General features: G+C 42.6%; 5 protein-coding genes across 7 annotated transcripts in view; 3 read left to right on the top strand and 2 right to left on the bottom strand.

The window, feature by feature from the left end:
- kiaa0513 (KIAA0513 ortholog) overlaps positions 1-4,567 on the top strand; it is a 26,076-nt gene extending 21,509 nt beyond the window's left edge. For both annotated transcript variants that reach the window (XM_005937465.2, XM_005937466.2), the window contains 3 exons: positions 423-503; positions 1,784-1,878; positions 2,197-4,567. In XM_005937465.2, the coding sequence (XP_005937527.1) occupies positions 423-503; positions 1,784-1,878; positions 2,197-2,246 (226 nt within the window). In that variant the 3' untranslated portion in view covers positions 2,247-4,567. The remainder of the gene's footprint in view (positions 1-422; positions 504-1,783; positions 1,879-2,196) is intronic.
- A 14,543-nt stretch (positions 4,568-19,110) lies between these two features.
- On the bottom strand, positions 19,111-23,417 carry foxl1 (forkhead box L1). Its single transcript, XM_005937464.2, has one exon. The coding sequence runs from the start codon at positions 23,217-23,219 to the stop codon at positions 22,050-22,052; it is 1,170 nt and encodes a 389-aa protein (XP_005937526.1). The 5' UTR covers positions 23,220-23,417; the 3' UTR covers positions 19,111-22,049.
- A 7,551-nt stretch (positions 23,418-30,968) lies between these two features.
- On the bottom strand, positions 30,969-34,266 carry acd (ACD shelterin complex subunit and telomerase recruitment factor). The gene is made up of 2 exons (XM_005937463.3): positions 34,097-34,266; positions 30,969-33,909 (listed from the first exon to the last, which is right to left on the bottom strand). The coding sequence occupies exon 2, from the start codon at positions 33,647-33,649 to the stop codon at positions 31,976-31,978; it is 1,674 nt and encodes a 557-aa protein (XP_005937525.1). The 5' UTR covers positions 33,650-33,909; positions 34,097-34,266; the 3' UTR covers positions 30,969-31,975.
- Positions 34,267-34,734: 468 nt separating this feature from the next.
- Positions 34,735-51,682, top strand: gan (gigaxonin). Its single transcript, XM_005937462.3, has 13 exons — positions 34,735-34,894; positions 35,570-35,793; positions 35,917-36,031; positions 36,124-36,474; positions 36,710-36,778; positions 38,933-39,084; positions 41,600-41,721; positions 41,825-41,937; positions 42,893-43,042; positions 44,480-44,616; positions 46,032-46,166; positions 47,172-47,281; positions 47,370-51,682. Exons 2-13 carry the CDS (start codon positions 35,609-35,611, stop codon positions 47,540-47,542), a joined length of 1,812 nt encoding a protein of 603 aa, XP_005937524.1. The 5' UTR covers positions 34,735-34,894; positions 35,570-35,608; the 3' UTR covers positions 47,543-51,682.
- Positions 51,683-57,178: 5,496 nt separating this feature from the next.
- Positions 57,179-71,323, top strand: part of LOC102294110 (c-Maf inducing protein) — a 42,458-nt gene continuing 28,313 nt past the window's right edge. The window contains exons 1-2 of one of the 2 annotated variants that reach the window (XM_014338463.2): positions 57,179-58,950; positions 59,108-59,454. In XM_014338463.2, coding sequence (XP_014193949.1) covers positions 59,131-59,454 — 324 coding nt within the window. In that variant the 5' untranslated portion in view covers positions 57,179-58,950; positions 59,108-59,130. Of the gene's footprint in view, positions 59,455-71,323 lie in introns of both variants that reach the window. The other variant, XM_042226809.1, reaches the window with a different exon arrangement.

Here is a 71,323-nt window from a genome sequence, read left to right as displayed (position 1 = left end):
CGAGAAAATGAACACGGACTCACATCAAAGACCTCAGACAATAATAATCTGGAAACATTTCCAGATTGATAAATATTTGTTTTGCAGCAGTAAAGTCCAAATCAGTGCTTTTCATGTGTTGACAATGATGATTCTTTGTGAATGAATCATTTGTTGTTGTCTTTTCGCTGATGGCTGGTTATTGTGCTCTTTCGTGTCTTATATGTGTAATGAAATGAAAGTGACAGTCACAGGGTTGGATGTCATGCTTGTTTGGTTTTTCTTGGCTTTTCACAATGTAGTTTAAAAAAATCACAATGTTCTGTGTAAAGAAACCTTGCTGGATGCGATATTTGTGTGACACCCACCCCTGACCTGTTCCTGTGGACGAGCTGAAAGTCGAGTGGAACTGAAATCTGACTGCGACTGTGTTTCTGCTGCAGGGAGAAGTGGTGTCACATGACTGATGAGGAGAAGAAGGACAGCTACAAAATCGATGAGAACATCGCCTTTGGCCAGCTGGGGTAACCAAAACACCTCCGTGATTTCCACGTAGTAATAGAAAGAAATCCTAACAAGGAGCGCGAACGCCCGCCAGGGCAGCTCGCTCTCTGGGCAATATTTACTTTGAAGGGAATAGTATTTTATTTTCTGTATATTCATTTTTTTAAACATACTTTAAGAAGTTTGCAGTGCAGTAAAATCAGATGGTGCAGACCGAATGACAAACCAAAACATGAGCTCCTAGGTGGAGGTAATAAAATGGTTACAAAACACAGGTGATGAGATAATAAGTGGTAATTAATAAAATAATCTGAACATCTTTTTAGTGTCTCAAACAACAAATACTTTATTACAAAGATGGTTTCAGTCACCTTTCTGTTGCTCGTGTGGGCGCACAGTAGCACCTCACGTGTAGATACATGACTAATGCTGAACCAGCACACAAGTGGTCATGACTTCTGAACCTCTACAATAAGCTTAAATCACACTTTTGTAGTGTATGTAAAAAAAAATTACATTAAATGTAGCTATGCCGCCTTTCTTTTGCCTTTTTTTTGTAACGTTCTGCTGGCATTGGTCAAACTGTGACTCATCCGTCAGACTGAGAAGTGTTTTCCACGTTTACAACACTCATGTGAGGCTCACTGCTCAGCCATGAAGCCCCCGTCACACGTTTTAAGCGCTGATGTTAATGCAGATTATGTTCTTCGGCACTCAGATCCCCCCCTCAGTAACTTTACATGACGTGACGACTGGTGGCCGAGCAGCTGTGGTTCCTAAATGCTTCCGCTTTGCAGTAACATCATTTACAGCTGATCGTGAAACGTGTGCATGGCAGAAATTTCACAAACTGACTTGTTGCATCAGTGGTAACAGTGGTGTTACAGAGCCACGCACGTGTTGCAATGTCTGTTAATGCAGACAGTATTGCAGATTAAATGCAATACTGATTAAATACAGATTAAAAGGTGGGGCCATTACTTTAGTCCTGCATAAGTCCACAGTCATGAAAATGATTAATAAAAGGTGAGAGGTGGCTACAAAACCTCTGCAGCTGGGCGTATTGGTGTGTCCCAATAGCAGATTTTTGTTTCGCCATTATCATGTATACCATAATATTACATGTGTAATCTATAATATCTGTAATGCTGTTACTGAGATGTTTCAGTCGTATAGTTACTGTAAAACACGGTTATTGTGACAACCCTGAGGATGTGCCAACGACTGCACAATATTTATTGTGTGTTTGTGATATTTTCCTCTTGTACTGACACGATGTTGGTGCTGTGTGTATTTTCAGGACATTCACTCACAACATGCTGGCGTTTGGTCTGAGTAGGAAGCTCTGCAATGACTTCCTGAAGAAGCAGGCAGTTATTGGGAACCTGAATGAAGGTAAAGCAGGAAGTAGCCTTGGATTGGTCCAGTTTTCTTGTATTCATGGATCAATGTTCTCATATATAAGGATAATAAAAGGCAGTTATTTAAAAGTTGAAATTATCATTTAAAAATTCAAGATAAGGATTTTTTTTCTGTTGTCTTCTGGTAGAAACTTGTGATTCAGTAATCAGAAAATACCCAAATGCCATCTCATATTTTTGTTTTCATTGTATGCACAGCTGCTCTGTCGGTGATCATAAACTGTGTGTAAATAATTAAAAAGTGGCTCCTTTACGTGTGGAAGAACAACGCATGTATTTTGTCCCTCTGCAGAACAGTACAAGCTGCTGACTGAGCACATAGAGCGAATGGCAGCAGAGTGAGTTTGAGAGTGACTGGCTGCATCTCAAAGCCTCCACGTGACAATCTGACAGCACACAGCAACACATCAGCCGTTTCCTTCCAGCTCCACGTCGCTCTATCCGACTCTCTGCCTCTTTTTTCTTTTTTTTAATTTCCTGCTGCTTTTGTGTGGTGCGCTGCTGAAAAACAACACAACCTGCTGTACTGAGCTGTGCCATACCTGTAGCAAAACCCTTCCATCTGCACCGTGTGCTGGATCAGCAATAATAAGGCCATCGTTACTTTAATATTTATAATAGTCGTGTGTCTGTGACCTGGTAGATCTGTCCGTGACGTTAACTAAAGGAATAAACCATCCAGTATAAGCCTCGAACAGCCTCAGATACACTGGATTTATGTATTACACCAGTGACGTGTATGTTACGTATCCTATATGCTGTTTATTCTGTGTTTCTCAGTGACCATATTTATTATAGGAAGAAGTCAAGCAACCTGTCTATCAGCATTAATGGCAATAAGAATTCATTGTGCTCTAATCTGCTGTTCAGGTGGCTTTAGGTCAGTTTTTATTCCTCGAAACTTTATTGTGCATTTTTTTTCTGTAAATACACAAAAACTGTTTCATAAAATTTACATTTAAGCAAAACTTTATTGCAATATTTTCCCATGCATTCTCTTTAGGGCAGTGCACACAAAGATGCTACACGCAACAATTAACACTGCAAACCAATAACTCGGTTTTAGTAAACGGGGTCGCTTCACTTAGCATTTGGCTAAAAAGCTAACTTTTGGATCTGCTAGCACATCTTTTGTTCTTCTCATTGTAACACAAAAGAGCTAAAGAGCTAACCTGGCTTAGATTATAGGTGACATCATCAATCAACAACTATATTTTTCTTTAAAACGACAATGTTTTCAGTTTTTGCAATGAAATAAGCATAAATGATATAACTTCCTAAAGAAGCTGCACAGGCATCCGCTTCCTTTATGTCACGCTAGCTCGAGCAGCAGTTACAGACGGTGGTAACAACCACAGTTACAACCTTACTCAATGAATCCATTCTCAAAGCTGTAAATTAAATATGAAGTCGCAACAACAGCAATGATTGGGTTATGATTGGGTTAACTTAGCTACAGAAAGGAGAAACAGAAGCCTGCTGTTGACCAAACATGGCACACCGCCTTCCAGCTCCTCTCCTCAGCTCACTGACGATCATATCAAGTTATTTATCGATGCGAAAAGGTCGATATAACAATGATTTGTGGCTTTATGCTAAGCTAACCATCTTTTGCCTCTAATTTATGTGAAATGATTATTTAATCCTTTTGTTTTTCACTTCAAGATTCACACATTTGCAATTCAGAGATGCTGATTTTGTTTATCTATTTATTTTGTTTTACTGTTATTATTACTGTAACTGTGGGACTCCTTATCTTTCCAAAGTGCCTTCTGTCCATATCAGCATCCTTTTCCTTATCCTGTTATTCTACCCTCACTCAGCTGACCAAACATTCGTACCCGCTCCTCTGCTGTGGCTGTTTGTGTCTTCAGTGATGGACATGTGTTGTGGTCTGTTTCCATGTGGCTGTAATGTAACATTAATATCATTTAAGCATGTTGCCTGTTTCTGGTGCATGTGCGTCCATATGACATTTGTATTACTTTAGTCTGCCACTCTGGGGCAGCATTGTCTGCACTTCTCAGTGGGAGAATTTAAACAGGAATATATGAAGGTTTTAAAGTCAGGCTCACACATTCATGCGGGATGAATCCCATTTTTGTCCAATAGTGAAGTTATTATGTATATATATTGCATATTTCTCTGTATGCTGTTGTTGTTTAATTGTAAATGTATAAATCATAGATGTAATTGTGAACCTTGACCTTAGTCTGATTGTAATGTGACCCTGAAGTGCCCCCCTGGACATCCCAGCTGTGTTCATGTGTGCAGATACTGATGTTGTTGTTAAATGTGACTCATTCGTTCATAGCAATCTTGATCAACGTGCATAACTGACGTCTTTGCAAATCCTCCAAACCCATTTTTCCCCACGTTCTTAGACTGTGTGCACACTGACTTAACCATTGTGCTTGTCCCCATGTTCCAGCTTTAAATGCTCTGATTTTTAATATTACCCTTTGGTTGTGCTTCTTAGCCAAGCATGAGCAATTTGCACTACACTTATTCTAACATATCCCTCTAGAGACAAATTGAGGTGTAAGTGAAGGTACAGAGCCCCAAACTGTTCAGTGGTAAGTGAATTTAAAACAACTTATAAAGTGAATAAACTGTGTAAGTGATATAAATGAACCAATAAATGTTTATGTAATTTAAAAAAATGAAGGTGACTTTATTTCATAATATTATTTTTTGGCTATGTTGTTAGATTTGTGTTTAAACACCATAAAAATATAATTAGAAATTAAAGAGTGGAATTGTAAACTGATATGAAATGTATTATATTGAAATTAGAACGGTTACTATGGAAACTTTCTGCCAACGGAAAAAATGTACGTTGAAAAAAATTTGCCAGAAAATTTGTCAAAACTTTCAGTCGTTTTCTTAAAATTTCAGTTTATGTGAAAATTTTTGATTATTCTGAAATACTGAGAATTTCAAAATGCCCAACTTGAATTTTTGACATTATTTGAAATTCTATCACATGTAACTTGTGTGAAGTCACAATTTTGAGACAGTAGCCCAAATCTTTTTAATTGACAGCAAATTTCTCTAGTGAGTTTAAAGCTTCTATATATTACGCTAAATAAATAAAATACAAATGAAATTTTTAATTATAAAAATAATATCTCGCTTGAAATAAAACCAACCAGCGAAATAAAAAAAAATAAAAAAACTAAGTTACTGAGTCAGAACAGTTTAATTGGTTTAATGTACATAAAAAGTTACACAAGTAATTTTTAAAAATGTCTACATGTTCCAAATAGCAAATGCTTTGCTTTTTCCATCATCAGGAAAAAGCAACGCAATCTTCCCGCTTTTATTCCCGCAACTCAAACTTTTACTGTACCGATTCAGCTGTTACACAATCAGACGCTTCCACTTTTAGTTTGTTTGTGTGATTGCAACGCAGTAAATCAGTGAGCCTGGGTCATTTTAGCTGGAATCAGTGTCTCAGTTGAAAGTTATTCCACGTAATGTTCATCAAAGCTACATTTGTTAATATGTTACAAGGTTTCTGAGGAGTGCTTTTCCACTGAACAACCTCCAAAGTCACAGACGACCTTCATCTGTCAGAGGCACAGCTGACCATCATTAACCCAAACATCTTTGCTTTCATCCTCACTGTAAATACCCTCCACCCCCACCCGCGCAGTAATGGATGCTTGTAGTTCAACACCCATTTTAGCTGCCAGGCTCATCTGTACTCTCAGCTCCTTCTGAATAAACCTATATTTGCTCTGCATGGCTGGTGCCCTCGTCCTCTCTACATCCTGCGTGTCTGCTGTGAAATGTTGAAGATGAACTTTGTGTAGTGTAAACCGTGTGAAATCATTAAAGTATTCTTACATTGTTGTGGCGTGAATGTGGAAAACATCCATGTGTCGGTGGAGTTGGGGATCAGTTTTTGGTGCTCTTTGATTCACCTGCAGCCTTTAGCTGCCAAACTTTCACCTTTCATTTCTATTTAGAGCGTTTTAAAGGTGATTGACAAGACTTGGAAATGGGAATGAATAGCAGATGATGCATGAAATGAGAAGAAATCAAGAAGAGCTATAGAGCTGACAAAAAACATCTAAACAATATAGAAGCTCAAATTAGAAGAAGAAGGGTTCATACCCATTTCAGGCTGTAAAGTAGTATTTGGTTGCACTTAACAACAAATGTTATTTTGCATTTTGCACTAGCCATCCCCCAAATCAGTGAAGCACTGTACACAAATACTTTGTCTTTCTTTTTCTTTTGAATACAGAATATTACGCTAAAGGTTTAGAGAACTCATTTTAGACCATTCATATGTAAGGTTCAAACTTTACCTGCTGTTAAGAGAGAGAGAGACCCCTAGTGGCAGAAATTGCAAACTTCGTAATCAAAAACCAGAGTTTGTGCTGTTAGCTTCTTCCTGTATGTGTAACCACTGTATAGAGTTGAGGTCAGTGATGAGGCTAAAGTCAGTGCAGTGTTGGTATACTGGATCCATAAAGTGATATTTTTGTATACTAATCTTACAGAAAGTGTTGTTGTTTTCTTCCAAAAAAGAAAAAACCTTTTTCTTTTGGAAAAGTTGACATGACAGTAAAGGTACGCAGACCGGTGCCTGTTTCTTTGAGCTTTTATACGTCTGTGTCAGTGAGAGCCGGGTGTTGATCGCGACCCTCTGCAACAGTACAATGTGCCTGAGTGTTCCAGTGTTTGAGCTTCGCTCCGAGCTGCCCGCACTCGGCCATTTTCAGCTCTTCGTATAAATAAACAACAGTCATGCTGACTGCGCTCTGATTGGATACCATGTAATGAGCTGTGAAAGGCCAGTCAGCGGCATCACACCGTGAGCACTCTGTGCTGTCTAATTAATACCAGGCCTAGTCACATGTGACACGGCCATGCCACATACTGAGTGAAAGGCTTTACATTTAGCTCAGGTCAGAATACCAGGCGAGCCATCGCCCCAGGTTCAGTCTGCAGCAGCAAAACGAGCCCAAACGTGCGCTGGTGAAGACATTTCTTCAGAACGAGGAGTCACGCAGCAAGTGGATTGAATCTCTGACTCAATCTGGAATTAAATGACGAGACAGAAAACAGAGACAGCCTTACGGAAGAATTGCGGTTCTACGAGCCAAAGGCCTCGGGGCCTCAATATGGCTATTCAGAGCTTGTGTAAGCACTTCTTGTTGGCAAGTCAGTCAACTGCAAAATTGCCTCAAAGATAAATAAAACAGCATGGTAGAAAAGTGGTTAGTGCCGTTGCCTCACAACAAAAAGGTCTGGGTTAGAATCCACCATCTGGCCGAGGCCTTCCTGTGTTGTCCATGTGTCTGTGGGGGTTCTCTCCAGTTTCCTCCCACAGTCCGTGCAGTTAGTGGGGCGAGGTTAATTGACTATTCAAAACTGCCCACGAGTGTGAATGGCTGTCTGTCTGTCCCTCTGTGTTAGCCTTACCGCAGGGTGTACCCGTCACCCCATGGCAGCTGGGACAGACTCTCCAAGAACTGCCCGTGACCCTGAATTGGAAAAGAAAAAGAAAATGCATCGTTATATAAAACAACTACAAGAGCGACGAAATCACTACAAAGAGACACTAAACACCTCCAGTTCAACAACAAATAAATCACCACAAATGGAAAAAACGGTGTGCCGGCGTGATTCTTTTTCCCATGAAAAATCTGACGCATGAAATCCGACTCACGCACTTCTGCTGTGAGCAATAAATTACACAAAAAATGTTGGATGTGTCAAGAAATGATACAAATTAAAACTTCTTTAAACTGCAAACTGAGGTTAAATAAATATTCCAGTTTCAAAGAAATCACATCTTCTGGCAATTATTTCATGGCTCAGGTTTTACAGGGTAAAAGAACAACTACAAAGATATGCAACAAGTATGAAGAAACACAAAGTCTGTAAAGACAGTGAAACAAGCAATCGTTCACAAAGAAACGTAAACGTTTACAAAGAGTAACTGTGAAGGCACAACTGCAACGAGATGAAACACAAAAGACTTAGAGGTGCAACATGACTTCTGTGGAACTTTTCACGGTCACAGTCGCTCCATGCCCACTGAGTCTACTGTAAACTGCACCCAGGAGAGCTGGTTCTGTTTTAAAGGTCACACGAATACTGATTAGAGCCTTTTGTTTGTTTATGTGCCGCACATTGTTTATTTGCAGCAGTGATAAATAAAACTATTCCCGGTTTATTGAGTGCATCCTCCCTGCATAGCTTTGAATGTTGATTCGCGTATTGAATTCACACAGGCTGATGTAAAATGGAAATATGTCGTCAGGTTTCCTGCATGTGCATCTCTGTCCATCTGCAAACTGTTACTGCTTAAAAGGGTCACGGTGTTCCTAATGAAGTGCTCAGTGAGTGTATTTAGCTTTGTTTTAAAGTCGCTTTGTGTAATCCTTTGTTTTCCTCTCCGTCTCTTGTTTATCTTGCTCGACTTAATGGAGACAAAAATGTGTTTCTATTCTAAATCACCTCTAATCCAATAAATCAATAACCAATAATCATTCCTACGTTTCGCTCAGTGGTCCAACATCAGGATACTTTCCAGAACTCTTTTTTTTTCTTATTTGTAACGTCTGTTAATGAATTTTGACACTGAAAGCAGTGCACTTACAAACACAACCGTGATGCATTCACAGACACTCTGGAAATACCACGTTTTGCAAACATGCTGGATTTGTACAAGACCAGCTGTGCAGTATAAATCTTAACTGGTTTGTTTTGGTTGAACTGCTCAAATGAAGTGTGTGTATGTTTGAATATGGAAGGATACAAACTCCATTGCAACACAAGTCCTACTTTGCATGCGTGTGTGTGTGTGCAGAGGGGGTGGTGGCCCCATGAGCCCTGTGATGCAGCTCCACTTCCTCCTGGATTAAGTGTTAAAGTCAGGGTGGTCCCAGTCTGGGGGTGGTAATCCTGCTGCTGTGTACAAGTCTTCCTGCCAGTGTTCGTATACACTCTCTTTTACACACACACACACACTACTCAGGGGACTGCGAGTATTTATTTACAGTTGGTGCAAGCAAAGCTGCAGAGAAGCTGAAAAGTTTTTATGTCTCGTTCATACAGCCGAGAGTGACGCCATGATGTGCAGTATGGGGAATGTTTTGTCTTCGGTATTTCAGCTTTTAGGGCTCTGACAGCAACACACTGATGTTAAACATAAAATAAATATTTGTTTCTGTGTGTTACACGAATACTAAATAAATATGCAGAGATAATCTCATTGTTTGGGTTGAACATCCAGCAGGCAGAGGGGGAAAAGGCAGCTATAGTCTGAACAGCAAAGAAGGGCAAATAAAATGAACGCATTCAGGGTCCGAAAGCTCTGCTGACCTGAAAAACTTTATGATAAAATCAGAGCAGGACTCACAGCAGGACATCAAAGAGTCACAGCTTGTAGTTTATTGACTCTGGATGTAAATGTTCTTAATTTTTAAACTGTTACTTGATGTCATTTAAAACGTTGTCTCTTGGTTGTCATGTCTGACATGTTCTATATCTGGACCAATGACTGTTTCCTTTCTCAGCTTCTACAATAATCGCTCTCAACAACATGTTCATGCTGTAGACACCATATGTAAATCCTATTATGTCTTACGTTAGTTACTAATTTGTGCTGACATGAAAAAATGTGACAGCATGTGACCATGAAGGTGCTTTTTCCTGACTGATTCCTGTGTTGCTATGAGACTGGGCTGTAACGTGTTGTTGTTGCTGCTGACCACAATGATAATATCTTTAAATTTGAATGTTTTGTTTGCAGGTTGAAAGTATGTGTGTGCTATTAATATTTTATGAAACTGAGCATTTTGAAATATTAATGAAAAGGATGAACGATGTTAGAAGTAAAAAAAAAAAAACTACTGACTGACTCCAAAAATTCATATAAAAATTCATCCATGCATCCACTCTGTGCTGCAGATCCGGGAGCTGGAGTGTAGGCAGAGGTGCTCAGGCCTCCTTCTTCCCGCCCGGCTCCTCCAGCTCTTCTGTTGGAACACCGAGGCGCTGCAAGACCAGCCGAGTGACAAAATCTCTCCAGCATGCCTGGGTCTGCCCCAGGGTATCCTCCCAGTCACACGCCCAAACCACCTCAACTGACTCCTTTGGATCCGGAGTAGTGTCTATATTCTGAGCCACCAAACTAATGACCAAGGTTACCCTGTTTCTACAGAAGAGCCCAGACATCATTTGGTGGAAGCTTTCAGTGACTGCTCACAGCTCGTGACCACAGGTCGGGGTAGGACCGATCAATAGATCAAGAACTTTGTTTTCTCACAGATTGCTGCACCTCACCAATCCATCTGTTATTCTCCTGCTCCCTCATTCCCTTGTGAACAGGAGAAACTTAGTGCAACATCAACAACTGATTTACTGCTGGAAATGTGACCAAAGTTCTCACTCTAGTTGTATGGAGTAGGCCCTAACAAGAGGCCAGATACCCCAAACTCTGAAAGGACCTCCCAGAGGGAAACCTGAGGGACGAATGTCCTCTCCGAGTCCACAGGCTACATGGAGGCTCTGGCAGATAAGCATACAATTTAAATTTTCTATTTGTTTTGGTTACAACTTCACCAAAAATGGTGCTGCTGTGTTTTTCCCTTTTCTGGAACAGTGTGATTTTAATATTTTAGTCATAAATTTACATCACAGCCATTTTCATTGCATTTATTACTAAGTGCTTTTGAATTGCTCGAGGTAATTAGACCCACTGAGACTAAGTCATTTAAGTTAATTACTCCACCATGCAGAGCCGCCCCAACCTCCTCAAATACATGTAGATGTATAACTTCCATGCAGACTGGTGACAGTTTAAGGAGAATGGCAACAGAAAGTGTTTTAGGGAGGCAGTGGTTCCAAAAGGTTCGGTAGGCAAGGGCAGAAAAAATAGAAAACACAAACTACAGAGTCTCTCTCTGTGTGTCAACACAAACTGAAGATTTATTGCAGAGCTGTTGTTGCACTGAACAATTTTCTCCATATGAGGGTACATGTGTGTTTGTGTCCGTGCTGTAAACAGCATCAGTCCTGTTCTGGAGGACGTAATGATGTATCGAGCCCTGTGCCAGGAAACCTAACTTGATTAGCAGCTAATGTGGCCAGAACCGAGCCCATCAATCTTCATCACGGCCCCGCCCTCCCCACGGTGCTGAGTGTGTATTTGGACAAGTGTAGCCGGTTTATGTAGAGAGTGAAAAAATATAATAAACACTTGGATTAAAAGGCCTTTTGAACTGGCGAGCCCCAAACCGTGTGATTTAGCACCGAGCTGGGACTTGATTGCACATGAAACAGAGATGATGACACTTCCCAGAGTTTCGGCCGTATTTCTCTTGGTGCGACTACAGAGGCTTGTCAGCTCGGTCTAAAAATGAAGCATCGTGACAATATTTAAAATTAGCTTAAAATGCTCCGAGTTAATCCACATTTATCCCCCAAAGTAGCACAGAGACTCCGGCACACTGACTGTTAAAATCACTGCAAGGTGACAGAAACATGGTAACAAGGATTTTAAATGATTACTAAAAATCATAACGTGGAATGTAAACAGCAGTGCTCGGCTGGGTTTAAGCTGCTTTCACACGTGCGCTCCAGCCGGGATGATGGCAGAAGCAAGCCTTTCAGAAAATGTTTTAAACCCTTGTTTTTTAAGGAAATATATTTTAAACAGTTTTATGTTGCAGTGCCCAATCGAAGTTAATTCAGACAAGACTTAAAAATGTCCACACCAGCATATATCACATCCCCTTCACTGCATTAGGTGTGTATCATGGACTGTGGTTCCCTCTTTGGGTTTTAAACTTCTTATTCTTGATGTTGTTCTCTATTATTATTGAAATGTACTTGACTGGTGTACATTCAGTTTATAAGAAGCACATTTTACTTAATTATTAATTATTTGTATAAATAAACCTCTAATTTAATTTATTTCAGCTGCATTTTACTCGAAATTATTGCTTCATGTTTACTGAAGGTGAAAAATTGCTTCTTTCAGTGCAGACCTGATTACTGCCAGACCCACTGAATCAATAAATCACTTAAATAGAACCTGTTTTGACAAAGTGAAGCACGCTAAAAGATCTCAAAAGGCAACACATCACGCCACGATCAAAAGAACCAGCTGAGAAACAAAGTCGGTGACATCTATCAATCTGGAAAGAGCTACAAAGCCATTTCTAAATCTTTGGGACTCCAGAGAACCACAGCGAGAGCAGTTATCCACACAATGGTGGAAACTTGGAACACTGCTGAACCTTCCCAGGAGCGACCGGCCTTCCAAAATTACTTCAATAGCGCATTGACGACTCATGCAAGGGGTCAGAAAGGAACCCAGAACAACATTTAAAGACCTGCAGGCCTCACTTGGTTCAGTTAAGGTCAGAGGTCATGATTCAACAACAAGAAAGAGGCTGGGAAAAATGGCCTCCACGGGAGAGTTCAAGGAGGAAACCACTCTGCAGTGTATTTCCTGAGACTTCTGGGAATATAGTCTGTGGACTGACGAGACAAACAGTGAGCTTTCTGCAAGGTTTGGTCCTGTTACACCAAACTAACAGCATTTCCTAAAAAGATCATCACAGCAGCAGTCAGGCAGGACGACTCGCTGTAACTGATGGAAACATGATGTGAAGTTGGACCCTTTACACACGTACCAGACACGGACGTGGTGACAGCACTTATTCATTTTGACATTCGGTTTTACTGGTTTTACAGTGGGACACAGACACTCCCGCTTCGCTGTCACGTCCGCTCTCCTTCCCTCCGACTGTCACTGTGAACATATAAAGAGTCACAATCACATCCCAGCACACCTGTTCACCCCGCCCCTGCGCCTCCCCGGGAGCTCGCTGCGTCACCCCTCCTCTGCCAGAGACCACACCCACGCCACACATGAATTCTGGAGGATGTCCGCCCATCAAGTGCACTTGGCTTATGCACGAGGACAATGATCTGAAACTCAAAGTGTGGACTTAAATCAAGTTGAGATGCTTTGGCGTGACCTTAAACAGTCGTTCATGCTGGAAAAAACCCAAACACTTCTGCAAAGACTCATTACCAGCTATCAGAAACACTTGACTGCAGTTCTCAGTGCCAACGGTGGTGCAACCTGTTATAAGGAGCAGTTACTTTTTCACACAGTGCAGGGGGATTCAGTTGTGTTTTTTCTTAATAAGTGAAAATAAATGGAATTTATTCAGGTTATCATTGTCTAACATTAGATTAGAATTTGTTTGATGACCTGAGAGTATGACAAATACTAAACAATCAGGAAGGCGGCATACACAAATCATACATTAAAGCTTATGAGAAATCGTTATTCTATATATACACACTGTGATGGACCGAGCAGTGAAGGAAACTTAGGCACAGGTTAAAGTCCAAAACAATGACTTTTATTTAACCCAAAAAACATAATTGGTTAACTCATGCAAAAAGAATCAAAATCTTGGGCCCATAAAAGAGGTCAAAACAACAAAACTCTACTCAAAGTTGACAACACAACTGATAACTCACACAAACTGACCTAACTTAATGAAGGGGAAACTTAAATAGTGGCTGATCAGCCCACAAAAACAGGAAAAGGGGTAAAACACACAAAACCTAACTAAACCAAACATAATGAACTCCAATTCCCCCCCATGGTCCTGAGTTATGGCGTGAACCAATTTGTAGTCTTCCTTTAAAGCTCGCTCCGCCCCTTTTCCACCTCTTGGCTCCTTAATCAAGGGACTGGAACAGCTGCAACTAAGGAAACTCAGAAAACAAAAGATTAATCATACATAACAGTGTAAACTAAAATGTGCGCACTTATTTTAGAATGCAGCGTTATGTGGATATGTGAATTAACTCTAAACCAAAACCAGTTGTTTATTGTCCTGTAAATAAATTTCTATATTTAAAGAAAGAAATGTGAATGCAATGTTACTTATAAGCCTCTACACTAACATGGTGGGTATTACCACTGTGTGGCTGTAAGTGCAGCCATCACACACACATACAAACATTGTGTTGGTCAAGTTACTTGAAAAAAGTAATTAGTTACTAAAAACTGATTACTTCTCCCAAAAAAGTAATTTAATTATTACTTATTTTCAAAAGTATTTAGTTACTTAGTTACTTTTTAAAAACATGATACACAACCTGAATACGTAATAAAGCAACAGACCTTTCAGCCCAATTCAATTTTTTCTGCATAATCCATCATTTAAAATGTAATCAAATGGAAAAGTCTCTTTTTAAAACTTGTTCTATTCGTTTTAATCTTTTAACTTTATGCATCAAGCAAAAATTTAATTATATGCACCAGTCTTTGACTGGAAGAAATTGTTTAACATTTCAACCTATTTCCTGCAGATTCCAGCACATAAAATAAAACAATGGTTTGTGTTTACACTCACTCTTTCAAATAGATGCGAGTAAAATAAATAAAATCAAAGACTCAGCAGCACCGAGTCCTGTCGCTCTTAGATCTATTGTCACCTGTTTAGCACGAGTGGGACGGGTGGAGGTTTGCCCGGTGCAGCAGCCGTCATGTCAGTGGGGGGATCCGGGGGTTTCTCTGTGAATGTCACATTCCCGTGTTTGCTCAGATTTGAAGTTAAATTTTTTCGCTGTAGAAAGACGTTTTCTTCCCACGCAGTGAACAGCGGACGCTAATGTTTTTGTCACTTTTTACGGAATCAAACTCAAAGTAATGTCAGTACTTCCACGCTGTAAACGCTGCATGGTCGTACTCTGTCCTGCACTCCATATTATCCACTGGTGTTCTGCACGTTGTCATGAGACACTCACAAACAAAATCATGACGGTAACGCAGCATGCTTACGGGAAAGTAACAGTAATCTAATTACTTTTTTTGCAATAGTGATCCCTTACATTACTTGTTAGTTGAAAAAGTAATCAGATTACAGTAAGCCGATCCTTGTAACTACACAGCACTTTAGCTGTTACTTGTAACGCGTTACTGCCCATCTCTGCCTGTGATTAAGTTGAACTTTTGCTGCCACTGAAACCTCAGTGTTCACACACATTTGTCTCCATCCTGGATAACTCCTGCGCACATGTCAGTGTAAAGGTAATATCTGAAAATGAAACTTTGCCATGATGTTGGTAACAAACGTAATAAAAACTGTTCTTTTCAAGCAGCTTGTGCACACAAAGGTTACAGTTTCTCCATCACTGTGCATGTGCATTTCGAGATTCATTTACGCGCCAATTAAAGATGAATTTCTTTATATTTTACTATATGGTAGTAATATTAGTAAAACGCATGACACCGACAGATCTAAATATTGTTAGGCTGTGGAGGTTTGTGTGAACAGAGTGGTCTGTATTATTATTTGGGTCCAACCCTGCTTTGGTGCTTTGATCAGCTCTAATCCCCGTCATATTAAACACATTCACATATGGAGAGCATGCTTGTAGGGTTACCATGATATGCAACACAGAACTGTGGAACAACACAGAAATGTTCCGTGTAAGTTAGCAGATACACACTTCAGAAAAAGCACTGCAGCCTGAAACTCCAGAGAAATATGTATTATTTGATTTGATTGAGACACCTTTGCACCACATTGATTTAATTAAAGATTTATTGAACTAGATTATTATTTGCCGCAATAACAACTGAGTTACGCAGTTTGGCTAAAGTCCTGTGTAGTTAGTGCCGTGTGAATCACAGTGATTACAACTCAGCCTGAGGAGGGAGAAAGAACATGTGAACCAAAAGTCAGGTCAACGGTTTTATAGTTGAGAAAAATTAGACATGAGGCCAGGGCGAGCCAATAGAAAACAAAGAAGCATTTCATAATTTAATGAGAACCCTATTACAAAAATATGTTTAACACTGGAGAGCAAAGTTGCTGTTGACACATTTTACTGTGAGGCTAAAGCAAATGTTAACTTGTTGGTGGAGGAAAGGTTAGATTGTTTCTTCCAAGTAACAAGTTTGAGATGAAACAAGCACAGTAAACTCTGCATGCCCATTTGAAAGAGAACTCGCTCAGGCAATAAAATCCTTTCTGTTCAGTCTCTCCTTTGTGTCAGACTGTGAAAAAACAAAAGTCGTTTTTCAGCATTTGTAAATTTTGCACTCACTTTCCTTGGACGTCTTCGTGGGCCGGCCTGAAACCTTTTCATATAAATATGAGTCCATTTTGCTGCTCTGTCCTGTACGATGGATTATTAAACAGAACAGTGATTCAACCTGATGAAAGCTTTTACATTTAATGTTCTAAACACACCAATGGTCTGGTGGGTGTTTCTGCTCTGTCAGACAGGAAGTGATGCCTTCTCTTCTGCTTTGTTTGGATTCAATAAAAGGAAAAAATCAGTCCTGACCAAGGAAACATGCATTACCTTTATGGCTGGTAGAAAGAAAAAGAGTGAAGGAAGAGGACAGATTAAAGAGATTTTAATTTGACAATAAGAATAGAAATGTGAAGGACAATGTGTGACATGACAACAATCGAAAATGATTTAAGGGTTAGACTGTTTTTATTTCTTAGAATACACAGAGAGAAAAAAACAGAAAAGGAAAAACAACCTCAGAAACAAAAAAGGACTTAAAATGACACAAAACAACAAAGATGTGAAAACAACCACAGACACAGTGATCACAAAATGTCCACAAAGAGACAAAAAAAATGCAAAACCACTTGAAACTGATGTAAAACAAACGCAAAGACAAAGAAAGGGACCTGAAAAAGACACAAAAAAGTCAGACATCAAACAACCACACACTGACCAAAGTTAGCTGCCAAATAAAGACGTGCAGATGGATGAAATAATGTGATAAGAAGTTAAAATGAGTGAAACAATTACAAAAAAAGACGAGTACAAACATAAGCTCAAAAAGCAAATGCAAAACAGATGAGCAAACGAAAACTACCAGATTTAGTGTCAGAATGACCCACACACCAAAATGAGACAAAAATTGACAAAAAAAGACAAAAAAGGACGTCATAGACAAACAAAAAGACCACAATGATGTACAAAACACATAAAAAGCCATAAAGAAACACAAAACTAGACACAGAAGATGCACAAAAACAAACACAACGGTATGCAAAATGAGGCAAGATGCATTTATGGAAACACAGAGCCGCAAACCACATGGTGGGATGATTAGTGGGGTTTTGTGGGGTTTTTCCGTCTGCGCTGCTCTTCTGGACGGAGTCACGAATCCAGTCACGATTTTAGTCAATCTAAAGACGACGTCACTTTGACTGAAGGATGACATAAAGGACAATGACGAGCTCCATTCAAAAGAAATGTGTCTCATAGTTGCTCTGATGAGCAAATCCTGCATAGTCCACAATCCTAAAGCCTCTCACAGGAAGCCACCTCCAGGTCCCTGCTGCAGAGTTCAGCCCGGTGCCAATGCTGGCTCCGTGCATGTTAAAGATCTGTGACCACGGCCCATCAGCAAAGTTTGTTTTCTCGCATAATAAATAGAAGCGACAGGATTTCCCTTTTGTCTGAGTTGCTTTCTCAGGAGGATCTCTTACTGTTCAAACACCATCAGATAACCAACATTTATTAATCTGCTTTGTTTTCAGAAGACTTTGGAAATCGCTGGAGGACGAGGAACCAGCGGAGCCAATTACGCTGGTTTATGTGTCGGTATGAAACGCACCCAGACCTCGGAGAGCCCGAGCGTGGAGTCCAGTCACTCCTCTTCTTTCCACTCCTCTCTCGCCATCTTTCCCTTCTGAGGTTTTCATCATGTTTTATTTACACGTCCGACCAAAAGAATCCTATACACAGGAAATGCTTGTGATTGTGAGTTCCTCTCCTCAAATGTGGGCAAGTTTATTTATTTCAAGCAAACATTCCTGATTTGCACAGCGCTAGCCTCAAACAGTGCAGCTTTTTCAGCGGAGTGTGAGTCTGAGCGGCGGGCCTATATTTAGACATGGCTGCTCTGTGTTTGTAATGATGCTGTCAGCGCAGCGCTCTGATTTCCTGCAGGTGTCATTCTACAACAAGTCGCTCACAGACCCTCGTTTGGGACTTTCAGCACCATCAGACCTTAAAAGGCTTCTCATTAGCTATTTATGACTCCCGGTCCAGAGCAAACGCAGGGTTACCATTGTTATTCAGCTGTTAGCATTAGCATTAGCGGTGAAACCAGGAAACACAAGCTGTGTCTGTACGTTAAACTCGTCACTTCTTCCAGGTAAGCTGAGCCCTGCTGAGAAGTAAATCCAGAAAATACGGCCTCTGTCACCGCCGTGACGTTCCTTCCACCCACGCCACGCGCAGCTGTTGTAGGTAGAAGTTATCAGCTAATGCTAGCAAGCTTGGTTATCAAGCTACGATCATAAACTGTTTGGGGGCAACACGCGGACACAAATACCTGCACCTCACAGCAAGTCATTTTATTTGTCAGATAATTCAGTAAAATGGTCCAAAAGGCTCCGGCAGCACAAACACCTCCAGGACATTCAGTTCAGTGACTGGATGTAGTTTTTAATCCAGGCTGTAAATGTCTTTATTTCTGCTGTAAACATGAACATGTTACACGGGAGTTGCCTCATTTTTGAGGAGACGGCCTCAAGTGGACATTCGAGGAACTGCAGTCTTTGGCACTTACATGACCTTGTTGCTCCTGCAGGTATGAAGCCAGTGACTACAGTCAGTGCACAGTGAAGAAGACTTATGAGGTGATATTTCACAATAATTCTAACCATATTTTAAATCTTAGATGTTTGCACGTGAGGTGTTTTATTTTTTAAAGGCGGGAACGCTAAATACACTTTCTTTCAGTCTAACATGGATAAAATCAGGCTGTAAGGATGAGAGATACTTGAGAGAAGTTTGAAATACACAAATACAATGGAGACAAAGAGAAGTCTCTTTGTCTCCATAATTTAAAACGCTTCAGCAATAAATGACACTTTTGTTTCAAAAGCTGTAAATTTTCAAGTGAATAACAACCTTATAAAAACGAGTGCGTCAGCCACACGTCACCCAGCAGACAGGAAGCAGGACAAATGCTGCGTCCAGCTTAGTCGCTGTCGTACCACCTCTGAGTGCGCTACGGACTGAAGCGTTTAGAAAATCAAGCAGGTTGCATTTTAATAACCGATTGCAATCATGGCAGAAATGTGTTCGTTTCCAAACACTTTCCAGGATGTGTTATATTATAAACCCCCCCCCCTCCCCCCAACCACACACACACCAGAAAACACCCTTCATTTTCTGTCATTAAAAAAAAATACAGATCAAAGTTATTATGTTACAAATTGCAGGATTGCAAAGGACTGATGTCCTTATTATCTCCACAGAGGGGTGGAGATAATAGGGCTGATTCTTCTTCTATAAGTTTACTCAAAAAGTTCTTGATGCATTTGAACATCTGAAGCTGCTTTTGGAGAAATGTAGAAGTGATTAACTTTTGTTGTTGATCCAGATCCAGATTTAATTATTTTTGGAAGAATTCCTCCATTGAGAGAGCGCTCAAAATTTCTTGAATTGAAAGAAGAGAAAGTGGAAGAAATCATTTTGATATTCCCGAGGAAACAGTCACACTCCAGCCCGGATCTGTCTGGATGCAAGGAGGGAATTTACAGCCTGATGCAGACTGCTCCAGCTTGTGTATTAATGGAGCAAACAGACATAAGATAGATTGCAACAAATGATGATAATTGTTTTGTATAAATATAGAATTAAATAAAGATGAGGCTGTGTGTTACATAATTCTATATGAACACATGAGCATGAATAAAATATCTGGAGTGTGTTGAGCTGTTAGTTATGTGAATGCTTCAGCGTGTCGTTGCGTTTACCTGCATGGAATCACAGCTGCTGGTTTGGAGAGGAGTCATAAGTATTTTACACTTTTATGATTTAGTATTAATATTTCAGCTTTATGATGAGAATTTGTTTTATTCATTTGCCTTTCGTGCTGTTTGAAGTTTTAGCTTTAACTCCTAATGTAATAATATAAATGAGAAAAAGGTACCAGAATTAAAAAATACAAAAAGTTTAAACATGAGAAAATTATTAGATAGGATTATTACTGTTTTTGTTGTTTGGTTCCTTTGAGATTTCGATTTTTTTATTATTATTTACTGTGATTTTTACAAACTCATTCTTGATGTGGAAACAGTTGAACCAAAAAACGTGTTTCTAAATGTTGTTTGCAGGTGACCTCAGACATGGTTAAAGGCCCAAGGAAAGCTGATAAATGGACGTTGAGTTTAGGTCATGGTCAGCGCTGCAAACAATAAAAACATGCCGTTTCTTTTTGTAGTCCTAGATTTGGTGAATTTGACAGCTGCAGCTGAAACTCTGGATTATGTGAACTTCAGTAAAACAAAGATTTTCCCCCATTTTCACTGACGGATGGTTCCTGGTTTTCTGGGTGTTGATTAAAACACACTTTGAAACACAAACTTAAACAAATAAGCTCAGCAGAAAATAAAGCACTTAAGGTCTATGTATTTAACCTAAACTGTGCTAATATATCATCATCATTAGGCTGAAATGATAAGTAAACTGTGGACTTTTGGGGGCGCCTGGGGGACCCGGTGTTGCCACCTTGCACAGGGGGTACCATATGACTGATTGCACTGATTTAAGCAGGTATTTATGAGAACACCTTCACACACAGATCTGTGTGGCTGTGCCAAATATATCCACACGTACAGTATGTATAAATACTGGTAAATTACTTTAAGCTTCACCTTCACAAGGTCACCATCCAGCCTGGACTGCTCTATAATCAAACGCTTTGTGGGCAAAAGCTGAAACCGCTGGTTCCAAACATAAAATCATCTAAATGCTTCAGATTCTGGATGAATGCTGGATGTGGAAGAAACTATATGGATGTGTCTCTTACTGATCATAATCATGATCTACAATTGTTTTCTGTGCTCGGCACTGTTCATATGAATGCTTCCTCCTCCACCTGGAAGCCTTTTGATTCCTTTTATCACATCGCACTGCATTTCATTGCGGTCGATAATCTTTTCTCACCGTATGAAATGCAAAGGTGGGCCGGTCCTCCTCAACAAATACCAGGGAGCAGCACAGCATGATGTTTATTTATAAAGCTGCCCTCCAAAGACTGCCCGGCTGCCTCTGCTCTCTCATTCCACTGAAATAAAGCGCCATCACCGCACATTCTTACTGCCGCTCAACTTGGAAAAACATGATTTAAATACTTTGCTGTGTTCACAAATATGAAGTTACATTCTCTGATTTCCCCAGAACATTTTCAAGTTTTTTTATTAATTGATTTTTTATGAATTCTGTAAATGCACAATGTATCTCTCTGTTCTCAAACGGTACATGTTTTTGATTTCAATGAAACTTTGTTATAATTTTTCAGATAAGCATCAACTTTTAATAATGGAATGTCTGTCTGTCCTTAAACTACAAGGCAGTGTCCAGTTTTTCAGTTCTGTTGCTGCTGATGTTTCGTTGGTGAAAGCCCTGATATGGGTTTTATTTCATTTTTTAAACTCATAAACTTTAATGAAAATGAACAAAACCAAACACGTCGTCTCATTTTTCTTAAAGCAAAACGGGGGGGGGGGAAACAAAGGTGCAGCTTTCCAGCAGTGTTTCTATTTATTCTTTCGTACCACAATTTAAAATAAATCACGTCAACATTTTTGGCTAAATTTTATTTTGCAGTAAAATAAATGTTCAAATCCAGAGCAGAGTGGAAAATAATAATAGGTTTTGGTTACATCATTACTGAGTACTAAACTTCATATTGTACGGCATCTTCAGGCCCAGTCACGACAATTAAAATTAAATTACGCACTGTTCTTGCTTTATGGGGTTTCACCATCATGAGTAAAGTGTAGCATATCCGTAAATATTTACATGGCAGGGACGACATCCTTTTATTGTACTGAGCATTATGTTTTGTGCAGCCATAATTTCTGAGGAGCAACAGATTTGGGAGGAAAAAACTGAATATAATCACAAACCTGAAAATGACGCATGCGTAAAGATGGAGATAAAAGTCTTCTTGACGCTCTTTGTTCATTTTTGTCCGAACTTTAAAGTAGATGATGGCAGAGATCCTGTTTCGTGTCTCTGCGTGTAAAGCTAAACACAGACTTTACACTTTTACGCGTTTGGTGCGTAAAACGCACGAAAGTCTGCCGGTCATTTAAAATGCAGCACTTTGTCAGGGTAGGACAGCGACAGGTAAGAGCAGAAAGGGAATCCCATCTGGTACAACTGATGCTGACGCGCGCCGAGGACCACGGACGCGCTGAAAGCCGGATTTTGGCCCTGTGCGCATGTCTCGGCCGGCAGGCCGAGGATGCTGCCTCGTATTTCGTCCTCGCTCTTCGCTAAAATGCTGTCTATGCTGAAACCTTTGGATTTGTCCCTGCTCAGTGTGTTCCCCTTCGGTCTGTCTGGCGCAGGTGCGGCCAAGTTTGTGTTTCCTGCGCAGCTGACGGTGCAGAGAGGACCTCTTTCTCTTTGGCTGAACGCAGACTTCCTCTCCTCTGATTTCGGGTCAAGGGTCTCGTCTGGGAGATGAGCGTCGTCCGTCCACAGCGCAGCGCGTTTCGGCGCGGAGCACGGCTCGAGCTGTGGGGCGTGAAGCTCCCTGCCGGCGGCCTGACTGCTGTGTTGGTTGGGGGGCACTTTAAGTCTCTGCGTGGAGGGGCTCTGCGGCTGTTCCGCGTGATTCAACTCGCCAAGAATATGTTTCCTGTCTGCGGGCGTCCTCGCCTCCTCCTCATCCCTCGCGGGTGCTTCTGTTACCCTCGAGCCAGCTTGATGTTTCGGGGAGGTCTGAGGGTCCCTAGGTTGCCCGGGGGCCTTGGTGCGCTTGTGCCCGGTGGCCTTGGAGTCCAGAGCCTCCTGCTGACACTTCGCCTTCCTCTTCCTCCGGCGGTAGTTGCCGTTTTCAAACATATCCAGACACTTGGTGTCCAACGTCCAGTAGCTGCCTTTGCCCGGCCGGCCCTTCTCCCGGGGCACCTTGATGAAGCAGTCGTTCAGGGACAAGTTGTGACGGATCGAGTTCTGCCAGCCCTGTTTGTTGTCGTGATAGAAGGGGAATCGGTCCATGATGAACTGGTAGATGCCGCTGAGCGTGGCGCGCTGCTCCGGTGCGCTCTTGATGGCCATGGCGATGAGCGCGATGTAGCTGTAGGGCGGCTTCTGCGGGGGCTCCTGGCGGGCCGGCACGAAGCTCAGGGCGGTGGGCACGACCCCGCCGCTGTCGCCTCCGTACAGGTAGATCAGCGGGGGGGCGGAGAGGCTCAAAGCCGAAGATGTCACTCCGAGTGACGGCAGACGGCCGTGGTAGAGAGTCATGACGGCGGGAAAGCCGCAGTGTGTCCCGGGGAAAGTTGAGCCTGCTCCCGCAGCTCCACTCCTCCACTGACTGACTCTTCAGCCTCATGAGGGCCCCAGAAAAATGTTAATAATTGTTGTACGTTTGCTGTGTTATGTTGACTTTGCACTGGGAAATAAATTGTCCATCATAAACAGTCGGTGCTGCTCTTAGCCCACCCACATTAATTAAAATTTCATTGCGCTGAAACTCCCTCATGTCCCCCTCCTCTGCCCAACAACCAATGAGGTGCCGGGTTATTCCCTCATCTGTTTATAGAATTAGTCGCTTGATAAGTCTGCCCACCCAGGTTGAATCAAGCTGTGTTTATTTGGAAAAATTTCCGGGCACCCAATACATAAACGCACTGATGTGCTGTTTGAAATATCACGTCCACCCCTGACGCTCAGAGTTGCTCACACAGAGAGAACAAGCAAACATTGCCGAGTCCTTTCTGGGAGTTGCTGTGAGTTCACTCGAATGAAAACAAAGTGTATAAAAGGGAAAATAACTTAAACAATTTCTCTTCACTCGTGTCAGACTCTCGTTTTGCTTCCAGTCCAACACAAATGACGCAGAGGGAACATTTCTGCAGCAAACTTCATTTCAAAGAATATCTGAGCGCATAAATCAGGCATGGCTGACAATATAATAATAATGATCAGCTTAACAGGAATATAAGTACTTCAGGCTGACAGCTGCTCTAAAACGATTGACTGGGTTTTGTAGGTGGTGGCGTTAAAAAAAATAATTATATGATTAGCTCAAAATGTGCAACTTATTGCGATCAGCTAATGTTGAGATTATTTTTATTAAAACATTTGTTGATACCAAGCAGTAAGGTACAAAGACAATATTATTTTTATTTTTTTTATTGATTGAAGAAAATGCGGGCATGCTTACACAAACAATGCATAAACCTAGGGACCTTAATATATTACAAGATTAACTTATTACACAAATATACAAATCGCATTTCCCAAAAAGAAAAGGAACAAATTATTTTAATTTGCCTTTGTAATGTGTTCAGTTTTCAGTCCACTGTCGATTCTTCCAGTTCATGTCTGTCTTGTATAAAACCAGGGGCGATTCTAGAACCAAACTTTTAGGGGGCTCAGCCCCGGTCATATTGTCATGCATGCAGTGCCTCGCAGTTAATATGAACAGCACATGATGATTGCAAATGTAGTCAGCTTTTTTCACATTTGCAAGCTTCATTTCAACTAATCGTGACAATGTTACCATCAAAACAAGCGTAATTACTTAGATCTGGGTCTAAAACGAATTCAGTATGAATAATCGCACATTTCAAAATTATACATCAGTTTTATCTCGTACCCTTTATTTACCAAACCGGAGACAAAGGCTCAATCATGCTGACCAGAGCTTTCTAAAGTAAGTTAAAGCTGCTGTTGAACATTGACAGATCACATCCTCTGACTTACTCTCACCTGCACTTGGAGCTGTAAACGAACACTGAAGCTCAATTCGACCAAAATAGGAATAAAAATCGTTAACAAACTAAAATTATGAAGTACACCAGCTCCTTGGGTGGTAACTAGTGATGTGTCAGCACACTAATGGCCCTAAAGAAACATTATAAGAGTTCGTGAAATGACCTCTTCATTTTCTTTCTGCCACAGCAACAAAAAACTCCCCCCAAAAAGTCATATTTATTCCTGACAAACCTGCTGTTGAAGCAGCAGCACCTGTGTGTGAGTGCACTGTAACATCATTACAGCAGCAACACCGGACATTTAAACCTGTTTTTATTGGATCCTGTCTCCAGTAGACCAGCTGCCAAAATATTATATCAGAAGACATATAAGATACATTGTTATTATTGCTACTCCTTCTATTCTATTTTAATGGGTGGTATGATAAAATGTAGGGGTGCCCGAGTGTCCCAAAAAACATCTAAACTCACCTAAGGTAAAACTAAATTTAAAGCTCCGTGTTTGGTGAAGCCGCCAAACTCCAACACTCGATAAAGTGTTAATAGCTACAGAAGTTAGCAAAACACGATAAACATCTGGCAGTCTAAAAGATGGGCGTGGCTTCGGGATCTGACGTTATTGAATGACCAGCAGGGGGCGACCCCCACCACCACCTCCAGTGCCAACCTCCCCACGTCAAGACTTTGTTACGTTAAATAATAATTTTAAATAAATGTGATGTTAAAAGATGATTTTGTTTTGTACCAATAAATAGTTGGTTTTGAAACATGTTAACATATTATGAATATTTTTACAGGTATGTGATCCATGTCAGGTCGCAGAAAAGCCGGTGCCGACCCCTGGAAAGATCAATGGTGCATCTCAGGGGCAACACAGAGACAGGCATCACACTCTGACATGATCCGACACTTGTTTGTCTTTCCTGAAAAACTTTGCTTTTAAACTGAACTCCTTCCCGGGAGAATGGATCTTAATTTGCTTCTGCTAACAATCGTCAACTTTAATAGCAGGAAATGAACTCGGCATATCATTCTTTTCCATCTCTGTGTTTTTGCCACATTTTCCAAGTAACTCATGTATTTAAGAACAGCATAATAAAACTGGAAATTGTGCTTTTCGTGTGCCACTCCAATATTTTTAGTGGCCCTCATATGGCCACCCCAATGAAAAAATTCCGGAGGCGCCCCCGATTCTGTTTCACATTTCTGATTATTTAAGTTCATCACTGTATTTTCAGCTTTATCGTTAATATTCTTTTTTACATTCAGGTACATGCATTTCCTTTAAAATTCTAAATTTTGTAGCTAAGTGATAATTTTAACAAGTGAGTCTCTTTTTGACGTGAAGTAAAATGTAAATTTTGTAGTTCATCTTCTGGAAATTATCATTTCAACGTGTCAGACATCCGTCATCAGTTTAAGGAGGCCGGTGTAGGAGAACCACGGCTCGCTGTTCTCAGTCATTATGAGGTCTCCTTCACACCTTCCTCTGACCTCATAGGGTTTTCCATCAAGGAAACACTGATTAGGAAAAGGATGTGGGAAGATTTTTGTATCTTCTTTTCTTATTTCATTTATTTCTTTGTTTTGTTTTGTTTTGTTTTTGAGTATCTGACTATGACCAAAGACCCACGTGAAAGCCAGCCTTCAAAGTAAAACAGGAAGTAACCAAACGCTCACACTAAACATGAAGATAAGGGGAGGTGAACACAACGCTCAATGAAAATTTCTAATTATATAATAATGGATAAAGAGTGTATTAATTTAAAAAAATCTGAAGGGCTCAGAGAATTAAAATAGCAACGTATAATCATATAAAACAATTGTGTAAGTACTGAAATGTCTCCTACAGATGTGACCAAATCAACTCTCTGCTCTGTGGAAAAGTTCTGAATGAATATTTGTTTTCACATCGACTGCAGCTTCTTCAGGTTCTTTTCTGACCGTGTCCGTATGAAAGTGGAACAAAATGAAACCCGACTTTAATTGTCCTTGGAGAAGCTTCGTGGAGCCACTCGGGACTGTATTGCCTTACAAGGACAACATGGACAGTGTATTATTTGTAGATGTGAGCATGATGCTTTATATTATGTATTTTCCTGTTTATAGGTCAGAGGAGGATTATAACAACTTTACAAGTGCGCACAGCTGGCTCCTGCTTACATTAAGGCCTTGGAGCTTTCAGTGGATAAACTCAGAAGTTGGTCTTTTCTCTGTTTCTCTCTGAGCAGACGGTGATTCATTAGCAAATTAAACTAAACTAACATGAAAGTATGAGACGAGTGCGGGCCACGGCGAGCGGGATTTGGGATCTGACATTTTAGTGGAAATTCTGCAGGACGTATTTTGATATCTACAACTTTATGTTCGAGCAGCAGATGCACGAGCATGATGTTTTATTGACAGTGATGTCACCCAGTCGCCCAGCTGTTACAACCTTTATTTGAGAGTTCACAAAAGCAGCACTGTGTGTCCAAAGATCAGGGGCATTGACTCCCCAAACTCAGTGTTGTAGGGTCGCTTTATTAGAAACAGATTATTAGACGTGAGGTGCCAGAGCGCTGACTTGTTTTTCCTTTCTGATTGCTTTCTGCTTTCTTTACGATCTTTTCCATGCCAGGATTGTCCATGACACAGTTTCAGCCAGTCTCCCAGACCTGGATTAAGCCTAGTCCCAGACCAAAAAGAGATTCCAGTGATGATCTCAGACTGAGATTAGCTTTCATCTGTATTTATTTGGGGTTTTGTAAAGATTTATTCTAGTGCATTTTATCCTTTATTGCTGGAGAGAACAAGGGGAACAACATGCAGGAAATGGCTTGTGTTGCTTTGTAGTTGCATGTTCATCTTTGCTATAATATTGGGTGTCTTTGCAGACACTTTGTATCTGTTTGCAGCGGTTTTTCACCTGTAGGCTGATGAAACTGAAGGACGAAAACAGAAAAAAACTAGAATGAATCTGCAGGAAGTCAAAAAGCACCTTAACGACCACAAGATTTCAGAAAACACATCTTCAGTGGACAATTCCAAACCACAGGGAGAGCAAAGACGGCAGAAATGACAAAGACTGAGGAGAATGACGCAGATGAAATACTCTTCTCAGCAGAGGAGTGAAATAAGGAGTGGGTGAAGTCAGTCAGTCACTAATGAGGGAGGGGAAAAAAAGAATGGAAGCAAAAGCACTGAAAGCCACATGAAGATCTAACCTTCAAAATAAAACAGGAAGCAAGATGCCAAGACCTCACAGACGAGGAGGCTCACGAGAGAAGAAACCATTCAGCAAAACAAAAGCTGTTGTTTTTACACATAAAAAAAAATCAAAAGCTTTTAAAACTTCAAAATGAGAAAATGAAGCAAAGCTAATACAGGAAGCACCCAGAGAGGAGGCGCTGTCTCTTGCAGTATTTGCTTTGAAGGCTAGCACGGTGGCACGGTGGTCAGCACTGCTGCACAGCAAGAAGGTCCTGAGTTCAGTTCCACCATCAGGCCGGGGCTTTCTGTGTGGAGGTTGCATGTTCTCCCAGTGTTTGCGTGGGTTCCTCCCACCGTCCACAGACATGCAGTTTGTGGGGGTAGGTTAATTGATTAATCCAGATTGCCCATAGGTGAGAATGTGAATGGTTGTCTGTCTCTATATGTTAGCCCTGCAACAGACTGTCCAGGGTGTAACCTGCCTCTCGCCCTATGACAGCTGGGATAGGCTCCAGCGACCCTGAAAAGGACAAGTGGATGGAAAAGTAAGTTTACATTTTTCTTTTTAAACGTACTTTAAGAAGTTGTACTTTGTAGAGAGGGGGACGAGAGGTCAGAGTTCAGATGTTACATAATATTTGGGCTTTTTGCCCATTGTTGACCAATAAATCATTAAGTTGACCTTGAAGACCTCAGTGGAGTTAAGCCACATTTTAAAGCGCAGGGTAGTGAACTCCAGTCCCCAAGAGCCGAAACTTTTAAATGTCTCCCTGCAACAACACACCTGGATAAAATTAGTAGGTCATTAGTAAGACCTGACTGCATGCTGAGGTGGCAGTTCAGCCATTTGATTCATGTTACAGCAGCTCATGAATGAATGAATATGATGCAATAAAAGTACTTTTAGAAGTGCATTTTTCCAAAAACTTACATTTATGCAAATTTACTTGAGCAAGGTTAGGGGTTGCCACCTCAGCATGCAGTCCAGTCTTGCTAATGACCTCCTAATTTTATTCAGGTGTGTTGCTGCAGGGAGACATTTAAAAGTGTCAGGACATCGGCCCTCGACGACTGGAGTTTGACATCTGTGTTTTAAAGGATTGTTAACACGCCCCCATTCTAAAAGGTCATTCGTTCAAAACACAATGACGCAAACACAAATGCTACCAAATACATAACCTCCTCGGTGGAGCTAATAAATACCAGGATGTGTTGTGTGTCTTTTCTAGTTACTTTGCATCTATTTGCAGTGTTGCATTTGTGTCATTTTCCTCACTTTAGACATTTTTGTGTTTTTGAAAAGAAAACGTGACCATTCTTTACACAGTGGTTATACAGAAACTGCTGTTAATCTTCCTTTTGTTCTTTCTTTCTTTCACAAATTGCTGTAAACCAAAATAAATTGTTTCTTTTCTCACCTCTTATTTGCTTATACGAGCAAAATGAGCTTTTTATGTCGTCTTCAGATAATTAAAAACAATCTAGAACACTCAGTAAAGTTTAAAAAAAGGTGTTGATAAAATGCAGTTTACTGAATGGTTGTGTGCATGGCCCTCTCACAGTTACAGCCTCTGGTTGTTTGTAGACACCAGGGGGAGACAGTTATCTCTTTTTCATCATTTCAGTCTCTTGGGGGTCACATTGCACCTTTTTCTGATCATTTTTACTCTGTTTACACTCATTGGTGCATCAGCTTCTGTTAATATTTCTCCTCACTTTGGTCATTTTGAGGCTTTTTGTGCACATCTCTTTTCAGTTTTCTCTGTACCAGGGCTCCTTGACTTCTTGTGCCTCTGGGTCTGTATCCTGTTCAGTCATCCTTTCCTCTGTTGAAACATCCCATCATCTGATTTATTTGGCACCTGTTAAAATGAACAAAAACTAACCTCTACTGTTTCCTGCCGAGTTGGTCCTCATGCACAGTGCGATGTTTGGAGAAAGTCAAACACGGCTTATCAGCACAAACATATACCGACTGTCAGCACGGTGGTGGCGAGCTGATGATTTGGGCACCTTGATGTCACTGAGTCGACCACAAACTCCTCTGTATGCCAAAGTATTCTAGAGGCTGATGTGAGCCCGTCTGTCCCACAGCTAAAGCTTAGACCAGAAGAATCGACCTGCTGTAAGGGCCCAGAGTCCAGACCTCAGCCTGACTGAGATGCTGTGGTGGGCCTTCACATGGCTGAAGCCACGATGTAAAGAACAGTGGACCAAAATTCCTCCACGATGATGTGAGCTGTGGTCGTGCAAAAAATGATTGCTTCAGATTATTACTGTCAAAGGTGGTTCTACAAGCTGCTGAATTGTGGTGCTTACTTACTTAGTTGTGTATGTTATTTATTTATTGGTTGTTCTCATTTCCTTATTATCATAAACTGCTCAGTTCCTAAACTTCCATACAATGGCAACATTGTTTTCTTCTTTGCCTTTTCTTTTAGTGACAGTAAATACTCACGTATAGGAGGCACAGCTCTGCAAAAACTCCCTCCTCTGCCTACCAGCATCACTTTGTGAGGTTTTGATTAGTTCACTTCACATTTTTTGCTTTGACGTGCGCATTACTGAACCGCTGCATCAGCTCGACTTTAACAAGCACGGTCTTCAGCGACACCTCCTGGACGAATAAAGAACAACTCTTTTACCTTTAACCAGGAAATCTGAATATTTGATCAGAAATAAACCCTGAGTCTGATTTTCAGGATTATGAGCCTTCATACTGATGAAGAACGTGAAATATGGCTGCATGAGAGCCTGGATCGATACTGAAAAGCTGCCAAGTTTAAAAGAAAGAAAAATATCTACTAATGCAGCTTTACTAGTTTTTTGTTTTCTACAAATATGATGACTTTGACTGAGGTTTGGGTCCAAGAATTCTACTGCAGGTGAGACAATAAAGCTGCTAACTGAGCTTCTACTGTTAATACTGCTCTAATCATCTCCACACTGAACAATGAAAAAACACAAAAGCACAGCTCCAACGATGCTCTGAGACATGAGGCGGTTCTATGGAGAAAACTACAAACATCCTTTTCATTCATCTGCCAAGTTTTATTTTTCTTTTAGCAATTTTGTCTGAAAAACAGAAAACTGGAGGGGAAGAGAGAGAGTTTAAAACGCAGATTTTTACTCAACTGTCACAAATATTCATTTATCAAAATGTGGAACAATCAAATATTTACATTTTTGCTTTCATGGATAATCAAACAGCTGCTGATGACTTCTGACATCAAACTAATGTCAGCTGAATATTGCAGCGTGTGACATTTCCATTAATCACAGACAGGAAAGGTCTGAAATCCCAAAAGAGAGCAAAGCCACAACCTCTGCACTTACAGAACATTTAACAGCAAATGATTGAAACGAGACTCCAAACGTGTTTTATTTGGACATTTTAGCATCTAGAGGCTGAGAAAATATTCATTTTTAACCTGTGACAGCGTCACACAGCATGAAACAGAAGCATGGTTTCACAGTGTGTGACGAGTTTGTGCATCGGTGTAAGCACGGCGGCGTTCCTGCTCGGGTGTAAAGAAAACTACCGTTTGGCTTTATTTCGGTCAGTAATTGTATTTATTGATGATTTAACATTGATATTTGTGTAGAGCTCACCAAAAATTGTTAAACAAACATCGACCGTGTGTGCAAAACATTTTCGGTGCGGTGTCTTTGGCGTTGCTGTCATGTGCTTTTGTGAAATGCAAACCTCTTCTGTTTGCAAATTTTTATACAAAATATCAGGAAAAAAAAATCAATCAAATTAAGTTTTAACTTCCTACAAGCCAAGGTGATGTCTTATATGCTCAATAAACCAAAATCAGATCAGTTTCTCATTAAATTAGGAAGCTCTGACTGAAACGCCAGCACTTTGTTTTTATTTTGTTCTTGGAAAATGAGGAAATCTTCATAAAAGCTAAATAAATAACAGCTGTAAATTCCCTCATCAGCTGATGTGGACCTTCGTTTGATAAACCAAATCATCCCAAACAGAAATGGCCATCAGAGCGGCCTGAGGACACCATCATAACCGACAAACTGAAGCAATACCAGAACAGAACTAAAGACAGACGAGAGGTAAACTAGGCCCGCTCACGCTACGTTTGCAGGATTGTCTGTTTGCTTTGGAGTCACGAGATACTTCACAGCCCAGTGCAGCAGAGATTCAGTCATTCTGAAGCGACTGAAGTCCTGCAGATTCTGTCCACATACGCGGTACGAGTAAGAGAACGGCCTGCCGTCGCGATGAACCTTTGGAATTTTTCTCGGGACACTCCCTGAAGCCTGTTTAGGACTGCTGCCGTCTTCGGCACTGGAGCCTCCTACCGGAGTGTCAAAGAGCCACGATGGAGGACTGCTGCTCAGTTCCGCCTCCTTGTCCTCCACCAAGGTGGAGGTGTCGAGGGCTTCTGGTGTGGACTCGCTTTGCTTTCTCTTAACTTTTCCGTGTCTTGTCAAAGTTGTCTCCTCCCTTTCTCGGTCCACAGGTGGGAGGCTCTGCTGTGCTGTCCAGGTGCGATGTTTTTCCATTTCTGGAGCAATCATGGAGCCTGAAGCTGAACAAGAGGAAGTGGCAGTGGTGGGGAGGGCAGTCAGCTGTTTCTGGTAGGGTGGGAAGTAGCTGGACTCCACCAGGTGGGCAGGAAGCTGCGTGCTGGTGGCGGGATCAGGCTTGGATTCTGCAGCAGAGGCGGGGTGCGGCGAGATGCTTGGTGTAGCTTCTGGAGATGCATCCGAAGAAGATGAGGAGATACAAGGAGGAGAAAATATGTTCCACGGGTTGGACAAAGGCTCGTCAGTCCCACCTGTGATCACATCCTCGTGGAGCAGGCTGTCCTCCATTGGAAGAGATGAGCTGTCACTGGATGCACAAACTCCTTGTACAGCTGCTGGTTGAACTATCTGCCAGTGTGTATCATCAACAGAGGGCTGCGTGGTCTCTGGAGGGTTGCAGACTTGCAGTATATTCTCCTCCTCCATCCTCTCTGTGCTGCTTTCAGCATTTTTTAGAGTCTGGACCTGCTGAGAGTCTTCTTCTGGGATAAGGAGATATTTCACAGGGACACTGAAACACTTCTCTCCCTTATATCTGATCCTGTCCACATCCCAGCGTGTGCTAGAGCAGGTCTGCGTGGAGTGACAGGTGGAGGTGGAGGGCTGCAGTCTCGCGGCGCGTCCCCTTGTCAGCTTCTCCCTGACGTCCTCCAGCACAGCCTGCAGACAGTCGTGCTGCCACTCTCCCAGCAGCTCGGATAGGTCAAATTCACACTGGCTCTTCTGAGAGTCCTCCTGACCCAGCAGAGCTCTCCACGTTTTACAGATCTTCATCCTGACAGAGGACAGGGTGGTGCAGCAGGGAGTGTTGTCTTTAACTGGACCTGCTGCGGTTGTAGCTAGTTCTCCGACTGATAAGAAGAACCTGCATTTAGTCTGTTCTGAGGCCATGTGGAACTGCAGCCGGTAGTCCTGGATGCAAACCGTGCTGTTGAGTAGGCTGCTGAAGCACTCACGGTCCTCCTGCTCCTGCAGATGCTCCCAGGCTGACGCCGTGAGGACGGCTGGGATCTGGAGTACCCCATCAGACAGGAAGAGCAACCCGGTGGGGCCCTCGGTGTTCCCCGCCTGGGACTGGGACATCTGACCCACACCGATGACATGAGCCTTCAACCTGCTGCCCACCTCCTCCTGCTGCTCTTCCTGGCTGCCGTAGCTCAAGATGAGCCGCTCTATCCATGGAGACAGTCTGTTCCGCGGAAGCCGAGGCATGTCCGGAGTTTTAAACCGTACCGCAGAACAGTTACGAGGCTCAGTCAGAAGAACACTCCCACCACATCCTCACTGTAGTGACAACTTTAGCAGGGACTCGGTGAAGTCCACACACTCGTCTCTCGCAGTGTCGCCATTTATATTTTAGCCACGTTAGCTGGACACTCGCTTAGCTTAAATATTTGATCAGCGTTGTAACCTCTGTGCACTTCCGCTCTGCGCGTGTCTGCAGTCATGGCGGCGACAGTGAACAGCAGCTCCTTCAACATAAAAGCGCAAAAGTTAATCGTTTTATTTTTATTTCGAACGATAACAAGAAGATGAATTATATATATTAATCATTAGTCATATTAGTTATATTAAATTATATTAAACCGTCGAAGCCAAATACTCGGGTAAAATAGCGAGTTTATGCCTTTAATAATATGTATAGAAACTTTGACTGACATCATTCTATCGGGGATAGTTGTTTTTTTTTCGACCATGAGCCACGTTTTACGACATCCGCCATTATGCTTTCAGGCATGAATCCAATAGCTGCAAAGAATTTCCAGCATTACCCTCCTGGTTTCGGGTCGCCTTCGAGCATTAAAACTAGCCGGCCGTTTTACACAAACTGAAGTTTTTGTGCTTCAAACTCGTAGTTATTGTGTGGAAACACGTGACAATAAGGGAATGGGTGTGGTCGTAAATTCTAAACCGACCAATCAGCGTCCATTACGAAAGTCAGAAAAAATAAAAGACATTGCGAAAACTAAAATAAAATACATAATGAAATGTAACATGTTTTTTGTCTTTAGAAACCAAATGTACATATTTATATCGGTTGTTTGATTCACAGCTGTTCTGTTGCTGCACACATTTTAAACTGGACGCGTTCCGCCCTGATGCTCCGTTCAGGTGGTGTCGCCAAAATACATTGCAAACGGCTGTGTTAACTTTTTTTTTTATCTGTTTAAAGCAGCCGAGGTGGTTTCTTCTTTATTATGAAAGCTTTCAAAACATAGTGGCTTGAAATATAAATAGATATGTTCTCCGTTGTACGTTCTCCATTATCGTCACATATATTCGAGATGGATGTCATATTTACCACATTTTCCCAAGATTTGAATGTAGCACAACACATGCCTTGACGTCTACTTCCAAAATTTTCGTCCTGAGTGATCAGAGAGGGTGGATGAGTAATTCATGTAGTGTAGGTACGCCCTGTGCCCAGAAGAGAAAGGTGCATTTTTCAGTCTTAAGGTGAGATACTTAAATTTGTAATCAGTAAAAGGAAAGGATGACACCTCAGGTTTTGCATGCACTGTAAACAGTCCATGTCGGAACCCCATGTAAACATAGCTCCACAGTTTTCATTTACAAAAACATTTTGCTAAAATCATGTAACGATGTTACTTAAAAAAACGTTAATGGCGGCGTTGTCCTTCCTTTATCACGGGAAATCTTTATCGAGGAAATCTTTATCGACATGTCGGTTGTTTTGGTGCTATGCTAGCATTTACTGGCCAAACCTCATTTAGGAATATCAGTTCAAGTTTAGACTCGATACAGTCAAGATCGCTAACATATATAAATGTAAATCATTGGGTCCCATGGGTCCTCGGGTGTTTCCGTAATATTCGGCATTAAATTGATTCACTGAAAGCATATGTTTTCTACGTTTGGGTTTTGCTAACGCGGCCCGTTTACACTCGCTGTACTGGCAGAGGACTAGCCACTCCAGAGAAGTACTTTATTTAAAAAAAAAAAAAAAAGTTTCGCAATGAAGAGTTTATGTTGAGACTTTTGAAACTCGATTTTAAGAATGGACCACTTTTCTTTTACTTAGTGCCGTAAACTGTGCATTACTGTGATCGTATGTTCGACAACATTAGGTGGTACTGTTTGAAGAAGCTCAGTTTGACACTATGTTGGCAGGAGTGTGCTGTGCGTCCTCGGGCTGTCGCAAGCCTAGACATGCCCGACACTGCCTCCAATGAGCCCGGTTCGAAGGTTTCGGATCCACAACATTCCCAGAGACTTCTGAGAGTCCTTCGCACCTTTTGGCAGGAGCAAAGTTTCCACGATGCGCTGCTGGTGGTGGACGGAGAGGAGCTTCCTGTCCAGAAAAATATCCTGGCTGCTGCCAGCCCCTACATCAGGTCAGTCAGTCACAGCACAGATCGAACTGTTTGTAAACACCAGCCAGGGACAACAAAGGCGTGTCCAATTTTATTTAGTGGCAGTGCTATAGCTCAGATGATTCTTGCTTTACTTCCTGTTAGGACCAAGCTGAACTACAACCCTCCAAAGGAAGATGGGTCTACTTACAGAATCGAGCTGCAGGGGGTCTCTATGGCCATCATGAAACAAATCCTGGACTACATCTTCAGCGGTGAAGTGAGTGGGGATGCTTTAAAAAGCAGAGTGACCTGCTGATATCCTAATAGCGTGTGGCTTTCACTGACTGTTCATATGTACCTCACACACAGATCACCTTGAGAGAAGAGACCATCCAGGACATGGTGCAGGCATCCGACCTTCTCCTCATGACCGACCTCAAGTCAATGTGCTGCAAGTTCTTGGAGAGCTGCATCACTGCAGAGAACTGCATCGGTATCCGCCTCTTCTCTCTGCACTATTGCCTCTACCACGTGCACTACGTCGCCACAGAGTTCCTGCAAACGCACTTCCGTGACGTGGCGCTGACTGAGGAGTTCAGGGAGCTGCCACCGGACCGGCTCTGCGAGGTGCTGTCCATGGAGAAGCTGAATGTGGGCAACGAGAAGCATGTGCTGGAGGCCGTGGTGCGGTGGTTCGCACACGACCCGGATGATCGCAGGGTGGGTAGCACTGGAAAATGTTCTCTTTTTTTGCAGAGATACCTGCAGCATTCAGAGGCGAGTCTCATTGTCCAGCTTTAGTTTCATATCAACAAAATACTGATGAGTGGTTTTTCTTATTAAATTCTAAACTACCTAACTATAAACACTTTTCTTTTTTATGCATATAAAACTGTGAAGGGCTGGCTCAAACTGAATAAAAAAAAACAAACTGTTATCCCATCTGAATTTGCAGGTACGCATGAAGGAAGTGATGTCTGCCGTGTGGCTGCAGGGTTTGGATCTGAGCTACCTGAGAGAGCAGGTAAACAGTCTAAATACTTCTTACCAGCTGCTACTGGCAGGCACAGGGAGACCGTGTTTGGATGTGAATGTTACACTGAAAACTGTTGTGTCAATTAGAGCAGGGCGATATGGCCAAAAATATTTATCACGATATATATTTGAAAATTTGCGATAACGATATAACTGACGATATAATTGATGCGAGACAAAATACAACTCCACAACATTACTAGCGCAAAAAGACAACCTTCCATTTATTTTCACTTAAACAAGAAGCTGGTTTTTATGTACATTAAAGCTTTATAAAAATGTAACAGTGCAAATGCAAATTCCTTGCTGAAAGTTTAACCAAAAGGCATTTCCAGTAGAAATGGGCTGACATATCCTGAGCATAACCATGTATAATATCCACTGAAGTTAAAAAGAGGTGCTTTGCAACATTAAACTGCAGTGTGCAGTACGTATTTTTCGGACCATAAGGTGCACGGGATTATAAGGCACATTAAGCGAAACAAAGCAGTCAGATAAATCAAACTTTATTAAACTCATTCTTCTTGCTTCCTCCACTTCTGTACCATTGATTCATTAATGTTGAATTCTCTGGCAGCTGCTCTATTCCCATGTTGTTGCAGTATATTAATGACTAACCTCGTATTGTGGATGGATTATCTCAGTTGTTCTCCTGACTGAAGTTTGGTCCGTTTACAGCATCCTGCCATGCGATTGCATTTGTCTCTAACTAGCAGAAACCTTACACGTTAACTTTTATAAGTGGAAAAGTGTTAGTGTTCGTCCTCCAGCTTCACTGTTTATGTTATGCTAACATAGCTGTGTCGCTAGCGATCACGTAGCACATCATTATATACCAGCTAGCCCAACTTCAGTAACCCTACAAACGTCACTGCTGTTTAGTTTCCTGTCTTCATTTATGTTGGAAGTGATAGCAGAGCTGTACGTTTGAATTTTTTCAGAAATCTCTCAGTCAGAACATGCTAGCGAAACTAGCGAGCTAACTTCCGCTAGCTTCCTGCTAACTTCTAACTCCGTTAAATGTAATAAATTTTGTTTTCATGGATGCCTGGAAGTTAAACTTCATAGTTACACCTGGTAAAGCAGCAATGCTGATCGTTTTATTAAAGATGAAAGAATTTAGACAGTTTTTAACTCTCAGTGATGCTGCAGTGTTCGTTTGACCTGAAGATACGGAGTTTAGGACCCAGATTACTCCCAGATTTAAGAGCATCTTAGTCCGACAATAACGACGGCCGCTTGCATGTTCTGCAAAAAAATGTGCTTTGTGTGTATCTGACGGACAAACACCAAACCAGTTCCACATCACTGAAGTTGCACCATTTTTACAAACCAATTCTGGTTCATTGTTTCACTCAACAATCGGCCATGTGCGTATGAAAACAAAGGCACTGCGCATGCGCGTTTTACTCATATTCTATCGCGATATTTCATTTTCCTATCGTTGCCTAACATTATACCAGTATTACCGTGAACGGTATAATATGGCCCAGTCCTAGTGTCAATGTAAATGTATGTCATGAAAACTGTAACAAGAATCAGGAAGTTTATTCGATTTTATGAGCTAGGATTCTGATCCCAGCTTATTGTTTGGCTATAATGACAGCGTCACAGCTCAGGTTAAAGGCTGTAACAGCTGAAATGCAGGCTGAGGCTGCCTTTCTTCAACATTAAGTGTGAATACAATGAGTCTCTTTCTCCCCGTGTTAGCAAGGCTAACTGACAAATGAACCATGGTTTTAAATCTGAGAAAACATCAAATGGCAGCAGAGAATTTCAGAACAAAGTGGCTCCTGTTTTCAACATCTAACAACACTGAGCATTGATAACTGAGTATACTGATGAGTGCTGTGTGTGTAGTGGCTAAAACACACACACTTTGTCTCCTTCAGCCTCACCTGGTACATCTCCTCCACCTGCAGACATGGACAGTTTAGCTGTGTGTGAGCCAGTGATCCTCACACGCAGTCATTCACCATGAAAACTCTCCTGAAAAGCTTTTAGTGACATCCCAGTGCGGGAGGAACTGCTGATTACCACCTTTATGTGGGAAAGCTGTGGCTTACTCAGTCTGCTGTAAACATACAAATGCAATATAAGTTTTGAGCTAACCTCGCTGTGTGCTACCGTTGTATCCCATCAGGCCATGGGGGAGCCTCTGATGAGGGAGGTGATCAGAGAGTACTGTCAGCCGGTGCTGACGCAGGGTCAGCTGCAGGGGGAGGCTATGCTCGCTGCCTTCAAACCCAGAGGGTATTCTGAGTGTATCGTCATCGCCGGAGGTGAGGATCGCAAGTAAGTCGCACTCGCCAACTTTGTTTTGTTCTGTTTGGGCTTCATGCAAAGAAACAGAAGTTTATTTCATACATTTATTTTGGCTGCAAATACATTACCATTTATATGCTTTATTTATTGTACTGTATTCTTCAGTGTTGGCTGATGACATCAAAACTGAAGTAACCTTAACTAACCAGCCTTAACTCGAGTGTAAATTGTGTAATTTTGTGCCATTCTGGAAGAATGACTCACGTGAAATAACCATGACGGTATTTTTGCCTGTGACTATGAAATGTTGGTTCCATGTGTCACAGTGTTCAACAAAGATAGCCTGGGACAAAATTCCGACACAGTCAGAATGAATGGATGACCATTTCACAGCTACAACCTGCGTCTACTGAGCGAAGAAAGGAAAGGTGGGGGTGGGAGGTATATCAGCACTTGTTGGAAGGAAAAAAAAACCAGCTGACAGAGGGAAAAAAAGATTGAAGCAGTAAAACTGAGCTGAGCGCTGCAGCAGAAGCTTGTTTGTGTGCTGTGTCCTTCAGATGCTATCATGACTGACGCAGCATGGAAACAAAGCAGATAACGTAGACTTTGAGATTCAGTTATCACCTTTGAACTTTGAATGCCTCTGAAATCTCACAGTGTGCTTCACTCTGTCCTGCAACCAAACCATCTCAGCTGAGATTAGTTCAGGTCATGGTGGAGGTGCGGTGGGTTGATGCAGTGTTTTTGTTTAATTACGTAAAAGCTCAGATACTTAAGGAAGCTAATAAACCTGATAAGACAATTTTATTGTGACTTTTTTTCTTTTTTCCTAAAAAACCCTGATCTGTACGACATCAGTGCTACTGCAATGATTGATATGATGGCTGTATGAGTACAGACTCTGCGTGAGCGTTGATCAGAGTGAATGTGGGAATAAAAACTGTACAGATGTCTGCTTGATTTTGCATGCAGCGCTCTGCAGCGCCTACTAGAGGGAAGGAGTTGGAACAGGTTGTGTCCGGGGTGTGATGAGTGCGATGGCGTTGAAGGTGAAATAAACACTCCAGCTTCAAAAAGACTTTTCTGGCAGTTATTTCATGGTTCAGGCTTTGCAGGGTTAACCCCTCCTTAATATTTTGTGTGTGGCTCTATAGTGTACTGGTTAGCACATTCAAATGGTTGATGGTTCGATTCCATCTGCATCTGACACACGGCCCTTTGGGGTTGTGTCAGGAAGGGGATCTGATGTAAAACCTTCCCAAATCCAGCGTGAGGTTTAGGGAGATTTATATCTACTTGTATTTATATAAGTAGATATAAATACTTACTTTTTGTCTGGTTCCCTGAAAACTGTCAGAGATTTAATGAAAGTAAATACAGATTACTGTAACTTGTACAGGGAGAAGGAAATGATTTTCAGGCAATTCTTTTTTTCTAGTACTGGAGCTACAATTACTCTGCAACAGATCTTTCTGGCTTCAAACAAGAAGATCTAGTGTGTTCTCGTTAGTTATTTCTAAAGGCTTTGTCCTAAGCACCCATTTGAAAGCTATATTGTTTTGTAGTTTTCACTTTGTTGGCCTACTTTTAAGATTAGGCTTCAAACTTTCCTTTTTGCTAAAGCATATAGTTAGGGCTGGACCAGGTGACCCTGAATCCTCCCTTAGTTATGCTGCAATAGACGTAGGCTGCCGGGGGATTCCCATGATGCATTGAGTTTTTCCTTTCCAGTCACCTTTCTCACTCACTATGTATTAACAGACCTCTCTGCATTGAATCATATCTGTTATTAACCTCTGTCTCTCTTCCACAGCATGTCTTTATCCTGTCTTCCTTCTCTCACCCCAACCAATCACAGCAGATGGCCCCGCCCCTCCCTGACCCTGGGTGTGCCGGAGGTTTCTTCCTGTTAAAAGGGAGTTTTTCCTTCCCACTGTCGCCAAAGTGCTGCTCATAGGGGGTCATATGATTGTTGGGTTTTTCTCTGTATCTATGAAGCGCCTTGAGGCGACTTTTGTTGTGATTTGGCGCTATATAAATAAAATTGAATTGAACTTATGCAACACAATCAATTGTTTGCAGAGAAATCATACTTTGACTGTAGCTCAGGAAGTAGAGCAGGTCATCTACTGATCGGAAGGTTGGTGGTTCGATCCCTGGCTCCTCCAGTCTGCAAGATACTAACTAACAAGTTGCCAAGTTGCTCTCCAATGCATCCATCGGGGTATGAATGTGTGTGAATGTACTTAGAAAGCACTAAGTATAGAGAGAGTGCTTGTGAGAATGGGTGTGATTGGGTGAATGTGGCATGTTGTATAGAGCGCTTTGAGTACTCCAGTAGAGTAGAAAAGCGCTCCACAAGTATCAGTTCATTTACCATTTAAAAATATGCAGTCTGAACAGGTCTGAACAGGCAGCCTGTTCTCGGTCTCCTGTGTGCACTTGGTCTTCAGTAAAAGTACCGGGAAGGCCGACTCACATCCTGTCTGAACAGAGTGAGGGGAAAACCTTTTGTCTGATCTGATGCTTTCACTCTGTGCAGAACCAGGAAGCCGACAGCTGCGTCGCGCTGCATGTGTCCTCTGTATGACGCCAACAGGCAGGCTTGGATAGAGTTGGAGCCAATGAGTGTCGCCCGCCTCGGCCATGGGTTGGTTGCTGCCGGTCAGTGCAGTCCACCGCACCTACATGTCTGTAACAAAACGCTTTGTGTTCAGTAAAAGACATTAGCAGGTGTGTCATTAGCAAGGCTGTCTCTGTTGGTCAGGGGGGTTTCTGTTCGTGGTGGGTGGAACAGATGAACACAACGCAGTCCTGGCCACTGGAGAGAAATATGACCCCGACTCCAACACCTGGAGCCCGATTCCCCCAATGCTACAGGTAGGATCACGTTTCTGAAACAGTTACTCATGGAAACCCATAAACAGATAAACGGCAGAAGTAAACTCCTGTGTGAGTGTGCAGAAAAAGTGCAAAATAGGGATGCTGTATTAAAAACAGCAGAATGCAGTGTTTTGCAAATGTCATATGATACACTCTCTCCTTCTGCTCAGTGCTTTTCTGTCAGATAGACAATAAACATGTATGAAAACCATCATTCGTGCTACTTGGCTACATAAATATTCAGTATATACCAGACGTAGAGCAGATATGTTGCTGCCATATTGTTTTATATTTGACTTCATGGCCATCAGGTGTCAGCAGTGCTGCAAAAATTCCCTGACAGCTGAAGGGTTAAAGGCAGATGATACACAGAGCACACAATCGTTCTCCAGAAAAGTGATGTCATTCACTAATAAAAGTTTGCTGTCATTAGTAAGTTCCTGATATGAAGTAGCTGGCGGAAACATGCTGGACGGTGAAGTTAGGGGAAGGGCCCCGACAGAGCTCCACCAGCAGATCATCAGCTTATTAAAGCTGCTGCACCGAGATGAATTTGGCACAGGAGCACTGCACACAGTCTGAAAACAATATAATAAATAATACACTTCAAGCCAGTCATGGGGTCTGATCCCACTGCTGCGTTTGTGTTGACACAGACAAACAGCTGTGTGAAAAACTGACGTCACCAGCGGTACTCTTCGTGGCTTTGGTATGCTCTAATAGCGTATCTGATTTAAGCTCAAGTCCCCCTTTGCAAACAAACCGGGCCACAGATCGCCCAGCTGTGCCCAGTTGTGCTTTGCACTTATGAAACATCTGAACTTGGAACTCAGACGTGGGAACACCCAGAGACCCCAGGAGGGTGTTTGTTTGTGGCTGAGCGTACAGCTGAGCTTGGGGGATGTTGTTGGCGGTGGTGGTTGATTATATTAACATCCGCTGACGTTCTCAGGCTCGTCAGAACTTCGGTGTGGTGGAGCTGGATGGTCTGATCTATGTTCTTGGTGGAGAGAGTGAAGAGCTGGGGCTGATCACCGTCGAGGTGTTCGACCCCTACTTCAATACCTGGAAAATGCAGACCAGTATGACCATGATCCGCAAGGTAACACACACACACACACACACACACACACACACACGCACACCTCTACCTCGGGTATTCATATCATCTAATTGACATAATGCTTTCCCTAGCCCCTTACCCTAACCATATAAAACAAATGCCTAAACCTAACCATAACCTAACTGTAACCCTGAAAAATACCTTTAGATATATAAAATATCTAAATGGTATCAAATAAAATAAAAACAGACATTAAAATAAATAATTGACGTAAGTGTTGAACAATTAATTAAACATAAAATTAACATGACAGAAATGCCCCAAAAAAAAATGTTAAAAGTGCAGAAATTGCATAAATAGAAGCAGGACAAATACTAAATGTTGCGCAAGCAAAGGAATAAAGTAAATACAGAAACAAATAAGGGTCTAAGGTGCTGCCCATGTAACTGCCAGGCTCAGGTTCTACTGTGGATTTTTGCTGCGTGTCATCCCGCCATTAAAACGATCAAAATAACACCATGAAATAATCGTAGACCACTTGGTGGAAAAAATGTCTAAATGTGGGTTTGCTGAAGTGGTGCGACAGATCGAATCGATACTTTTAGTGAGTTGGGTCTGGGTTATCAGTAGTTAGTTTTTTAGCATTTCTACAGCTTTTCCATCTGAGCTCATCTGTTCTGCAGAACCGGAAGCTAACTGGCTGCTGAGTGTTAATGATGGGTGACAACGTCAGCAATTTGTCATCTTACACGAGAGTCTGAAACCACCAATCAGAGAGCTGCATGAGGTCAGCTTCTTGTTAAATTTGAAGGAAGGACCAGAAAAAGAGAACAGATGATGACAGTCTCAGATTTAGCTTGGATGGCTTGTGAATGTTTCCAGTAGCGTCAGCACTAGAATTCCCAGTACAATGCCCCTATCTATGTGTATTGGACTCAGTGTTTAGCTATTTTTGGAATAGGCTGGAATTTGACCCGTATTCCAGTTGGGAATGCTGTACCACCCGGAGCGCTTGGAACTACGGTTGTCGTCACTTGTGTACGCCAACGATTTATTGCTCAAGCTGGAATTCAACTCAAACTGATGGATGTCACTTTGATGACTGAATGTAAAACTCTGAGTAACAGGATTTGTCTATAAACTGTATATAAAAGATGACCTGCAGTTATGTCACGCAGCGATTCTGGACAAATTTATTTATATTTTTAAAGTGTGTGTTTGGGATTTGGTTTGGCAGCTGTATCCATACATGGGTTCAACACAAAGATCTCCTTCGATTCTCCTTAGATTAATGACTGGATGTTGGTGGTCTGTTATGACCCCGTCTTCAGCAGTAACTTCAGCAGAACAGCTCTCATTGTTCTGAAATGTTAAAAACAACATAAAATCAGTGACAGAAATATTTGCTTAGCTCGATGGCTGGACGACGCTTTGACCTCGTCTGATTTGTACGATCGTCTCCGTCTTCTCCTTCAGGTCGGCTGCTACGCCTCCATGAATAAGAAGGTCTACGCCATCGGTGGGGGCTCCTACGGGAAGCTGTTTGACTCTGTTGAATGCTTTGACCCCAAAACCCAGCAGTGGACGGGGCTGTGTCCTCTGAAAGAGAGAAGGTAAGCACAGCCTCTGCTGTCTGTGATCTTAAAACGTTAAAGTCGGTGTTTCCTCACAGTCCTGACGTTTTTGTTTTCTTTGCAGTCAGCTTGTTTTTTGGGGGGGGGGGGTTCTTTCACTGCATGCACACTTGCTGTGCAACACTTAACATTTAACTTCAGTGTTGTTGCTTTAATTTGGACTAGTTCATGTTGCACAACAGGAAATGAAACATAGCTCTATAAGTCACTGTCATTCTCCCCAATCTGGAAGTTTTATTTTCAGTTTGACTAACTTTATCTAACATCACAGCTTCACTGACTTGCTCAGCAAGTGTAGCTGTTGAGTCATATGGTGCAGTCAGAACATTCAACACTGTGGTTTTTATTGTGCGTTAGTTGTGTCACACCTTCTCTTTCGTATTGCTGAATCCACACCAAGCATGCTAGACCCGTCTGTGCTACTCATGTGGATTTCATCCATCCACAGGTTTTGGTTTCATTATGCGCTGTTATGAGGGTTTTTTTTCTTCTCTGTGGGCGTCTGCAGAATTTCCTTATTGGTTTTTCTGTACTTTTTAAGCACCGCTGCTGCAACTGCGCTTTTGCCCACAGTATGTTCAGAATCTGCTGAGGATGGAACCCTCTCACAGCCGTGGCATTGTACTGAAATTCAACTAAAAAATGCTAAAAGGAATAAATTAAATAAATGTATTTCAAGAGCTGGACCAGGCCTCTGCAATATGACCCATGAGTTTACGGATTTTGGATCCTCAAACTTTTACCTGCCACCATTTGGTTCCAGAAATGATTCTATGTAAGACAAAATGACATAAATATTTATTCATCCCAAAGTTGAGTGAGGGTCGAGTAATAAGCTGTCACTTAATGATAGCAAGCTGCTCGAGGCAAGCCAGGTTATTTGTCTCATTAAAAATGCTCCAAAAGGCAGCGATGGCACGAACCCAGTGTCACTGCGCTGAAACCACATTGGTCTGCCACCTTCCTCAGAACGTCAGTAAAGTTAACCACTGAATAAGTTCTGTAGTTAAAAACAGACGACCATAAATCCTCGAGTTGTGGAGAGAAGCAGTGTTTCTGTATTCTTGAACAGAGGTCCTCGAGGCTTCACGGGGTGTACGTGGTCACATGCATCCTTTTTATAGCGTTAATTATTCAATTCAGATCAATTCAGTTTTATTTATATAGTGAAATATCAGCGCTTTGCGTTTGTAAAGTAAAGACCAGCAATAAGATGACGCTCTGAGCCGGCACTTGGTGAGAGTGGGAAGGAAAAACTCCCATTTAAGGGAAGAGATCTCTCCCGTGTGACCCTAATTTACTCGTTACTTATTATCTTTAAATGAATTGTTAAACTCATTGCATAGCGAGGAGCCCGCTTTACTGTCAACCCTCAAAATGTCTGTGCTGCTCAGGTTTGGCTCGGTGGCGTGCGGCGTCGGTCAGGAGCTTTACGTGTTCGGTGGAGTCAGAAGCCAAGAGAACGACAACCCCGAGCAAAGACAAATGACGACCTGCAAGTCTGAGTTCTACCATGACGAGATGAGGAGGTGAGTCGTTAAACGTTAAAACCACAGACGCAGCCACAGTGACGTAAACTGTGCTGCCGCAATAAAGTGCTGTCATATTTCAGCGCTTTCCCAAATGCTGTTTAAACAGGGCAAGGAATTTTTAACAGTTTTATTTTGAATGCTTCCGTTATTTAATTTGCACACAGAACTGAAAAGATTTCACAGAATTCAACGATCCGCTTTCGCCCTTCTCATTCTCCGCCATGTGCGTATGAAAACAAAGGCACTTGCGTGTTTTACCCATATTCTGTCGCCATATTTCATTTTCTAATCGTTGCCCAACATTATAGCGGTGTTACCGTGAACGGTATGATATGGCCCAGCCCTAGTTCTGTTGACCCCACAGATTTCTGATCGGGTCTTTGTGTGAGTCAATAACGTTCCCTTGTTGAGTCAGAAGACAAAACAATGACCCAGACCCAGTTTTCTTTCAAAATCTTCACGTCTTTCCTTCCGTCTTGAGTCCACCTTGATGAAATCCCCACTTCCACTGAAGCATCCCCACAGCATAATACTCCCACTACCGTGTTTCACTATGGGGACAGTGTTCTTTGTTCTTTGGCCTCTCCCTTTGGCTCTAGTTTCATCTCATCATCGTGCTTAATCGTTCTCCAGGTTGTCTTCAGCGCACTTCGTTCTGGTTTGAAGGCGTCTCTTCTGTTTTTCTTGCAGTCTATTCCTGTCCAGGAAACGCTGTGATAACTTTATATATCCATTTCCTGCTTTGTGAGCATCAATAATTATTTTCCTCAAGTCTAAATTGATTTCTTTTATTTTTGGCATCATGCTTTCTCCAGTGACAGCTGAAAGTCTTGTTGAAGCTTTTATTTTGTGTGTATTTGGACGATAGCGCTCCATTTGAACCTCACTTTTTAAACTTGCAGCACATCGTTGCACAGATGAGCAGAGCTGACGTTACAGTTTGCACGTGTGGCTAATCTTACGATTGCATTATTAAAAGAAAAGAAACACGTTCTGCTGCAGGTGGATGTTCCTGGATGACCAGAACCTGTGCATCCAGACCAGCTCCTCCTTCGTCTACGGCGCCGTGCCCATTGGAGCCAGTATCTACGTGGTGGGGGACCTGGACACAGGTCAGTGAAAACATTAAATACAGCTCTGCTGGGCTTTCAGGATGTTCAGTGTTTGATCCTGTTACCCTCTCGCTTCCTTTGGTTGCAGGCACAAACTTTGACTACATCCGGGAGTTCCGGCGCACCACCGGGACGTGGCATCGCACCAAGCAGATGTTACCCAGCGACCTTTCCAAAACGGCCTGTGCCAACTTGCGCATCGCCAATTGTCGACTGTTCCGCCTTCAGCTGAGTCAGGGCATGTTCCGGATCAGAATCTGAGCCGAGACGGCAGCCGGCAGCTCTGTCCCGGCTCCATGTGTCTCCACTTTTGCACACTGGTACGCTCTATCTGCTGTAGGTCTGAGTTCATATACAAACACTAAAGCGCTGTAGTCGCTACGCTTTGAAGATCTCGACTCCAGTCATTGGTTTATACTCACGACCCTTTTGATGTATATTTATTGTTGACCAAATGGGATAGACTTTAATCTGAACACATTTTTAGCTTTATGGGTCTTATGACATTTTTCTTATCTAAATCTATTTTCTTTGAAGTGTGGGGTCCTTTTTTTACAACTTTCTTTTAAAGGACATTGCTCATTTTGAATGCTTTCTGGTTCTCGGTTACTTGGCGAGGGATTCATTATACACCAGTCACTACCCCTTTATTACACTAGAAATCATGCGGCACCGTTTTTGCAGAGGCAGCGAGGCCCGCTGTGGTGCCGCTTTATTAAAGGATCACTCTAGATCATTTCAAGGCTGCAAATATCCCATTATTATCACCGTTATGACGTTCCAGTTCATGATAACTTTGCACACGTCACCTTGTGGTAGAGATACGAGGGAAGGATGAGTCACACATGAAAGCAAAGTGAAAAGTTGCAGCAGGAATCAGCTGCCTTTTTGGTAAACGCATTAGACACTTGCCAGCTGACTCAGTCACATGCATATTAAGCCTCACACGCTGGTTTGTTTTACGTGTGTGTGGATGGATAATGTTCTGTTTGGCATGTCACAGCAAAAACTGTGACCAGCACAGTTTGACAGTTTAGAAGAAGGAAGTAAAATGATTTTGTACAGGAAGCTGTAGGAGCACAGTTCTGAATCCACAACCAAAGATTTCACAAATGTCTCTTAAACTCCAGGAAACTGTCGACGTTACTGGAGGCCCTCGCAGTGCGGTTGTGTCCTTTAAAAACTATGGCGTGCAGCTCAGACGGTGTAGAAAAGCCACGTGGAATTCTCCAAACTATGCACGAACACGGGTGACTTGCTTTTGGCGACGGCACCTGATTTCCACATATTCACAGAAACGTTCCCACGGGCTGATTTCAGCGTTTGCTTCTTGGAGCACAAACTCTTTAAAGGATTATCACTTTTTATCTGAGTTGGTCCGGGCCGGTCCATTCTAAAACAGAGCACGTTACCCTGGTGATTTACTGGATGTGCTGCAGCTTTGCTGACCTCTGACCTGGCTTTACAGTCAGGACAGTTTTGGCATCTCTTGACCCCGTTTGTTCTGTGCGAGTTACAGCTGCTGGTGTCTGTCCTGCACTCAGCGGCTGCGCTTACAAAATGCCCCGTTCATGCAGCGCAGTGTGCGTTAGGGCCGATCGCCCCGGGCCAAAACACAACTCTTTCAATTTGAAGCGACGCGAGAATGTCAGGTTTTAAAGACTTGCGCAAAAACTTGCATTAGACTGCAGTTGGAATCACCTCTGTTTTATTTTGTAAGCTTATTATTTATCATAACATAAATATTTAATACTTCAACACCATAAATATAGCAACAGCATCAGTTCAAGCGGTAATTTGGTATAAACTGATATGTTGCAGCTGGTCGCCTTTATTTGCTGCACTGTTACTGGTTGGTTTGCTACACAAGCATTTGCAGCTCACCTCACAAAAACACTCCTGGTTTTTTTTATTGTTATTTATTCCAAAATATATGCAAAATGTCATCTCTTTTTTGTTTTTGTTTGTTTTTTTGCTCTCTATTATTACCAAGCAGCAACCTCCAGGGCTGGAAAATGAAGCCAGTCCATCAGTATTACGAGCTGTGGTCTGAGGAGCTTGGAAGACTGAACAAGCTTCTTGGATGAGAGGTGAAACAGCTTCAGGAAACTTAAAGAAGTCCAAGCTCCTCAGACTACCGTGACCTGCATGACTGAGAACCTACACAGACATTAAGATCTGTGGTTCCTCGGATCAGTTTCTGTCAGTATCCAGACTCGCAGGTTAAACTGTCCCCATGCACAGCAGAAATAAATACGTTTACAGCCTCCTACAAAAAGACAGTTTCTGTTTTCTATACAGGCGCGACTTCTCTGGCCCCCACACAGACCGACCTACCTGCTAGCTGTCTGCAAGGCTCCCCTCACCTGGAGCGGTCATGTTCCATGAATTGAAGCCGGACCTCTCGATGGAGGTTGCGGTGCCCATATCTAGACGTTCAGTTGCCATTTATTTGCTCTCCATGTTACAAAAGTCTCCAGAGACTGGGGGGAACGCTCTAGTCACCTTCGTTAACACCTCTACACGTTTTTCTAATAATAAATTGTCAAACACAAGAGTTGATTGCTTCAATATGACAGTGATTCCAAGGGCCTAAATATTACATTTCGATAATGATCAACTATATGTAACAGTTGGCTAAAAATAGTTATTGGCTCAACAATAACGGATTAAATATCGAAATAATTTGCTACAAAATAATAAATAATGCACCTTCTGTCAATTCAAAGGGTTTACGTGTGAGGACGTCATAAAAATCACATTAAAAGGATTTAAACAGCCGCAGATGAACAACCACACAGGGCACATTACATCGTGACATTATTTAACTAAATCTAAGCCAAAAAGCAGAAGCAGTGTGTGAAATCCTAAAGACGCCGTGATTCAGCAGCTTCTAGAACCACCTTTATGTCCCACCGCAACACCTCCGTCCGGCTGAGGTCTGGACTTTGATTGAATCTCCTTTCTGTGGCTGTAAAACAAGACCAAATCTTTATATGTAGAATTTTTGGACTTCAAATTGTGAAAAGTGAGAATGAAAATTTCCAAGAGAGACCTGCACAAAGGTTACAACAACTACGACACATAAGAAGTAAAAAACAAATACAATATTCCACACAGACAAGTGAGCAACAGCAGATCATTAAGAGCTACATTAAAAACAGTCACATTTCTGACAATGTCAGCTCTTTCTGTAGATTATTCCAGATTAAACGGGAATAATGCCTTTTTTCTCCGCTCTGTCCTGATTCTCAGGACGATCCTTTGTATGACGCTGTGAGAGCGAACGCTCTATTGGTTGTGGCTTTTGCACATATAAACACACAAATAAGAGGAAACCAGCACAGGCAGAGTCTGACCTCACAACCCAGCTGATGTCTTTCCTCCTTGGTATTGTGTTAACAGACCAGCAAACTGCCAAAGTTTGCACACTTGCAGATGATCAGTTAATCGAGTGCATCTGACTCTCAGTACCAGGCTGCTCGACCGCTTATTTCCCATGGAAGCAGTGAGGCTGCATCTAGTGTTTCACACGCTGCTTCTGCCTCAGGGTTTATTTTCGGTGAAAGAAACAACGACTCATTGTCACAGCGTCGTGTATTGTAGTTTATCAGAGTTGGATTTATCAAATTTTAGGACCCGATAAGGAGCAAATGACTTTTATCTCCTGATATTTAAAACTTAAGAAGTGATACAGGGTGCGCTTTCTCGTTACCATGACTAATTGCAAAATCGCTAAAAGAAATGGCAGGAAATGTGCAAACCTAAACACAGCTGGTGCAACAGGCTGTGAGGCACACAGACGAATATGAAGCAACAACTACAATGAAACGGTTTGTGTTTTGTGCTGTAAACGGATTGTTGACATCAGTGGTGTTAAAGAAGACCCATTTACGTCGACCCGGACATAAATGGGTCTGTTGTGGCCGCGTTTCTGCCTGTATAGATGTGAGGAAAGACGGAGCTGACAGAGGTTTTTAAACCGTCTGATTTTCATCATCTGACACATTTGTTTTGTTTTTTCACACTATCTGAAATGAATAAAATGGCCATAATTGGACAGAAAGCTCTGATAAGACAGCCCAGCTGTAACATTCCAGGGTGTCTTAACATTTAAAGTAAGTCATATGGTTTCCAAGCTGCTCCGTGTACGAAACAGCACTTGCTCTCATGTGTTCGCACCTCATGACTGTCTTTGTTGTGATGTGCTGGGAAACATTATAAGGGAAAATAATGGCCGTCTAACCTGAAAATAACCAAAGCTGTGTTGTGAAAGAAAGAGGGAGTCTTGTTTCACTTTGTACTTTTGTAACTGGTGCATGAGGAAGTTTTGTAAGATGTTTCCCATGAGTGTCGTTCATTTACGTCAGAGGAATTAAAACTGTTGGTGGTCAAGCTGTATGTTTTTGTCTCATTTGCTTCTCTATTTTATTTCAGCCTCCAGAGAGAGCGACATGCTTAGTCACTTTCCTGCTGCTCATTTTGTATCATGCAAAGAGATGCTGAAAGCTCCTTAATAACACCTTCTATTGTTTAGGTTGACTGCATTGCTCAATAGCACATTCGGAGTATTTGCATTGGTGTTATAAGGCTGGTGTTTTTTCCTGTTCTGCATCCGATCTGTGCCTGACCAAGTTTTCTTACTCGAGATGTACGCGATGCACTAAAGTTCATTTCTAAAACACAGACGTGTGCGACGTGCTCGAATTTGCACAAAGTTGTCCACATTCCGTTCGTGAGGGTTCTCAGTACAAACAAGCACCAAGGAGGACGGGAGGGTGAATCATGCCTGTAAATGTGCTGATTCAGCTGAGAAATGCTGGGAAATATTATTTGAAAGCAGCACAGAGAATCTGCAGAGCCTCGCTGCTTTGCTTACCAGCATTCTGTTCAGTTGCTACTCGGGGAAGCTCTCTGTCGGCAGCTCCGCTCAGAATCGCAGCCAAAGAGCGGAAGGTCTCATAATGTGGATGCTGCACCAAGAGCTGAGCATGAAAGCGAAGCTGTTGATTTACTGCTTGACCGATGGCCACGAGCTGTGATTAATGACCGAAGAAGATCGTGGGTAAAAGTGTTGGAAATGAGCTCAAAGTAGGCCCGCTACATCTGACCGCGATGCCTTCACGGGCACCTACAAGGTGAGCTGTTTCAGGCATGTCCACCTGGGAGGAGACCCCTGGGTAGACCAGGACACACTGGGGGGCTCGTGCCTCTTGGGGATGGCCTGGTGTCCCCCAAGAAGAGCTGGAGGAAGTGGCTGAGGAGAGGCAGGTTTGGTATCTCTGCTTAGACTGCTGCCTCCACAACTTACACCTGGATGCTAATGAAGGTAGAAGTTGATGCACAAAAATATGCAGGAAATGACATGTGTGACCTTAGAGCCTCTGTTTAATGTGCTTCAGCAAAACCTACACGCAACTGCATTTTATAGTAAACTCCCCAACTTTACATTGTTATTTATCTTCAGGCCACTGAATCTCAACTATCGGTACCTGCAGGGCTAGTTTAATTTAGGAGGGTAAAAACTACATTTTCATTGTTTTGTTTTGTTTTTTTACTTTTTCACAATCTGTAATGACTGTGAATTTCCAGAGAAATGGGATAGTCTTACATGGCCAAGTGAGTAACCTGATCTCAACCCAGTAAGAACATCTTTGTCAGGCATTGGGGAAAAAACGATCCTGAATGCAGTGAGAGCACAGAATGGCTGTAATTCCTGAAACAGTTCATGCGATTTCAGTGGAAACGGTCGTCAGATATTGTTTGAATTGATTTGATATACCTTTATTAGTCCCAGAAGGGGAAGTTTTTTCCAATAAGACCACAGATAACGCTGCCTGTTATAACTCGTCTCCTGAACAACACTCACCGGAGGGCCCGAGGTGTCGCAACAGGATGAGCTTTCCTTTTGAGGCACTGTTGGCAGTATGGTAGGGGTGGGGTCTCTACGAGAAAGGTGGGATGACCCAGCGGAAGCATGTGTAAACCTCAGAGGTGATACTCAGGTAGGCGTTGTGGTTTGGGACCTTTGGGAAGAGATTTTAAGCTCCTGCTCTCTCTTTTAACAGCCTTTCTCCTTCATAAGGACTCACTTGTTGCTTTGTTAGGTACACCATGCAATTATCTAATCAGCCAATCACATGGCAACAGCTCGTATTTCAAGATTAAACCTCCTATCAGAATAGAGAAGTAATCTCAGTGACTCTTAACCTGACATGATTGTTGGTGCTAGATGGGCTGAGTGGTTCAGAAACTGCTGATCTAATTAATCATGTGTAGAGTTACCTGAGAATAATCTGAGAAATATACAGTGAGCGATAATTCTGGGTGAAAACCCTGCAAAATGCCCACTCGGGGTATGAACAGACCCCACTATGGCCCAGTACAGGTGTGAAATCTGTTTAGTGTGGACAGCCCACACTAAACGGAGAGAGGCCCACAGTGAGGGCCCTTGGCGTACCCACAGTATGCCCACATATGAGCTGCCCTACATTTTGAACAGGTACGGAGGCCCAGACAAGATAACCCACACACAGCACAACTGTGGTTCAGATTAGTGGGGATATTTTCTTGGCATGCTTTGGGCCCCTCAGAAATAAATGAGCATAATTTAAATGCAGCAGCATGCCTGAGTATTATTGCTCACCGTGTCAGCCCCTTTATGACCACACTGTACCCATCTTCTGATGGGTGCGTCCAGCACACAGCGTCACAAAGCTCAAAGCATCTCAAAACTGGTTTCTTGAACCAGTTCTCTGCACTCCAATGGCCTCCACAGTCACCAGATCTCAAACTAGCGCAGCGCCTTTGGGATGTGGTGGAACGTGAGATTCCCGTCGTGGATGTGCAGCCGACAAATCTACAGCAACTGTGCGATGCCGTCACGTCAACACGGACCAGAATCTCTGAGGATTCACCACCTTGAATCTGTGCTGTGAAGAAGGGCGTCCAGCCTGGCAGTAGCAATGTGTTCCTAATAAAGTATCTGTGGAGTGCATGTTCCAATCCTAATAAGGTTTTCTCATGTCCAAAACTTTTTTTTTGTTCCCTGTGTATATATGAAGATGTGATCCCCCTTTGAAGTGTTTGAGGGATGAAAAAATGGTTATTTCCCACATTTGCACAGCCTATAGCTTGTTCAGTAAAATCAAACTTATGTCAGCAGAGTTTAAACGCTGTCTGAACCTTTGCTCTCACTGACACTTACATGTTTGTAAAAACACAGAAGCGACTGGTGTCGCTTTGTCTGTAATAACTTTCTGTCTCTTTGTGGTTTTTTGTAGCTCCTTTTAGTATCTTTGTGTCTCTTTGTGGTCACATTGCATCTCTGTGGGGTCGTTTTCTCTTTTGTCTTTGTTGTTATTTTAACTTTATGTTTTTTATGTGTCTGTTTGCATCATATTGCATCTCGATAGGCTGATGTTTTCTCTTTAAATTCCATCTATTTGTATTTCTGAATGCTGAAACTGAGTTCTGTCACTGTCCAGTAACAAATGCGTAGTTACTCTTACTTTGGAGCCTCATGATGTCATTAAGTACACAGAACACAATCGGGCTTGGCACTCTCTATTTTTTATGCCTTTTTTCTCATCATTTTCATCAGTGATATGTTCAGGATGTTGAATGTAATACTTAAGAAAAACCACAGAGATCACACTTAATCAAAGGGAGATTACCCATAATGGATAAATATCGCCACCCCCTCATCACCTGTGCATTTGTCATTCAAATACATGTTTGTATTTCTGCTGATTTGTATGATGCACAGATAAACGACCTCTGTGGGTAGAAGTTCTGCCATGAATGTGACTAAACAGGTAACAGAGCTGAAATGCACAGAGGGTTAGGAAAATCAGCCATTGCCTTAATGTAAAGCATCTACCTGGGAAGCATTTTTTTATGACCCACCTGTGTATGTGAGTAAGTGGAAACATGAGTCACGGTGACTGTCAGCAGTGGCTGGGAAGGCATGACTCCGGGGCTCATATTGTTCAACATCTGCTTGGATGAGACATCTATGACGGACATTGGCAAGTTGTGGCAAGTTGATCTTTGCGATCCAAAATAAACCTGTCGGGGTCCAAAGCTGCTCTGCTGGCTTTTTTGATGGACGAGAGTAAAACCAAAGGTATACAATATCCTCTGACGGCTGCAGCACTCATTACATTCCTTCAGATGTGGACATAATCCTGTTGGTTAGTCATTCTGCTGGGGCAAAAATATAGTTAGTATTTTCATGACTAAATACATTTTTGAATGATAAAAATCCTTATTTACTAATTTTCAAATATTAATATATTAATGTAAACACAGTAAAATAGCAATAAAATGTTTGGGTTTTGTTCTTAAAAAATTATGTGGAAATTCCGAACACAAAGCTTCCGGGAAAGAAAATGCAGCTTTGGGAAGCTGAAATAAGCACAATGCTACTTACACCCTATTGGCTGGCATTTGCAAAGTGTTTTTAGGATGATACCTTAAGGTATATCTTCTGTTTGACCTGTTAACATAGGCAGTTTTTAGCATTTTTAGACAGGTCTCACGTGTTCACGGTTTTAGTCCCTAACCCCTGCGAATACCAGGGGTCAACTTTAATTTGAGAAAGTCTATTTATTCTAGGCTTCTCAAAAAAACTAAGGGAAAACTTGATAAACAACAATAACTGGAAGCTGTCTTTTTCCAAACTCTCAAGACTACCATGACCTGGATGACTGAGAACCGACACAGACACATATGGGCACTGAAGAACAACAAAACAACATCCAACAGGTGATAGTTTTGCAAGTGCTCTCCACGTACCATTGCTCTCATCTTGTCCCACCTCACTCATGTTTCTCTAGTTTTACTTTTTTGTCTGTGTCTTTGTCATATCATAGCCAGTAGACTTTTATAAGATCATGCAAAGTTTGCTATGTCTTGCAGAACAGCCTCATATGGAAATTTCAAGTTATTTTCCTCAAAATTTCGACTTATTAACTCAAAATTTTGAGAAGGCAGTGCTAAGTCAAAATTTCGAGTTACTTTTCTCAAAATTTCAAGAAAGATAACTCAAAATTTCGAGTTATGGATACTTTTTTTTTAGTGGAGGCAACAGGCTTCCAAAGCCTCAAGAGTCTGGGAGAGATAATGGGAGATGGGCCGTAGAAGGCCATCAACCCAGCAGCAGGACTGGTATCTGCTCCTTTGGGAGAGGAGGAGCAGCGAGACCGCTGCCACAGCCCTATAAAATGACCTTGAGTGGGCTACTTGGATGCAGGTTTCTGACCAAATTGTCAGAATAAGACTCCACGAGCACAGGATGAGGTCCAAACGTCCAAAGACTGGCATTCAGTCAACCTGAATGCCAGTCACACAGCACATGTGACAGATGTTATGGCACCTATGTAAATGTACATGCTTTTTGTAGCAGTTGGGTTTTTCAGTTCTCCTTTGTGGTGGCTTGTCACATTCTTGCTGATGAGACTCTTCGTCTGTCTTCGTCTGTCTTGCATGCTTTTGAGGCTATGCACAGATTTTAGATGAGGTTTCGGTTCAGGGACTCTTAGGGCCACAGGAAAGCCTTCAGCTTGCACCTGCTGACATATATAAATTCCCCTCTTGCCCCTGCAGGCAGTCTTTTATCCGTCAAGCTCGGGTCCTACCGGAGGCCTGGGAGCTTGAGGGTCCTGCGCAGTATCTTAGCTGTTCCTAGAACAGAGATCTCGGATGTTGTTCCCGCGCTCCGATTACCACTGGGACCACTGTTACTTTCACCCTCCACATCTTCTCCAGCTTCTCGCTTCCCTTCTTTCTGATGTTGCTGTCATTTGGTATCGCTACATCTATCACTACGGCCATCTTTCTCTGCTTGTCTACCACCACTATGTACGGTTGGTTAGCCATCACCAGTTTCTCCGCTCGATCACTCGAGAATGACTTCCATGTCATGGCGTTCCATGTATGCCCTGCCTGCTAGCATCTTGCACCCTGCTGTTATGTATACTTATCTTACGTTATGGAGCTTGTGCTCAGAGCTTCCTGTGCTGCCATGATTAGTCCCTCTGTGCTGTCTTTCAGTTCAACTTTGTTCAGCAACTGGTAGGATTTCTCAATTATTAGCCACTTTAGTCACTTCTTCTATCAGATATGCTGTGCAGGGCCCTCCCCTTTCTCAGGTTGCTGCTGCCTGAGGTATTCACTAAGCACACTATCAGTTGTGGCCATCTTCCAGATGTACTCATGGATCTGTTGTTTCCTCCTGGACAGCGGCTCTGGCACTCACTAGTCCTCAGCCACCTTTCTTCCATGTAGCACACAGTTTCAGGGTGCTGGATCTGGGGAGAAAGCCCCCATGTCAGTCAGAGTCAGTGGCTCCTATCTCCTCCTTTGGTCAGCTTATTATCCCAGCAGGGTACTTGATCACCGGCAGGGCTTAGGTGTTCATTGCCCAGATCTTGTTCTTCCCATGCAGCTGACTCTTCAGGACTTGTCTGACCCTCTGCAGGTGTTTGGTGGTTGCAGCTTTCACAGCAGCCTCTTCATGATACCGATTCATTTTTGCAAAAGATTCAGGTTCAACACATACTGGAATATAATGCAGTGAAGCTCTCAGGCTTTATGTTCTGCTTTCAAATAATCATTCCCAGCTGCTGTCATATTATCATAACTGCTGAGTCTATACACTTAAAGGGATCATTTACTTTTCTGTCCGATCTGGGTTCTGAATTTATAACAAATGATATCCAACATATAGGCCTGTAAATACAAATTTCTTCATTTTATGTACATAATGTGTATTACTTTAAAAAAAATCAATCCCTTCCTTTTCTGTTCCCCATTTCTGTTCACAAAGTTGTCTCTGAGAGCCACAGAAAACTAACCTCTGCCTTTGCAAATGGCAGATGTATCTAATCTGGCTGTGGGGGCAGATTTCGATCAGCAGCTCGGAGCTGTGTAAACTGCCCGTCGCCTGCACTCATCAGCCCGCCAGAGATCGTCTTTTCCTTCCCTGGAAAGTGACGACGCTGCATCATTTCCTCAGAACTGGGAAAAGAAAATGAGGATTCGCCTGAAGTCGCTGCGCCCTCCTCCATTTTTCTGCGCGCACGGGGGAGGAGGGTGAGCGAAGCTCGAGCGTGCGCCCTCGGCAGACACTCAAGCGCAAAAGACACACGGCTCATCCGCTCACCTCCCCATTGACGTCAGTCCGGTGTCACATGAACGAGCGAGGACCAATCGGCTCGGCGCTGCCGGAGAGTGCTGGCTGCTTCACACCAAGATAGGGGGAAAAGACTGAATAAAAGGAAACCGTGCCAGTGAGCTTGTAATGACCACAAAATCCCACGGAGGAGCCCACGGTCGCCGCCATTGGATACTCGTCCCGTTTTCTCGTGAATCCCGCACGTTTCTCGCTGTGGATTATTGCGTTTGGAGCCAGGGCGGACGGAATGGATAAGGCCATGGCCCTAACATATTGAGTAGCTCGTTGGTGGCGGTGGTGGAGGGGGAGGCGAGACGCGCACCGTGGAGACAATTTATGGGGCATTGTGCGGGGAGGAAAATGGTGGATTATTTGCAGTGTGTCACGAAAATCTCCCCACATCTGGATCTCCTGCCTTGAGACACTGATCGGTGGCGTTTCTGCGCCTGTCTACAGTAACCGAGGTCGTGTTGTAGCAGTTGGTTGGTAGGTAGGTACCCCCCCTCACCCCCCACCCCCAAGCTCGATCTGAACGACCTCATTTTTAAAAAAAATTATTATTATTATTATTATTATTGGTTTTTTACATATTCATGTCGGATTGTCGTGTCGTGGCGACGCGCTCACTCTCCCCTCCTTGAGAGCAGAAACTGTTGGATTACAGACAACTATGGATTTCACCAGCGGCGGCGGCGTTGAAGGCAGCGAGCCGCACAACAATCAGTTCTACCAGTGCGAGGAGAACAAGCCTCTGCTGGCGGACATGTCGGAGAGCAATAACAACACGAAGCTGGGTGCGGGGCCGTGCAAGAGGTCCCTGCATCACTGCAGCAGCAGCGGGATGCGATACAAGCTGCTCCATGAGGGGGACATCCAGGTGTGCGTGGTCAAACACCCCCGCACCTTCCTCAGCAAGATCCTCACCTCCAAGTTCCTGCGGAGATGGGAGCCGCATCACCTCACGCTCGCGGACAGCAGCCTGACCTCGGCCACGGTAAGAAACCTTCCGGCTCTCACACACACACACACACACACACACACACACACACACACACACTTTCCTCATAATATGCTGCGTTTCACATTCCAGTTTTGCTGTTTGCCTTTTCGTGTCTGAACGCGCACCCAGATTACGCACAGTCTGCCGTTGACGCAGTTGGAAGAAGGCAGCCTGTCACTGCTTTCCCTCCTGCTCCTAATCTGGAACCCCTCCCCGCCACGCCTCCATCACTTCTCACCTTCCCGGCGACCCTGCCGGCTTCCCAGGTGCCTCTCTCTCGCTTTGAGCTCGTCCTTTGACTCCGGGAGGGGTTGTTGCGTTTGGGTTTTAAATATTAACAGCTAAGATCTTCTTCCTTTAATGTGTTGGAATAAAAGCCATCTGTGGGGGAGGGGGGTTTAGGCTTTAGGTGTGTAACATGAAACCAGCTGAAGGTCTACTCCAGCAACCTGACCAAACAAAGCGCTGCTGCTTCCTGCCTGTCAGAGGGAGGCCAAGAGAAAGAGGATGCTCTGACGGGGTGACATCTCTTTGGTCATGTGATCACATGGAGGCTCTTTCCTCTGCGGATGTGCAGGCCTATAGGTCCTGGTAATCAGCTGATTGAGCCAATGAAAACAGACCTGGATGGGATCTAATGGGATTGTTTAACCAGTAGACATAAAGGAGGAAATCCAGCAGCTTCCCCTTTCAAAAGAAACAACATGGCCATTATTTTAGTAGCTGAAGAGCCTGGAGGAATCACACACTCTGTAATTACAGCATTAACTGCAACAGGACCCGCGTCAGTAGGGATCAGTTGTAATTGTTAGCAGAACAATTAAACCCTGTGATTTCCCCCTTCTGTTGTTATCATCTCGTGACATTTTCCTCAAAGCGTGTTTTATCAGCACACCTTGTTAAAGGCCCTTTGGACGTCTGCCTATCACACCCACGCTGGAGGAGTTTGCAGAACTGCTTGCTGCAGTGTGCAACACCTTGGCAGCTGTTATTATTTCAGAAAAGACTTTCCAATATAGTTGATGACTTTCTGAATTCATGCAAAATATCACATTCGAAAAATGGATATACGTCACGGCTCAACTTTTGCCTTACACTGATTGTTGGTCGCCTTTTTGCATTATCTCATGGGCGTAACACAGCAAGTCCGTGACACCCTGAGATATGTGTGAGGAATCAGGGGTTATATGCAAGTGTTTTCATTTACAGGATGAGGTATCATGAAACTAGCTGATTAATAGAAAAATAACGTGCAGCTCTTTTGATAACGACTCCGTAGTTATTTGTGTAATTGTGTTATTGCGGTTAATTCAAAGCTACCACGTTACTGTTAACATCAGAGTTGCCCCTTTCCAGGGCACCAATATGAATATGTCCTTAACGGTGTGCCAGGTTAAATACCCAGTGCCATCTTGTGGTTCAAAGTGGGATTACACAAAAATACATCCCACATTTTTTTGTAATTATTATTATTTATTCATTGTAGCCTCAAATACAAGATTTGTAAGAACGGTACTGATGTATGATGATGAAATGATACGTTGTCCTTTTCTTTTCTTTGCAAGACACAAATCGCGAACACATTTTCCCAACGTTTGTTATGTGCAGATATTTACCAGTAATTAAGATATTTTGATCAATACAGTTAAAAAAATAATTTTATTGTCACATAAACTTCCCTCTGTTCCTGACAGGGAAGTTGCAGAGTGCCCCCTGGTGGGCAAAAGATGTAACATCAACACTTACAACATGGCTGAAGGGTGTTTCTTTCATCTCTTCTTTACTTTTTACATTTTCATTTATCAGCTGTTATAAATGCAGATACTGATAGAGCGCTGCTATATTGGCCCCACTTGAATTATTTTAATTTAAATTGATATTTTGTTGGTATTTTGGATGTAAAAGCCACAGCAGATGTTTCTTTAAAATCTGCTGATAACTTCAGAAAATGTTTGCAGTTTGAAGTAATTGTATAAACTATAATTTAGTAGCTGGGAGGTGTGTGGGGGGGATTTCTTTGGTTTTTGACTTTGCAAATTGTAAAGTTCCAACAACCCTGGGGTGCCTCTGTCAGTGCGCCCCAGGTTGGCTGTGGCTACAACGTAGCTGCCATCACCAGTGTGTGAATGTGTGTGTGAATGGGTGGATGACTGGATATGTAAAGCACTTTGGGGTCCTTAGGGACTAGTAAAGCGCTGTATAAATACAGGCCATTTACCATATTATCCAATATCTTGTATATATTAATTTAAAGATAACAAAGACATTTAAACAACACTTGAAATTAAAAAATATTTGAAAATGAAAAACTGTAACGGTTTTTATAAATGTGTAGTACACTCTGTAAAGTACAAAATGGTGTTTGAAAAGCTTTTGCTAACCAGTCTATGACAAACCTATAAGGATGTCTTTGAACTCTGGGCAGTGACCAGACGACTTTATTATGAACTTCTTCTGAAGGGTGTCTGGGCTCAGCCTTAGAGATGGGGTGAGGTGCTCCATAATGGGCTGGCTGTGGCTCAGCAGGTAGAGCAGGCCATCTACTAATCGCAGGATTGGTGAGCCAATTCCTTGGTTGCTCTAGTGTACGTGGCAAAGTATCCCTGGGCAAGAAACTGAACCCCGAGTTGCCCTTGATGCATTGATTGGAGTCTGAATGTTAGACAGTAAGCAGCTAGATGGAGAAAAGAAGTGCCTATATGAATGTGCGTAAATGGGTTCAGTCCATGTATCGTTATCATATCGAAGGGATCAAGCAGAGGCATCAGACTAAGATGCCTCCTGGAGGCCTCGTAGGTGAGGTGTTGTGGGCACCTGTAGCTGGGAGGAGACCCGGGACACGCTGGACAGGTGTCCCTCAGCTGGCTTGGGAACACCTCAGTGTCCACCCCAGAGGAGCTGGAGGAGGTCTGGGCATCTCTGCTTGGGTGGGTCTGGATATGCGTCAGAATACTGATTAAAAATAACCACACTGAGGGGTCATTGTCATTGTCTGTGACCCTCGTGCTTTGTGAACACTAGTCATGAAACTATTGCAGCTGAGAATGCAAAAACAACCTGCAGGTATCAGTTAAGCCTCCACCTTTTCATGCAATCTTTTTAGTTTTATTTTCAAAAGCATTAAAAAACAATAATTTTCTGATTGAATCTTTTAAAACTGTAAACTAGAAGTCGGTTCATTTTGGACATTTCTGTCCTGCTCTGACAAACCGCCTGACTGCATGCTGTGTCGTCTGTTTTAATATGACATAGTAGAAGCTTATTGGCTGATGTCTCATATGTTATCCTGTAAATCGCTCAGCAACAAACAGCCCTGCACTCAGCACCGCATATTTTCTTACCATACTGCAAATACCAAGTGGCGTCATTTATCACAAAATGTCTGTTAGCCTGCTTCGTTTCAGGAAATCTACCGTGTGACGTTAATGCTGCTTTGAATTATGTCACATGTGGCGTTTATTCAGAAATCCTCATGCAGCAGCGGTGCGCCTGCGAGCCGTCTCCTATTCTTTGCCCCCGTAGAGGCTGAAATCTGAGCAAACAGGGTTTTATTCAGGCCGGGAGCGTGAATGTGCACGTCCTCAGTGGAGTTTTTGTGCCCAGCGTCAAGCGGAGCCGGTATGTGGGCCGACGAACAATGCTGACCCATTTGCTCTGCGCTCTTCCAGCAGGGCTGCTTCCACAGAGCGTCGACTCTGCGTCTCCAACAACATCCCCACGCTCTGCAAATAACCGAGATGATTGTGAGGACAAAAAGCTCTGTGAAACTGAGCGCCGCTGCCAAGAGGGTTTCACCTGAATTAAATTAAAGTGGTTGCCATTTTTCTAAAATCCTTCTCATGCGTACACAAGTGTAGACAGTTGCAGTCGCTTAGGCTTTCACTCATCTGTTAAATGCTTTTTCTGTCTCTCGCTGAGTAGCAGGAGGGAGGGTTGTGACTCACTTTTCATTCCTTGCTTCGACAGACCTTCCTGCCACGGCTGTGCTCAGAAGCATAACCTACATCACATTTATGTAAGAAGGCTGCAAAGTGCAGGAAAGCACTTCCTATATCACATCTCGCTCACAAAAGGCGAGAGATGAAAGGAACCTGATTATTTTGGGTTCATTTTAGATGGTGAGGTTGAACTTGGCATTTAAGAATCGCTATCTCGCATGTCCTTATAGGTGAAATATTTAGCAAGAAGCAACATCGCTGATCTATCTTGGTGTGCGTTGGTGTGACCCACGATGTCACTTTTAGAACAGATAAACTGGTTACATGGAACTTTATTTTTTCACAGCATTGTGCTGGACTGATTGAGTCGGAGCGTTGGAAACCATGTTTCCTTGATGGAAGGAGAAAAAACAACAACAAAAGATGGAAAATGAACACAAATGCGCTCAAAATGACTGCACGAACACGCGACAAAAGAGCAAAAAGGACCGTAAAAGATGAAAAATGACCACAGCCTCAAAAAGACTGCAAAAGATGACCAAAAATGTTGTAAATGACATTTTTAGTCATTTTTAATTGTCTGAGGAACAAACAAAATGACAGAGGCAGACCTGAGGGACGTCCTGTTTCTCTAAGAAAAAACTAGTCTTGTAGGTGGTTTCAGGTGATTTGCTGTGTGGCGAATCCTAAAGTGTGAGCGGCTGAAGTCGCACAAACAGGTTTCATATTAATGAAAACACGTGCCTGTTATTCTCAGTCACTGTGTGGATGAGCCCGTGTGTTATTGTCACCTTGCTGAACGTGTTACACTTCGGATTAACTTTGAGTTGTAACACCTAACTCCCTCACGCCGAGGTGTCCAGCAGTGTCACGTGTGGGACGAGTGGGAGGCGTGGAAGTTTCACACTTGAGGGAGCACAGAAGAAACGGCGCAGAGCTGCATCTTTGAAGAAGACGTAGATCAAACTGATCCTCGACGACACAACTGCACTGCACGGAGCTGTGGGTGTGCAGCTCAGCAGCTGTTAGTGAGATGCTAACAGAGCTCTTAACACAGAGTCAGGCTCACAGTAAAGAAGTATTAGGACCTGCTGTAGCTTTAGCTACATGTAGCTCCATGAGTGAAGCAAGCCCAATTCCAAAACTCCTAAAGAGGACCTATTCTGCTGCACTCAGATCCATTTTACAGTGTAAAAGTTTAAAGGTAAACATGATTACATTTCACTAATTAGAAAACAGCAATTAGCTGCTGATTATACATTGAGAAAATATGCGTTCATAGTATTCTAGTTTTCATTTTCAGGACAGAAATTGTTTTTAAAGGTGTCACATCACTGATGCTGTTAGTTTCAGCCCAGCTGTTAGAACTCCCCTAGTTTCTTTAAAAAAAAGGAAAGAAAAGTCAGCTAGACTTCCTGATGTGGTTGCTTAATGCGTCATTCAACTTCATAGAGCAGGCCTCAACGCCAAGCCACCTATCTCCACCATCTCTAAAGTAGGTCTAAGCAGCAGCTGATTGGTTATGATTTGTACAAAGACAGGAAACTCTGCTCTAGCCTCAAAAGTGATATCTTGAACCATTTTAAATGTGCCCCTGTTTTCAGAGATGCTTCTGCAGCGATAGATTTGATTACATCCAGACGCAGTCTTGACCTGCAGGACTGAAAATCCTGAACTTTTAATTGGATTTTTCCTTAAAAGTTTAAAAGTTTTGCACTCCTTTTCACGCAGCAAACATATCCTACCCTCTTTAAGCTCTACACCTGGCTTGCATCCACAGCTGTGTCCAATTTAGAATCGGTGATTAACCTAAGAAGTCCGTGTTTGGTCTGTGGCAGGAAGCTGGAGTACTTTTAGAGAAGCCACCGAGGCACTGGGACATGCTAACTCCACACAGCAAGGCCTCCAGCTGGCCGGCAGTTTTGGGCCCAGATCCTTTTTGCTGTGCGGTGACGCTGCTAACCACGTGACCGCTGCCAATCATGAAGCTTTTACTCTGAAGGTGGTGAAGAAAGCTTGTGCAGGAGAGTAGAGGATAAAAGTATACATCCAGATCAGCTGGTCACATGTTTTGCTCCCAAAAGCAGAAGGATCTTGTTTTTGCAGTTCTGATAATACAAAATGCCAAGAGAGTCCCAAACAGGTCTGAGCAGACCTCCCTGACAGGCCACCATACGTGTTCATACTTTAAAAAACGGATCCTCCCAGTCTCTGTTTGAACAATGCAGCCATTAGGCAAAGATCTGACTTGGAGTCAGGAATGATGGTGCTCCCTGCCATATTGATTTATGATATTTAGAATGGATTGGAATTGGACTCGTTCCCCTTATTCTGCCTTGTTATGTGTGTCAGCGAGTGATGGATAAAGTGAAGGAAAACAGAGAAAACCAAACGACAGAGTTTGTCAGGAGGGAGAAAAAAGAATGTAGACTGCAGCCAAGCAGCAGTTATTCTCTATTGTTTTTAGTCGTGTCTTTCAGGAAAACTGTGGGCTGTTTTTAAGCCAGCTGGGGAAGAAAAAAAAGAAGAAGCTGTAGTCAGTTCGGGCAGTGGGAAGTTGCACACAGTGCTTTTCTGTAGCTGAACGCTGTGAAACTTGTTGTTTTCCACCTCAACTGAAATTTACATCCCCCCCGCCCGTTTGCATTTTAAGCTTTCTCTGATGTCACACAGCAGCGCATTGTCTAATCGTTTGCATGATTTAGTGGCTGATGCACAAACGTGTCACAAGATAACAAGCAAGAGCTAATGGATTGTTCATGTTATACTGTTATTCTTTCCGTACTAGCATAGCTTTGTGTAGCAGCTGTCTTTAAGTTAACTCACTGAGCTGTCAACATTTTAGTCAAGTTTTCCTCAGCCTAAGTTTGTCATTAACACCTTTCCATCACACTTTTCACCGTAGCGCTGTTTGAGTAGTTTACCCAAGTTTACAACCAGACCATGAGTGCTGCTGGTGGCCAAAACCATTGTGAGGAGGTTCTCAGTGCAGCATCAGTTGCTAGCAATAAGGAAAATCGCTATTGGCTGTCCTAAAAGTCGCTAAATGACCTCATCGCCTAATTTGCATAATTGGTGACCTGAAATAGGCACTGGCGGAGTTTCTTTTTTGAGTGTCTTTTTAAGTAGTTTTAAAACTTTTGATCCACAAAAAGTAACAGTGAAAGAAGACTATTTTTAACCATAGCGTTGTTAACAAACTACATTAACAATCAAAATGGTCATAGCAAACCTCACCAGAACAGCGTTAGTCGAAATCGGATGTACAAGATGGAGTTGATTTATTTTAGACAAAGAAAACTGTACATTTACTGCTGCTCCCACCCTGCATTACAATCAGCGCGGGAGCAGCGGCTTCGCTAATGCACCGTTCATTAGCGGTTTGAACGTGTAGGGGTGAACTCTGATGGCAGCTGGGGGGGGGGACTGCTGCCTGAGGACTATCTGCTGCCTTTGGTAAGGGCGAGGTGCCCACGGCAGCACCCGTGCTTGTTGAGTGTGAGAGCGATACTTGCTTTCACGTCAGAAAGTCGTTATAAGTCTCCAGTAACACCAGCAAAAGTCGCCAGATTTGTCGCTAGTCGCTTTTTAGAAAATTTTTGCTAAGAGGGTCTGAAAACTCACTAAATGTAGTCGCTAAGTTGGCAACACTGGTTGCTAGCGACCTCTAGCAACCACTCCCCAACCGGATAGGGAATGTGCATTTTTCCAACAGGGGGCGTATCCCTGCGTGACTGAGGACTAATGTAACACTGAAGAGGCTAACACCAAAGAGTCAGCAGGTTGGAGCTGTTTCTGCTACCCCGGCAGTGTTTTTTCTTTTCATTTGCGGCAGTTTTTGACTGAACTGCCCAAAATTTGAAAAAGAAAAGTTCAGATGACATTTTCATCGACTTCATCCTCTCTTAAATGGTCGTGTGATTTAATGCACGTGTTGTTTTTTAACTTTATTCGTCCGTCTCCAGCTTCACGTGTGTGTGGAACATAGTAACAGCAGGCAAAAGTGGATTCAATGTGACGGTAAATGACAGGAGCATGCAGTAAAGACTCCCACACTGAGATGAAAGGAAACAAGTGCAAATAAATCAGCCAACGTATGCTGAAGGTGCTGATGAAGAGTTTGTGCTTTGTAGCCTGGATTCCTTGTGCTGTATCTAATAAAACAAGACAGTAAAACAGCTAAATGTATTGATACGGACCAATAGGCAGATTGATAGACTAACCAGAGACAAGCCAGTCATTTCTTTGATTAATAAACTGCCTCTGAGTTTACTCTCTGCATCTCTTTACCTCACTCGTACAGTGTTCTCTGGCTAAATAAAAAAAAAAGAATAATGTAAAAATAAGCATGTGTTTTTAATGAGGGGGAAAAAAAACTCTGGAGTGCATTAAGATTGCAGTATTTTACCGTCAGCAGTGACCCTAGCTATTTGGAGCCAACATCAGATGAAATGACTGGTGAGAAGTCTGGTTAAAAGCCCAGGAAAAGGAAAAAAATCAGTTTTTCCATTCTAAACAGCTGTTGCTTCTTTGTGTTGTTTTTGGCTGCAGAAACCAGAACAGTAAGAAAAGCACGCATGCATACAGAATGACGACCAAACAAGCATTTGTTCGTAGAGTTGTAGGTCACGTGACCTCATGAACAAGTTTGTGTCAAACTCATAGAAGCGATGAGTGTCGTCTGCAGATGTGGAGGACGAGCTGGCAAAGAGGAGGCTGACGAAAACAATACTGGGGCTACGGTGCCGTGTGGGAAGCAGGAGTCACACGTGACGCCTTTAAAACGAACACACTGCCCTCTTCTCATTGGTGCCTTTTGACCTCATCTGCCATTACTTTACATTATGCTCCGCTGTGGACGTGAACAGCTGGAGTGACAAAAAGCTGCCCATCCAGAGCCTCACGCTCGCCGTCTAATGACCAAATTTGCAGACCTCGGTTCAAAGTTTCAACCGAGATGTGGAAACGTGACGCACATTTAGAAAACATTTAAAGTAGCGTTCAAGATTTATTTAACCTCCTTTTTATTTGTGAATGGCAGGAGGCAAGAAATCCCGTTATTGTGCCGTCAACGCCAAATGCTTAGAATACGCAGGATCAAGTAGTTCACGTGGTGGTCTTGGAGCATCTTCAGCAGAAATAAATGAGTGACTGAGCAAAAGAAAACCTCGGTAGTGTTTGTTGCGTTGATGGTGCTGTGTACTGTACGTATTTCTGAATTAATAATACATTAATTACAAAGCTTCAACCAAGCATGTTCCTGTTGTTGAATCATCTGCACTGATATGAAAGATTTTTATTCATATAAGAAAAAAATCAGCCCTGAAACCTGATGAGTCAGAAAAACAAATCACTGGCTACACTTTCACAATATATGGCAACTTGATTTGAAAAAGCATATATTTAAACAAAAAAGTGGAGGGACGAATGCGTTTCAACACTGCTTTTATTCAGGAAGTGACTGCAGCAGTTTGGTTTAGTGTTTGGGGGGGTCAGAACCGATGCCCGATGCCCCTGATGTATTGTCTGGCCTTCTTGCTGGTGACGTCTTGAGCTCATTCATCACCAGACCACAATGAGCAGTGAAGCCATGGCCTCAACGTCAGGGGCAGTATCGCAATCTAATCTTAAAACACAAAAACACCACCAAGGGAACAAAACCTTGAAGGCTAAAGTGAATTTGAGTGTTGGTTCAGAACAGACTGTCAGGCAGTTAAATCGCTGCGTATTTATATACGAAATGACGTTACTCCTCAGTTTGTCTGCACGTCTTCAGATGCCATTAAAAGGTCATAAAAGAAGCTTCGAATGCTGTGTGTTAGGATATTTACAGATAAGTGTTAGGCTGGAATTCTAATGTGTTTGATCAGTGTTTAAGTTGTTGTCGTCATTAATGATATTACATTACTTGCCATGTTAGATTAGAGCCATAAAAAGGGATTCGGTTACACTGCTGCTTTACCTGCACGGAGAAGTCATCAGAGCACTTCTGCGCTGCCAAAGATAAACAGCCCTCTGAGTTCGGCATCCACATGCTGGTTTTGTTCAAAGGGTGTGTAGCCTGCTGCACATTTACCTCAGTGTATTGACTTTACAGAGATCACTGTAGCATCTCCTCCACAACGTAACCAGCAACAAACTCATTAGTCTCTCTGGGTGACGGTTGAAGCTGCTGCAGTTTCGGAGCTTTAGCACTGCCATTCAGCCAGAAATCAAAGTCGCTACAGGACAGTTTCAGTGCCACGTGAAGCCCTGTGCATTCATACAGATGGCATTATGTGAAAAGCGGCCCTGTACAAGAGTGCACCCTGCCTCCTGCGCCACAGCGGCTGGGATAGGCTCCAGCTGACCATGACTTGAGTAGGCGGAAGAAAGTGGATGAAAAGTATTTAGACTCTTTAGTGTGAGGAATAGCTGCTACATCCAGCAGGTAACGAGGTGCAATGATAGAAAGTTTGCAGTTTGTCGCAGGGATGCTGTGTGTGCAGTTAAGCAGGTCTTACATGTTACCTGCTAAACAACTTGTCAGTGAACCGTGCTGCGATCATATCTGCATTCCGACGTATCGCTCGCTCTGCTGCTCCAGTATTTCCATTAAATACCTGAACAGGAGAAGATATTCAGCCACGCTTTTCACACTGTCTGATGTAACTGCGTGTCTGCACTCAGGTCTGTTGTGTGTCACAACACCGAGCGCCGACCTGCTGCGGCGGGGAATAACGACAGCTCACGGCAGGCCTGTTTTCCACAGCAACCTTCCTCCACAGCAACGTGTGCGTGTGCATGTGAGCTTCTCGAGTGTGATTTACAGTTTTGTTTGGGTTAACGTTCCGTTTGGAGCCGGAGTCGAGCCGCTCACGGCGTTGCAGGCTGCCAGGAACCGCTACACCCATTATTACTGTGCTGTTTGTTTAGTTGTTGCTGCTTTTTGGTCAGTATATCCTGATGTCTCGCTGGTGTTAAACACACTCCCTAATACCGCTTTAGTTTTCAAATTAAAGGCTAATCATATCATTTGTGTGCTGAGCACATTCCACATACTGTTAGCGCAGGAATGAGGGTGAGGAATAAATCAGAAACAGCTTTCCAGGATCTATTTTTATCTGCTTGTATTTGAAAATGTGGCAACAGATGATGTTCTGGTCGCTGTCCCGTCCTAAAATGAACGGCTTGTAAAACTTCTAAACATATGCTCCAAACTTAAAGTGACACTAACCCGTTCCTGTTCTTGTAAACTTAAATATTACTGAACAAAAAGAAGAGAATGTGCTCGTTTTTCTCTCTTTTTCTAAGAAAACTTGTGGTTTGTGGAGAATGTTTACACCCATTTTGTGCTTTTAGCCGAGCCTCAGGGGCACAAATGTGGCAGTAAAAACCGGTGTAGTTGTTTTGGAAAACTGACATTCCTCCTTTGACTTTTTGGTCTTCGAAATTATTTAAACTAGCAATTTATTGTTTTTGTATATTGTATACTGAGAGGATATCAAAGACCTGTAAGACTGCAAATATATATCTAATGTAATACCAGGATTTGTTGCTATATAAATAAAACAATTAACATAAATGATGAAGATTTATGACCACTTGAATCAGTCATGTTTGTTAAATGCGATTCGTCTTGATGCTGGAAGCAGGAAGTGGACGTCCCTCTGTCTCCGTCCTGCACATGCAAAGCTCTGCTCTTCTTTCTGCTGCAACACTGCGAGTTGCATTAATCAAGTGCAGCGTTAAGCTACACGTGTAAATATTAGCACCTTCAGTGAGTTTGGTGCTGCTGTGTGCACACACTGTTCCCCACATGCACCGTCCCGCGTTAAGTCTTTGCTGGAGGGGTTCCTCATTTCCTGCTGTAGCGACGCCGAAGCGCTCCTTGACTTTAAACGTTTCTTGGAACCGTGTCAAGCCGCAGCGCACCAAACGCTGGG

Source organism: Haplochromis burtoni, unplaced genomic scaffold (assembly GCF_018398535.1).
Source record: "Haplochromis burtoni strain Fernald_Lab_line unplaced genomic scaffold, NCSU_Asbu1 Contig_229, whole genome shotgun sequence".
Classification (NCBI taxonomy): Eukaryota; Metazoa; Chordata; class Actinopteri; order Cichliformes; family Cichlidae; genus Haplochromis; species Haplochromis burtoni.
Note: the sequence above shows the minus strand (reverse complement) of the source record. Positions and strands in the feature narration are given on the sequence as shown.

Coding starts and splice junctions, on each gene's coding strand:
- acd (XM_005937463.3), bottom strand. CDS start 33,649: ATGCCTCGGCTTCCGCGGAACAGACTGTCTCCATGGATAGAGCGGCTC.
- gan (XM_005937462.3), top strand. CDS start 35,609: ATGCCCGACACTGCCTCCAATGAGCCCGGTTCGAAGGTTTCGGATCCA. Junction 35,794..35,916: donor GCTGCCAGCCCCTACATCAG/GTCAGTCAGTCA, acceptor ACTTCCTGTTAG/GACCAAGCTGAACTACAACC. Junction 44,617..46,031: donor TGTCCTCTGAAAGAGAGAAG/GTAAGCACAGCC, acceptor TGTGCTGCTCAG/GTTTGGCTCGGTGGCGTGCG.
- foxl1 (XM_005937464.2), bottom strand. CDS start 23,219: ATGACTCTCTACCACGGCCGTCTGCCGTCACTCGGAGTGACATCTTCG.